This window comes from Rhinoraja longicauda, chromosome 11 (assembly GCF_053455715.1).
Source record: "Rhinoraja longicauda isolate Sanriku21f chromosome 11, sRhiLon1.1, whole genome shotgun sequence".
Taxonomy (NCBI): domain Eukaryota; kingdom Metazoa; phylum Chordata; class Chondrichthyes; order Rajiformes; family Arhynchobatidae; genus Rhinoraja; species Rhinoraja longicauda.
The window spans coordinates 46,376,659-46,448,747 of record NC_135963.1 but is presented as its reverse complement, the minus strand read 5'-3'; the positions used below and the strand labels follow the sequence as shown (position 1 = coordinate 46,448,747).

General features: G+C 43.2%; 1 protein-coding gene across 1 annotated transcript; it reads left to right on the top strand.

Annotated features, from left to right (window-relative positions):
* The first annotated feature begins 37,694 nt into the window (after nucleotides 1-37,694).
* LOC144597862 (phosducin-like) lies at nucleotides 37,695-66,004 on the top strand. The gene is made up of 4 exons (XM_078407576.1): nucleotides 37,695-37,783; nucleotides 57,520-57,629; nucleotides 61,668-61,825; nucleotides 64,187-66,004. The coding sequence occupies exons 2-4, from the start codon at nucleotides 57,557-57,559 to the stop codon at nucleotides 64,712-64,714; spliced, it is 759 nt and encodes a 252-aa protein (XP_078263702.1). The 5' UTR covers nucleotides 37,695-37,783; nucleotides 57,520-57,556; the 3' UTR covers nucleotides 64,715-66,004.
* Nucleotides 66,005-72,089: the final 6,085 nt, after the last annotated feature.

The following is a 72,089-nucleotide window of genomic DNA, read 5'->3' as shown; positions in this document are numbered from 1 at the left end:
GAAATGAACTTTACTCCTAATAAAAAATATATACAAAACAAAAAGACATCCAAAAACTCTTAATATATTCTTTGTGTCTACACAGTTAACCCATCGTTATAATGGACTATAGGGGAGGGAATGGAGCCCGCTATGACCGATTGTCCCCTATAACCTAACAGGGGATTACCAAACTAATGTTCAGAGAACAACCTGTCCCTAAACACAGCTAAGACCAAGGAGCTAATCATCAACTTTAGAAATGATAGCTGGTTGGCACGGACTCGGTGGGCCGAAGGGCCGTTTCCGCGCTGTATCTCTAAGGTCTAAAGCCTAAACCCTTTATGTGGCTACACCAAGCTTCAGTGACTCCATCCACTCATATTCCTGGAGGCTGGAATGGGCAGATGGCAAAAATTCCCTAATGGACATCTCACTGTGCTAGATGTCCAACAGGTTTATTTGTCTGAGTTGATGGGCTTCCAGCACTTGATGTCCATCTCCCAGTGTGTCCCTAGTAAATCAGAGCGACCTCGGTTAAACAGCTGCTCGGGATGAACCATGACAAGGATGAGGGGATTAGCTTTAGTGTCTAGTTTTAATGCATTGAATTCACGTTTTTTTTTAAACTCAGACACCGTTTGGGTACTTCAAGGAACCATTGCATGTGTATCTCTAGATTGGAGAAGGTGCAGAAAAGTTAGGTATTTTGCTCTTCATTACTTTAAAATAATGCCATTTTGGAAATTGCCTGGGTGCCTGTATATTTGTGTGTGTGTGACCATGCATACCTCTTTACATGTGTAAATATTTGAATGCATTTGCATGCATGTGCATGTGTGCATGTGCATGCGTGCACATGCATGTGCATGTCAATGTGCTTGTGGGGTGGTCAAGCTCTTCACACACCCCTCTGTCCCTATCGGTGGTGCACTTTGGTCATTTTTGCAAATAAGCCATTTTGGAAACAAACAATGGCATTCTCTCAATCTTGAAGAAATATCCATTTGTCAGTATCAGGTCTCTTAGGTTGTGCTGCCTCTGAATATCTGTGCATACATTTATGCCAGCACAATACTGGTGTACATGCAAGGAAATGCAATAAATATTTTCTTTTTACTAGCATTTACCACCTTTCACAGCAGTAAATACCACTAAATGCTCAACATACTTTGAAAGGTATTTACAAGCCTGGTCCAGATGTGCTCGAGCAGGGATGCAATCAATTGCTGACCAGATTTTGCTTTGGGCTGAAATGTTTGCCAAAATTCTGGATGTGTTCTCCTGCTCTTCTCTGAATAGCATCAGATAACTATTGGGATCCTCTGGGGGCTTCTGTTTAACAGCTCATGCAAAGAGACCACCAGATAATGCAGGATTGTTGTACCACATTGAAGCTTCACTATAGGGAAATCAAACAAAGAACTGCAGTTCCTCCTTTGTCCTGGCCTTCCTCTCTTCCAGCTTTCTCCCATCCCTCCCCCCACCCCCACCCCCCCCCCCCCCCCCCCCACACCCCCCACCCTATCACAATCCTTCTTAGACCCTATCACAATCAGTCTAAAGGCTGCCAACCTGAAACGTCACCTATCCATTTTCTCCAGAGGTGCAGCCTGACCCGCTGAGTTACTCCGGCACATTGTGTCTGTAAATATTGGCATAATCCCCTAAAGTTCTTCAGATGATGACGTGAAATCTCTTACATATAATTGAAAAGGATCCTCAAATTATCTTATGAAAGCTCACACTTCCAAATGCAGTTCTCTTTCTGTACTCTACTGATGTCATCACTGTTAATCTGTTGAAACATGTGCAAGGGGTCATGAACTCATGATCTAAATTGAGGGTGTAATGTACTGTTGAGTTACAATCAGGATTATCTGTGGTTAGTGTGAGGTGAAAGGATGTACTATTTACGTCACTCAGTAAGAGGATTGCATTCTATTGGTTTGGCTTAATATTTAAGAAACATTGCAGAGCCTTTATTTGCAGCAAATACAGCAGTGTGGCAGAATTAGTTCATTTAATTGTCAGGAATGTCTTTTGAATGAATTACAGATCATTATCTCAAGGTATGGCTCCCAAAGAAATTATACACAGACTTCAATTTTAATTAGCATGATCAGAATGATTACCGGATGTGATAAAGCAGGTGTTACATCCCCCATTACAGGATTTTAGCACAAAGGAGTGTAATCTTAAAATTATGATCAGAATCATTTAGGAGTGCAATCACAAAGCAATTTCCCACACAAAGATTAATGGAGATTTGCAGCTTTCTGTAGTCAGATACTATATTCCTTGATTGAAAAATACAGCATGGAACCAGGCCTTTCGGCCCACTGGGTCCAGACCGACTATCAATCACTCTCGTACTATGTTATCCTACTTTTACATCCACTCCCTTCATACTAGAGGCAATTTAAAGAGGACAGTTAACCTACAAACCCGCACAGGTTTAGGATGTGAGAGGAAGCCGGAGTACTCGGTTATCTCTCACACCCCACTCTACTGATGTCAATAACTGAGTGACTGGTGTTGCTATCAACAGAACATTTGAGTAAAAATTGCAGAACTTTTGGTAAAACTGAACAAATTGGGCATTAAGGGTAAAATGCTTCAAAGTTGGAATCATACCTCAGATATGGTTGTTGGAGGGCAATCTTCTCAGTTCCAGGTCATTATTGCATGATTTAGATTTTTAGATTTAGAGAAACAGCGCGGAAACAGGCCCTTCGGCCCCCCGCGTCCGCGCCGCCTAGCGATCCCCGCACATTAACACTATCCTACACTCACAAGGGACAATTTTTTTAACATATTACCCAGTCAATTAACCTACATACCTGTACGTCTTTGGAGTGTGGGAGGAAACCGAAGGTCTCGGAGAAAACCCACGCAGGTCACGGGGCGAACGTACAAACTCCGTACAGACGGCGCCCGTAGTCAGGATCGAACCTGAGTCTCCGGCGCTGCATTCGCTGTAAGGCAGCAACTCTACCGCTGCGCCATCGTGCCGCCCATGAGTTCCCCTTACCCCCAATTATCTTCTGCTGCTTGACCAATGATCTTCTTTTCTTCACAGGGTCAATAGGGGAATGTTTGCTGATGATTGCATAATGTTCAGTTCCATTTGCAAACCCTCAGCAAGAAAGCAGCCCTTAGCCATGTGTCAAGACCAAAGCAACATTCAGGGATAAGGTCATATGTGAAAAGTAACATTTGCCTGGCAATGACCGTCTCCAACAAGAGAGAGATTGTAAACTCCTGCTCCTGACATTCAATGCGATTGTATGACTGAGTTCCCCACCATCAAGGTCTTGGAGTCCTTACTAATGGTCAAATGAATACTGTGTCTACACGTGAGATTGTAGTGAGTCCCCCCCACTAATCCGTATGTCCCTACATGATCATGTTAAATGCCAGGTATCCTGCGGTTAATGATTCATCTTCTGACGCCCAAAATCTTCCATGAGGCCACAACTCAGGAGCAAGATGGAATACTCTCCACCTGCCTGGATGCTCCACAACTTTCAAGAACTTCAATGTCATCCAGGACAAAGTAGCCTATTTGAGTGTCATCTCATCGCTTACACAAAGCATCGATTCCTTGCACCCCTGCAGTGTGCACCTACAAACTGCCCTGCGGTTATGTTCACAAGTTATAGGAGTAGAATTAGACCATTCGGCCCATCGAGTCCTCTCCACCATTCAATCATGGCTGATCTCTGCCTCCTAATCCCATTTTCCTGCCTTCGCCCCATAACCCTTGGCACCCTTTTCTAATACTCTAATACGGGATTATTCCCCAAGGCTGCTGAGATAGAGGCAGACAAGGGCAGGAGGTGCAGGCAAACACCACCACCAGATGGTTCCCCTTGACGTTGCTCACAATCCTGTAGATCTTGTACATCTTTCCCACCTTGCACACCATCCACCGTGCTCTAGAACTGTGAAGTGATAATAATAATAATAATAATGTATTTTATTTATATAGCGCGTTTCATATACTCAAAGACGCTTTACAGAGATTTAGAGAACATAGGGAAATGAATAAATAGATAAATAAGTAAATAAATAAACGAACAGAGAAAGGAGACAGAAGGTGAGGTGACCTTCAGTGGTTGAAGGCAGTACTGAACAGGTGAGACTTCAGCAATGTTTTGAATGTGGTGAGTGTGGAGGAGTCTCTAACGTTTTGGGGTAGTGAGTTCCATAGGGTGGGAGCAGCGATGAAGAAAGCCCTGTCCCCCCAGGATCTGAGTTTGGTCCGGATGTGGGGGGATAGGAGATTGGCAGCAGCAGAGCGGAGGGTGCAGGTGGGAGTGTGCCTGTGGAGGAGGTCAGTCAGGTAGGATGGGGCCAGGTTATGGAGGGCTTTGTAGGTTATGAGGAGGATTTTGTACTGGATTCTCTGGGGGATGGGGAGCCAGTGGAGTTTATAAAGGATGGGGGTGATATGGTCACGGATCGGGGTGTGGGTGAGTAGACGGGCAGCGGAGTTTTGAATGTATTGAAGTTTACTGATGATTTTTGAGGGTGCGCCATAGAGAAGGCTGTTGCAGTAGTCCAGACGGGAGGTGATGAAGGCGTGGATGAGGGTTTCTGCAGCTGTGGAGGAGAGGGATGGACGGAGACGGGCAATGTTTTTGAGGTGGAAGAAGGCTGTCTTTGTGATGTGTTTGATGTGTTTGTCGAAGGAGAGGGCTTGATCAAAGATGATTCCAAGATTCCGGATGTGAGGTGAGGTGGTTGCCGTCTCCAGGGCAATTAGGAAGAGTAGTAACTGACCTGTTCCTTTCCAGCAAAGCCCAGGTACAGCTGTTGAAAGCGAGCGCAGAATGCATTGAGCTCACTGGGAGGACACATTATCACCTGGCTGCTGTTAACATGTCATGAGCTAGAAATGTGAGCACAGCAGAATATATCTCAGCATGAGCAGGGCTGGCTGGAGCAGCTAGGAAATTGGGTGATACTGAAGTATTTTACACAAAGCAGAAGGAAATGCTGGATGCTGACAGGCATAGTTGCAGGGGATCCAGATAGAGGAACCAGCTGCCCCACAGCAGATTTGAAGGAGTTTAAACTAAGGAAATAAATGCTGATTAGCCAGGGTGTGTTTAACAACATTTTAAACACCACCACTGAATACACTAAATGAAGGGGTACGTTACCTGGAACCATGTTCGAACATCTTGCTGTAATGCTGAAAGGAGTTTAATGACCTTCCAAAGCAGTGAAGCACCCTTGACACACTGGAGTCAATCTGAACATACTCTTCCTTGCCCCCCCTTTATGAAAACATTTCTTCACACAGAGAATGGTGAGTCTGTGGAATTCTCTGCCACAGAAGGTAGTTGAGGCCAGTTCATTGGCTATATTTAAGAGGGAGTTAGATGTGGCCCTTTTTGCTAAAGGGATCAGGGGGTATGGAGAGAAGGCAGGTACAGGCTACTGAGCTGGATGATCAGCCATGATCATATTGAATGGCGGTGCAGGCTCGAAGGGCCGAATGGCCTACTCCTGCACCTATTTTCTATGTTTCTATGTTTCTATGTCCCTACCCTTATTGCCCCTCCTACACTCGGCAGCTTGCACCTCCTTACATCTCTCATCTTGCATTCAGTGGCTGCCCCATTCCACTTCGACAACCACAGCCTAAAAATTGGTGATCGAGGCTAAAGCAAAGGCATTCCCTTTCTCTGTGGAGGGACGAGCCCTGTATATGAACCAGCAGACTCAGAGAGTAGGCTGCAAGACCATTAATAGAGCCATCCCCAACTGGAGGAGCAAGATGTCAACACAAATTTCAGAGACATTTCACTACCACAGGAGTTAGAATGCTCAGAGACGATTTAAAAAATATATAGACCTCATTCTCGTGTTCTCTTCACATTTTTAATTCAACATGCTGTTATGCATAAAAGGTTTTTTAACTGTACTTTGGTGCATGGGACAATAAAATACCATTGAACCAGTGAACCATTGAACCAAGATAAATTGTATTAGCTTTAAGTAAAGATGCTTTAATCTCAATCATTAAAGTAAATGTCTATGATAAATGGTAATACAAATGGCTGGTTAAATATAAGAAACTTAATCCCTTTTAAACTATCAAATTATTGTGTCACTTGTAGATTAGTTACATCTGTATATTGAAGAAAAATAAACTTAATGATAAAAGTCCAAGAGTCTTCATTTTATCATGTCAATATGTTTGGTAAAGGGAACTGAACATTGAAATAATTGCTGCCCCAGCAATGCATTTTCCTCACAGAATGTAATTTACAAAGTTCGCTTCAAAGCAAGGCCAAGCTTTTGATTTTCACAGGGTCCTTAATCATTTCTGGACTACATTAATATTATTATACAAAGTATTATTAACATTGGATCCTGATTATTCATTAACTAATCAGATATTCTTTTCAACAATCTTGTGTGAAACATGTTTTCTCACTGCAGAGGCAATGGTGCTTTTACAAGTTCAGCAATACCTTTATGATCAAGGGGCAGCACGGTGGCTCAGCGGTAGAGTTGCTGCCTTAAAGCACCAGAGACCCGGGTTCAATCCAACACCAATGGGAGCTGTATGTGCGGAGTTTGCACATTCTCCCCACGACCCCGTGGGTTTCCCCCGATTGCTCCAGCTTCCTCCCACACTCCAAAGGCGTACAGATTTGTAGGTTAATTGGCTTTGGTAAAAATTGTAAATGATCCCTAGTGTGTAGGATAGTGCTAGTGTATGGGAATCGCAGGTCGGCATGGACTCATTGGGCCGAAGGGCTTGCTTCCACGCTGTATCTCTAAACTAAACTAAACTAAAATTATAACTGCAACTTTTGTTCTTTATCTCTGCATTGAATTGGCTTTGTTTGGTGTGTCCAGGGATCTCCCTTTATCTGGCCATGATTTGGAGATTCTCAATTATCCAGCATTATCTGTTATTCATTTGGAGAATTGGGTGTGCAGCCATGTCATCCTGGGAATTTCTATGGTATCAAAGAAAATTGCCACAAGCTGGGAGATTCATGTATCCAAGATCTCAGAAAGAGAGATTTGGGTTTGCTATATAAAATACAGTATTTATTTTCAACACTGCCTATACCTTTGCCAAATAAATTTTTTCAAGAATTGAACAAAATTGTGAGGAATTTTCTTTGGAAAGGTAAAATGCCAAGAGTGTCTCTGGAAAAATTAACATGGAAATTTGAATTAGGTGGATTGCAATTACCAAATTTAAAAAATTACTATCTGGCAGCACAAATGAGTTTTATTTCATCCTTTTATCAAGAGGGTGGAAAAACAGCATGGGTTAAAATTGAAATGGATAAAATAAAAGAGTTATGTCCAGAAGAATTTATATATAAATGGGAAGCGAAGCTATTAGTTAAGGATAAAGAGTCACCTTTGCTAAAACATTTAATTAATACATGGTTCAAAACAGTTAAAGTTAATGATAAAAGATTTTTTTTAACAGCTAAAACTCCATTCGTAAAAAATGGATTATTGCCGTTTGCTTGGAATAATCAAATACTACAACTCTGGGAACAGAAGGGTATTAAAAATATAGGAGATTGCTATGAAGGAAATAAATTTTTGACATTTTCCCAATTGAGAAATAAATATCAAATTCCAGGGAATAGTAATTTTTTCTATTATCAATTACAATCTTTTTTAAGGGAAAAGTTAGGTAATTCAATGTCTCTATTTCAGATTAAAGGAATGGAATCCCTGATTCAGGGCAAGGGAATAAAACATTTTATATCATCAATGTATAAATTATTACAAAAATCTAGTCCAAAGATAGGAATTCAAAAATCAAGACAAAGATGGGAAACAGATCTTAATATTATTATTGATGAACCAAGTTGGGAAAGACTGTGTTTAGATAGTATGAAAAATACTATTAATGTGAGATATAGTTTAGTACAATATAATTTTCTACATCAACTATATTTAACCCCGGAAAAATTAAACAATTTTAAACCAAACTCATCTGAAAGTTGTTTTAGATGCAACCAAGACGTGGGTACTTTTTTACACTCTACATGGGCATGTCAGAAGGTAACTCCTTTTTGGAAAGACCTAAAAAAATTTTTGGAACAATTGATGAATAAGATCATACCAATGAATTCAAGGTTGTTTTTATTGGGAGACACAAAAGGAATAGTACCAAAGCTAATTTTAGATAAACATCAGGAAAGATTTCTCAAAATATCAATAGCAGTAGCAAAAAAATGTGTAGCGGTCACTTGGAAAGATCAAAATGAAATAAGATTTGTAAGATGGTATGCAGAAATGCGTAGTTGTATCCCATTAGAAAAAGCAACGTATAATCTGAGAAATAGAAATGACTTCTTCTTGAAGGTGTGGAACCCATTCATTTTAAAGATAGGATTAAGAATTGGAAATATTTAAATTCAGGATTGTTTTGTTACCTTTAATAAGAATTTAATAAGAAAGTACTCGGAAGTGACTCCCTCGGGACTCCAGGTTCCTCTCTTTCTCTCTTTCTTTTGCTTTTTCTTTTTCTTTCTTTTTAACTGGGGGGTGGGGGGAAGGGGGGGGTGGGGGAGGGGAGAAAATACAGAACAATACGTGTATAATTGAATTTATAATGTAGTTATTATTGTTTATTATGAAATTTAAGATGTATGAGTTCTGTTAAAACTTAAATAAAATATTTAAATAAAAAAAATAAAAATAAAATGAAGATGAACAGTGAGCCGAAGGGCCAGTTTCCACGCTGTATCTCTAAACTAGACTAATAGCTGAAATTTAGCACCAAGCCAGGAAGAGGAGCTATTAGGAAGCATATCCAAAGCTTGGTCAAGGTGAGGATCTTAAAGGTGTAAGATAGGTGTAAATTGGTGTAGAGGTTTTAGCAAATAGGACTTGCATTGTTAAATGCAGGATGGTCAATACTACTGGCTGAAGGGATGGGATCTATACAGGGACCAGATGTGAAAAATAGAGTTTCGTAGAATAACTGGAATAAGTTTGGGAAAGAAATGGGCAAGAGCAGAGAGAGGGATTTAATTGTGTTGGAATATTATTTTACATCTGAAGCCATAACGATCACCAGAATAATGAGTAAAACACAAAAGCTAGCTGCAGATTAACAAAAGAGAGATTAATAGACTGGAAGGCCAAGGTACATACATTCAGCGATGAAATGAAATGTACTACTTATCTGAGTGATAAGAAAAAGGGTTTGAATAGGACAGTAGGGTATTGATAAAAGAAAATAGATGTGAAAGGCTTGTATTCAGAACGGCAGACAAAAATTAAAAGGTCAGAGAAGGAATTCAAGTTGTGAAGGTACAACAATGATTAGGAGATATCTGCGTTGTAAGTTCAGGTCAATACGACTAGACTACCAGTTCAATCGTCTATCCTGTCAGAGACAGATTTTGATATGCTATTATCTGGAGTGACTCAAGGTGATGTTTGAAAGGGAGAACGCCAGTAGGTATACTCTTTTTTAGAGACACAGCGTGGAAACAGGCGTCCGCATTGACCAACGATCCCCGCACATTAACACTATCCTACACACACTAGGGACAATTTACACATACTAAGCCAATTAACCTACAAACCTGTAGGTCTTTGGAGTGTGGGAGGAAACCGAAGATCTCACAGAAAACCCACGCGGTCACGGGGCGAACGTACAAACTCCGTACAGACAGCACCCATAGTCAGGATTGAACCCAGGTCTCCGGCGCTGCAAGCGCTGTATGGCAGCAACTCTACAGCTGCGCCACCTGAGCCCTTGGGGTTGTTTGAGGGTTCACTGAGGGTGTGTTTGATCAACTGCGAACCAGGAGTGGATGTACCATGGGTCCAGCAGCGGGATATAGTGGTGTCAGCATCGGCATTCCCACTACTGGATCAGCAGAAGAACAAGCAGCACCAGGGGCTGAAGAGCTGGATGAAAGTGGGAAGGAAAGGGGTGAAAGTGCTGGCCCAAGGAAACAGTTGGAAGAGGCACAAAGCAGACAGGGAACAGTTGTGGGAACTTGGCACGCTGGTCCAACCTAGCCAAGGCTGACAGCAGCACTCTGAGAGATGAGTGGTGTCATGGCAAGTAATTCAATAATAGGAAACCAAAGGATGATTCAGAGCAGCAACAGCGTGAGCCAAGTGTGAACAAGTCCCAGTGGAGCGATAAAGTCTGTTTATTATGAATCTAGTGCTGGTAACTTTGTGTTATGACAGAATAAAAAATGCAAACTGAAATGCAGAACAGGAAGGTTACAATAATGATGTCAATATGTGTGCACCTGATAAGTTGATGATATCCGTATGATTCCACTGGGATGTTTGTGCATGAAACACCTGCAGGATTAGGGCAGAAGGTCAGAGTAAATACTGACTTGCAGGAATCAAGTGGTAATGAGGAAGTGTGGAATTTAAACTTCTACAATGTTAAGGGCCTGTCCCACAGGCGATTTTTTAGGCGACTGTCAAAGTTGTAGCAGATTGCCAAAATTTTCTTTTACCCTACGACAATGACCACGACAATGCCGAGTCAGGTCGAGATTACACCGTCTTCGGAAACATCGCGAAATTCCCATGCTTATCAATGTTTCTCCGGCATCCTAATTTTCGCTGAAATCACTGACAAGTCTGTAATAACTTGAGAGTTTTGAAATATAACATCTTGCCGGGGTTACTTGAAAACCAAGCTTCAAGGTAACAAGGCATAAACTGGATTGAGTTCCAGTTTACTCATAGCAGTATTAAGAAATGTAATTTTAAACATGGTTAAATGGATTTTTGTGCTGAGTGTGGGCATTCTTTGAAAATGTACAGGAGATGCATATCCGGTCTCTGGGTTGTATATCTGGGTTGGGAGCCTATTTTAAATGTAATCGCTGATGGCCATAAACATCGCAAAAATTCCCATGCTTACCTGACCGTTAAACTGTCGCCTCCAATCTCCCTGTCAAATGTCCTGACGGTAAATAAATTGGTTAAACACAAGTATTTTATGGTATCTTCAAATGACTTTACTTAATTTAATATTACGTGCTTCTAAATGCATCTAAGGCAACCTAGCAAACCTGGGGACAGCATGCGACAGTGCCCACAACAAGCAACGATACCTGGCGACAAGCCAGCTGTTGCCGAGAAATTTCAATCCGGTTGATTTCTCAGCGACGCGCCGAGATCCACTACGATTCTTTGAAGACTCCTCACGATCATGCCCGCGACACCCCGGTGAACTGTCGGCAACAGCCTAGTCGCCGGCAGTCGCCTTAAAATCACCTAAGTGGGACAGGCCCTTTAGGGCACAGGAACCATTTGGTAGGACGAACCAACAGGAAGACATCAGAAGATCACAAGCAAATAGATCCCGACCAGAAGCTAATCTTTTTATTCACAAAATGCTGGAGTAACTCAGCAGGTCAGGCAGCATCTCGGGAGAGAAGGAATGGGTGACGTTTCGGGTCGAGACCCTTCTTCAGACTGATGTCAGGGGGGCGGGACAAAGGCCCGGGACAAAGGCCCGCCCCCCTGACATCAGTCTGAAGAAGGGTCTCGACCCGAAACGTCACCCATTCCTTCTCTCCCGAGATGCTGCCTGACCTGCTGAGTTACTCCAGCATTTTGTGAATAAATCGATTTGTACCAGCATCTGCAGTTATTTTCTTATACTACAGAAGCTAATCTTTGCAGCCAAGGCAATCTATGATTTTAAGCAGCAAACCATTAACATCTAGAGGGACATAAAAGAGAAGGGGCAACATGACATTGTCAGCACATTTATAAGAGGAATGTATACTACAATCAACGACACACAGCAAGGACTAAAGACTGTGGGTGGCACGGTGGCACAGCCTTACAGCGCCAGCGAGGTTCAATCCTGACCTTGGGTGCTGTCTGTGTGGAGTTTGCATGTTCTCCCTGTGACCACATGTGTTTCTTCCGGATGCACCAGTTTACCACCACATCCCAAAGATGTGCAGTTTAGTAGCTTAATTGGCTCTCACTAAAAATTACCCCTGGCGTGTACGGAGTGGATGAGAAAGTGGAATAACATTGAACGAGCATAAAAAGGCGATCAATGGTCAGCGCGGACTTAGTGGGCCAAGGTGCCTGTTTCTACGCTGTAACCCTAAACTAAACTAAACTATGGCCAAGGCAACATGTAAAGGGACAACACTCAGAGTCACTTTGCAATGCATACCTCGGGGCCGCGTGAATATTAACTCCAGATATCTCTGTAATACTCAAAAATACTCTGACTTCTTAAAGAATATGACTCTGTACCGTGAAGTTCAAGACTGAAGAATCCTATTGATTGATTAGATGGATTGTCTCACACACATTATTGTAGTTAAAGTGGGTGATGTTCTCCCTCATTGTTGAGCTTACCAAATGGTATACCAGGTGCCAGGCAGCCTGACAGAAAGTAGGAACTAATGAAGAGAGAGGAGAAGGTAGATTCCTACCTGGGATCCAACAACACGGCAGACAAAAGCTGAGACGCCAGCAATCTATGTAGAGCAGTTCCAGTATTGTGCAGGTAACAGCAGTACAGGAAATGCCAACTGGAAAGTTTAGCCAAAAACTTTAAGCATTTGATCAGCAAAGTGAAATCATGGAGTCCTTTCTGTGTGGTTCAGGAGAGCATTAACCGCCTGATGTCAAACAAAATCATGCAATCTGGCAAAGCACAAACGAGCAGGGCTTCAGCCATTTAAAAAAGGCACAGTAAAACCACAAACTTTAAAACTCTTAGCTTGGACTGTAATGCACCAACTATGGGGCGTAATAAAAATAAATTAATGCAGGAGAGCGAAGGAGAAGTGTTGGCACTGAATGGTAATGGATGGATTTTGCCACTGGGAGGAGTTCATGAAGGGTGTGTTGGACCAGCAATCAGCAAGGTAGATGCTGAAGGTGGCAAAGAGACAGCCCGGTCACACATTGGTCACAGTGCTCTTCCATATTCTTGCTCCTTATCAAACACCTGCTGAGTTATTAAAATAGATTCAATTTAAATTGTCAGTAATTTCATGTAACAAAATGTTTCAGGATGCTTCAAAGGAATGTTAAAAGGCAGGATTTGTTTAGTTTAGTTTAGAGATAAAGCGTGGAAACAGGCCCTTCGGGCCCACCGAATCTACGCTGACGAACGATCACCTTTATACTAGTTCTACAGTATGTTATCCCAGTTTCCCACCCTGCACACGAGGGGCAATTTACAGAAGCCAATTAACCTACAAACCTGCAATTCTTTGGAATGTGGGAGGAAACCGGACCACCTGGTGAAAACCTGCATGGTCACAGGGAGATTGCTCCAACTCTGTACAGACAGCACCCATGGTCAGGATCAAACCGGGGTATCTGTCACCGTGAGGCAGCTACTCTACTGATGTGCCACTGGGCCATCCTATACTATATGACACAGCCATACAATAGAGGAAAAGGTCCATAGCTCGACACATGAGTATGTTTTAAGGAAAAGCCTGAGGTAGGAAAGAGAGATAGAAAGCCACAAGTGGAAATGAAATGCCAAGGCTTAGGGTTTGGCAACTAAAATGGCAAATAATGGCATAAAATCAAGGGGGCAATAACTGAAGCAGCCCAGAGAACTTAAAAAGGTGTGGAGAATGAGGCTTTGCTCAATCAGGCGCCAATATGGATCAATGCAAAATGCGGGAATAAATCAGCAGAGAGAATGGGTCAGGAATTTTCTTCAGATTTAGAGTACAGAGGTCATGTTTAGGTTAGGCATGTAGGTGACATCAGAATCACTGAGAGTAGAATCGGTATACCAGTTCAGGAGTTGAGTGAAGCCGTCCGGTGTTGGGGTAACAAGGATACGCAGGAGAGCTAGCAGTGGATGGAAAACAACTGGGGAAAGTGCTGAGAGCTGGCAAGGTTGAACACAGCAGAAAATAGAAGCAATATTGTACGTTATGAAATTAAATGGCAAATGTTGTGGAGAAGGAAAGTGTTAACTATTTCTGCTTGTATTAAAAACATTGCCTTAGAAAAGCAACAAGGAGAAAATATTTCAAAAATGAAATGGATATTTCTGTAGGTAGAATAGCAAGACATCCAAGTCTTTACATTAACGTGATCCCAGTTTGTGCAAATATAAGTGGCGTTGATGACTATGCTAAGCATATAAGTGTGTGGGAAAGAACTGCAGATGCTGGTTTAAACTGAAGATAGACATAAAAAGCTGGAGTAACTCAGCTGGTCAGATAGCATCTCTGGAGAAAAGGAATAGGTGATGTTTTAGATCGAGACGCTTCTTGAGATCTGAAGAATCTAACGGTGAATACAAGGGTCAGCTTTTTGTGTCTTTCTAAGAATACAGTATAAGTGCTTGTGTTGCACTTTAATTTATGATTTTGTTGCATGCATTTGTAAAAATGTATATTACCCGTGATTAATTCTTATTTATACCCCGTGCTGCCTCGGCGACCATAATCAAAGATGAGTCGCATCCTGGCCACTCCCTCTTCCCATCCTCTCTCATCGGGCAAAAGGTATAGAAGTGTGAAAACGCACATCAGCAGATTCAGGGAAAGTTCTTCCCAGCTGTTATCTGAAGTGAATCAACTGAATCGTCCTACCACAACTAGAGAGCAGTCCTGAACTACTGGTGAACTATTAGTGACCCACTAATCTTTGATCGGACTTTGCTGGCATCACCTTGCACTAAACGTTATTCCCTTATTATGTATCTATACACTGAAAATGGCTCAAATGGTTATCATGTATTGTCTTTCTCCTGACTGGTCAGCACACAACAAAAGCTTTTCACTGTAGCTCGGTACACGTGACAATAAACTAAACTGAACAGAACACTGAATATCAAATAGTACATGTAAGTGTCAATATTGCTTCACTGATCACATTTTTGCCTTTGATTCAAGAAGATAATATATTCCCAAGGCTTAGGAACTTTTTATGTGTGTTGTGATTCATACTACTGTAACTACTGTGGGAATACTGAATTGCATAAGTGAATTATGTTGATGCTGCACAAGACCATAGTACCTATTGATGGGAAACTCCAAGTTCATCCAATTTGAAGGGAGGTCAGGAGTACTTCTCATGCTCTGATTATCATTTTGCTCCCAACAATATATATTTTTTAAGTTCTTGGACCAATAATTTATTTTATTGTTATTTGTGAAACTTTGCCAGTTGGCTAGCAATTTATCAAATTACCAGGAACTGCATTTTAGCAGTGAATGGTTGGGCTCAAAACACTTATTCTGAAAATATTGCTCAATAATTGGCAGCTTTGTTATAAAAATATTTTTTAAAGGGAGTCGTGCCTCTTATAAATAATTAGGAAGATAAGAAATATTGCCTGATGGCACGTGTAGTACAATAGTTCGAACTGTGCGATTCTGGACTTCCTTTCTTGATGGATAAACAAGATAATAAAAGCATCCAGATTTCATTTTCCAAGCCTTACTGTAAAGCAAGCAGAAGCAAATAAATTTGCAGAACTGTGGAAGCTTCTTTGAGAAGCAGAATCAATTATATAGTATTAAAGAAGGATAAAATAAAATCTATAATGTTGACCAGGTAGAGATATCAGATGAACAAAAGCATAAACAGTTGCTAAAAAAAACAACAGCCAAAAAAGAATAAAGGTGATGCTATTACAAAATATATTTGAACAACCATTTACTGTATATATGAGGTTGTCAGCTACATAAAGCATGACAATACAACCTCCCATAATTTAAGAAAGGGTGAGCCATTATTTGTAGACTGACACTGAACTGTCTTAATTCTGGTGTCTCCTACAATGTGTTGGAGTTTGCGCAGGGAAGTAGAGCAGTCACTGTACAACTGTGAACCTTCACTTGAATGTGGCTGTCCTGAAGTTGCTGCCATAATTTGTGACAGATAAACTCTACCAAGTTAGGCAGGAATTGTATTTCCATTTAATTCAGTCAAGGAAAACACCTATGGAAGCATAAGTAATATTATTGATGGTCCTTGTTCCAGACGTATACGGGCTCCATCCCCCAACTCGTTCTCTGCCACACAGATGACTGTATTGGGGCTACCTCCTGTGCCTGTGCAGAACTCATTGATTTCATTAACTTTATCACAAACTCCCACCCTGCCTGCAGATCCACTTGGACTATCTCTGACACCTCTCTCCCCTTTCTTGTTCTCTCTATCTCCATCTCAATGGGACAGACTATCGACTGACATTTACTGACATAAACCCACTGTCTCCCACAGTTATCTGGACTACACCTCCTCCCACCCTGCCTGTTGCAAAGGCACTATCCCCAACTCTCAATTTCTCCATCTCCGGCGTATCTGCTCCCAAGGTTAGGCTTTCCATTCTAGGACATCCAAGATGTAATCTTTCTTGAGTAAACATGGTTTCCCCCCCAGCTGTTGTAGATGGATCCCTCTCCTGCATCTCTTCTGTATCCTGTAGTTCTGCTCTCGCTCCCACTCCATAAAGATGGAGCAGGGATAGAGTTTCCTTGGTCCTAACATTTCACCCCATCAGCCTTCGCATCCAACACATCATTATTTGACTTTCCCACCACCTTCAACTTGATCCCACCATCAGTCACATCTTCCCATCTCAACCACTTCCTGCTTTTCACACAGACCGCTCCCTCTGCAACTCCTTGATTCATTCATCTGTTCACATCCAAACCAGTTACTTTCCCGTGCAACTGCAGGAGATGCAACACATGCCCCTAAACCTCCTCCATCACATCCATCTAATGATCCCAGCTGCCCTTCCAGGTTAATGTGCATCTCCTCTAAACACATCTACTCCATTCGGTGCTCTCAATGTGGCCTCCTTAACATTGGCAAGACCAAGCATAGACTATGCAACTGTTTTGGTGAACATTTGCACTCGGTATGCCAAGGCCTGGTTGCTGACCATTTTAAATCCCCTTCCCAATCCCATATAACAAAGTGTCTAGGGCCTCCTCCATTGCCGGAGTGAGGTCGCACTCAAACTGGAGAAACAGCACCTCATATTCCGCTTGGTTAGCTTACAACCCAATGATATGAACATTGAATTTCTCCAATTTGAGGTAACTTACCTACACACCCCCTTCTTTCCCTTCACCTTTTTTTCTCTCTTTCTTGTGCTCCATCTGGATTTTAACCTTTCTCTATATCCCCTCCTCTTCCACCTACATCCCTTCTTCTGGTTTCACATTTCACGCCTCTTCTATGCTTAACCCCTTATCTCACACTTTTTGTATTTTTATCTCCAGCTTTTGTCCACCCATTTGCCAACCGAAAACACCTGTATCCACCTATTACTTGGCAGGCTTCGAAATGTCCCAACCTTTGTTCCAACTTTCTTCCCTCTACGACAATCAGTCAGAAAAGGGGTCCTGACCTGAAACATTGGGGAACAAACTACGTTCTCCAGAGATGGTACCTGATCTGCTGAGCTACTCCAGCACTCGGTGTCCTTTTTTGTAAACTAGCATCAGCAGTTCCCTGTGTTCTACTATTATTTTCAGGTCGGTTTTAATTGTTTGAGTTTCTTTCAATGTTTTAAAAAAACTTTTTAAATGTTTTTTTTAAAATCTCACTTTTTTATGTAGAACTTCAAAAATGTTTTGATAATTTTTAAACCTTCAAATCTTTCAGACACTTGGCAGCAGGTTAAGTCAAGGTCGGGGCTTAGTTGGCGTAATGTGGTATTTTCTGCTATTTGTGAATGGGTTTGTTCTCCCATTCCCCTAATCCTCAACCCCCCCCTGTGATGCCATTTACACTGGGCAAGATCCTGTCCGGCTGTTGAGAGAACCAAGTCTCGCCATGGCAACTGCAAAGGGCAATTATGCAGGTGAGTCACAGACATGATTAAACCAGAGCGGGTGCAGAACAAGTTCACAAGGATTCTGTCTGAACTGGAGGGCTTTAGTTATAAGGAGAGAATGGATAAGTTGGGACAGATTGTCCAAGAGCAATGGAGGCTGACGAGTGACATGATCGAGGTTTAGAAAAAATATGAGGGACATAGATAGGGAAAGGTATTTTTGCTAGGGTAGGGGAGAAAAAAACTAGAGGGCATGGGTTTAAAGGGAAAATTTAGTGGCAGAATTTAAAGGGAATACTAGACCAAGTTGGGCCCATTCCTCATAGGGTTTCCATTGTGACTTGGGAAAATCTCGTTTCTTCTTTAAAATAAATGGCTTTAAAGAAATAAAATTCTCAATGAAATAAATATGCTATGTAAAATAAAGAGGCCAGGGGGCTCATGTGGTCGACCTCCCCGTGGTGAGCCCTGTCAACTGACCTCAGTCAGGCGAACGACAACAAACAGAGACAGCAGAAGCAGAAGCAGTTTCATAACTTCTGCTGCCTCAAACACAAGAAGAAGAAGTAGAGGCCGAGATGGATCCGAGGTCTTTTCCAAAAATGGGCGGCCGGGCGGTGAGTATCTCCCGGGGCCGTGGGCGGGAAAGGAGGGACAGGGAAGGGGAGAGGGTGCCACTCATCTTGGCTCCTTGCTGCCAGCGCTGCAGCCAGAGCGAGCCGTGGACCCAAAGCCTCTCCTGTATTGGTCGAGCACCCTCACCCCCCCCACTTAATCCCCCTTATCCGCCCCTCCCCCTCCACTCCCCCCTCCCCCTCCACTCCCCCCTCCCCCTCCACTCCCCCCTCCCCCTCCACTCCCCCCCACTCCCCCTCTCCCCCCACTCCCCTCCTCCCCTCCGCTCGGGCCCAGCAACCCTACCGATCCGTGCACCCGTTAGTGAGCAGGGAGCGTCCCCCGGGGCCATGACGGGGGCAGCAACCCTCCGTGGGTCCGTGGACCCGTTGGTGGCGAAAGCCACTTTCCTGTGACCCGTGCATGCAGCGCTGATCGCCGGCGAGTGGTGGCGACGGTGAACGGCAGCTGGGGCCGTGCGTGAACTGGGACCACACCTCCCGGAGGGCAGCGCGGTAGCCGGAGGTGCGCACAAGAGCAGGAGGAGTGGGAGAAGAAGCTGCCCGCTGGGGATTGTAGTCTGGTGATGGTCCGGGGCAGTGGGCTCGGGCGGGAGCGGGAACTCGATGATGCCGTCGATTGAAGTGGGCACTGGAGGAGACAGAGGGGAATGATGAGATGATGGGGACGACGACCATCTTCCTCCTGCTCAGAGTCAACTCCGGGGCCGGGTGCGGGCGAGGGGGGAGAGGAAAGGGGAGAGGCAGCCACTCACCCCGGCCCTGGGCGTCCATCGCAGTGGCCAGCAGCAGGAGAGCAGCCAGTGGCCATCTTGCCTTCTCTCTGACGCACCACAGGAGGAAAGTCAGGTGCGAGGCATGCCGGGACGGGCAGTGGTCCTCCCGCTGGACCTCCCGCTGGTCATCCCGCTGGTCCTCCCGCTGGACCTCCCGCTGGTCCTCCGTGGGGGGGGGGAAGCGCATTTGTTAAAGTCAGTTTATTGGCCACGACTCCCTGGCCCTCCTCCCTCATTGGCTGGCACTCATGCGGGTCCCATTGTGACATCACACGCTGAAGATAGTAATGAAATCGGTTTAAAGGGTAATTTTTAAACTTTAAAATCTCTCTAACTTAAAAAATATAACACCAATTTGAATGAAAGTTGTGGTACAATGCCCACCCCAGTAGGTTCCCACCGTCCACCCAGCGCAGAAGGGATATTTAAGATGAGTGTCCATGCGTTTGCTGGTAAGTTGTGTTGCAAACTGCTGGCTGCTTCATTCCAAAGAGATGAATGTACACGTGAGTTATATTATCCATATTTGAGTTTCCCCTGAAACGCAAGGCACTGACACAATCTACACTTGTGTGTGGGTGGCATTCCTGCTGATCCTGAGAAAAAGGTTTGACAGGTTGACTGTCAACCACACCCTGATATTCAATTCACTTCCTGAGATGAGACATGCTTTTCGGGGTGGGAAGGTGCTTTTGGAGTAGGTTGGCTAATTCCAGTTTCAATCGTGTTGTGTCAGCGCCATCGGAGTATTTGAAACCTTGAAGCCACTAGACAATCACATAGTAGTGTAAGAAAATAACTGCAGATGCTGGTACACATCAGTCTGAAGAAGGGTCTCGACCCGAAACGTCACCCATTCCTTCTCTCCTGAGATGCTGCCTGACCTGCTGAGTTACTCCAGCATTTTGTGAAAAAAGACGATCACACAGTGTGATCACATCTTTGGAATGCGCAGGTGAAGCCACAAAGTGCCTCTGGATCTACAATGCACACACACAAAGTAGCTGGAGACTGAGAATATGGCAAGAATCAGAGGCAGAGTTATCCTCCTATAATCCCACAAGAATACAGCGTAAAAGAGATCAAACAAAATGAGGCAGCAAAGTCATTAAACCTTATTTGATTTTGTTTGAGAATATGCATAGCTGTAACTGCTTCCCATAGCCCTCATTCCCCAATCTTTAAATACTTCGCTTCCACCATCATCTGGGTTGGAGAATTCAGAGAGGGCACTGAGAACAGGGTGAACCCAGTGACCTGAGGAGAGAGGCGCTAAGCCCTAGGAGAAACAGCAGGAGGAGAGAGAGGGCGTCAGGAGAGAGGGCGTCGCAGACAGGGTGAACCCGGTGACCTGAGGGGAGAGAGGGCACCGAGAACAAGGTGAACCCAATGACCTAAGGAGAGAGGCATTGAGGGCAAGTGGAGCCCCAGGAGCCTGGTGACTTGAGGAGAGAGGGAAGCGTCAAGGATGGATGAGCCTGTTGACCTGCGGACGAAGAGAGGTGAGCACCCGTGGACCCGTTGCCAGCCGGGGAGTCTCCTCCAGGGCCGGGGTGGGCGAAGTGGGAGAGGAAAGGGGAAAGGGAGCCACTCACCCAGGCCCCGGGCGGCCATCACGGCAGGGCCGTTTTCACAGCATTATGGGCAAAGCAGTGTACTGGGGCCCCTACCGTTACTCTCCCCCACCCCCCTTTCCCTACCAGCCCCCCCCCCCGTCGTGCCGGCGAAAAGCACTTACCGAAAAGCACAGCGATGGACTTAGGGTGCTACATTGTTGCGAAAAGCACTTACAGATCGCTGTGAGAAGCACTTAGGGACCGAAAATGGTGCGAAAAAAGCACTTATTGAACCTACATTTTTAAAGTAGTATTTATTTATTGCAAGTCACTTAACATACACAGATCAGCATGGGGCCTCTATGCTCGTGGGGCCCCGGGCAAGTGCCCATCAGGCCCATGCGTTAAGACGGCCCTGAATCACGGTGGCCAGCAGTAAGAGAGTGGCCGCAAGGCGCTGCCGCATGTTCGTCCTGCCGGCGGCCATCTTCTTTGACCCTCTGCCGCTGCACTGCACCATGGGAGGAAGGTCAGGTGCAGGGCATGCCGGGTCGGGCGGCGGTCCTCCGGCACTGCTGCGCGGGGGGGGGGGGGGGGAGCGCATTCATTAAAGTTTATTAAGTTAATGACTTTTAAAATGTAACAAAGCTTTATCAATACACACCGCAGGCGAATGGTGAGTAAGGTGGGCCTAAAATTGTTGTGCTATCATCTACCGTATTGGCTGTATTTCGAGAACAATCATACCTATATACAAGACGAGAGTTTTAGTAATATACTAGCACAAGTGTGCCCGTTGGGCCCGCCTCGTAGGGTTTCCCATTGTAACCGGGAGGGAGTGGGGGGGAGGGAAGGGGGAGGGAGGTGTGAGGGGGGAGGGGAGGGGGAGGGAGGGGGGAGGGGAGGGGGAGGGGAGGGGGAGGGAGAGGGGAGGGAGGGGGGTAGGGGGGAGGGGGAGGGGAGGGGGATGGGAAGGGGGGAGGGAGAGGGGAGGGAGGGGGGGAGGGGGGGAGGGTGAGGGAGGGAGGGGGGAAGGGGGGAGGGCGGGGGACCTCCCCTTTTCCCAGTACCCCTCTTTCCCCGTTGGGCCCGTCCTCGTAGGGTTTCCATTGTAACCGGGAGGAGGGGAGGGAGGGAAGGGGGAGGGAGGGAGGAGGGAGGTGTGGAGGGAGGGAGGATGGAGGTGTGGAGGGAGGAGGAGGGGGGGAGGGGGGAAGGGGGGGAGGGAGAGGGGAGGGAGGGGGGTAGGGTGGGGAGGGGGAGGGAGGGGAGGGGGAAGGGGGAGGGAGGAAGGGGGAGGGAGGGGGACCTCCCCTTTTCCCAGTCCCCCTCTTGTCCCAGTCCATTGTAATCGGGAGGGGAGTGGGGGGGGAGGAAGGGGGAGGGAGGTGTGGAGGGGGAGGGGAGGGGGAGGGAGGGGGAGGGGAGGGGGGATGGGAGGGGAAAGGGGGAGGAGGGAGGGGGGTAGGGGGAGGGGGAGGGAGGGGGAGGGGAGGGGGAAGGGGGGAGGGGGAGGGAGGGGGGTAGGGGGGGGGGGGAGGGAGGGTGACCTCCCCCTTTCCCAGTACCCCTCTTTCCCCGTTGGGCCCGTCCTCGTAGGGTTTCCATTGTAACCGGGAGGGGAGTGGGGGGAGGGAAGGGGAGGGAGGGAAGAGGGGAGGGGAGGGAGGGAGGAAGGGGGGGGGGAAAGGGGAGGGAGGGGGGTGGGGGAGGGAGGGGGAAGGGAGGGGGGAAGGGGGGAGTGAGGGGGACCTCCCCTTTTCCCAGTACCCCTCTTTCCCCGTTGGGCCCATCCTCGTCGGGTTTCCATTGTAACCGGGAGGAGGGGAGGGAGGAGGGAGGTGTGGAGGGAGGAGGGGAGGGGGGTAGGGGAGGGGGGAGGGGCGGGGGGGGGAGGGAGAGGGGAGGGAGGGGGAGGGAGGGGGGAGGGGGGAAGGGGGGAGGGAGGGGGACCTCCCCTTTTCCCAGTACCCCTCTTTCCCGTTGGGCCCGTCCTCGTAGGGTTTCCATTGTAACCGGGAGGGGGGGAGGGAGGGTGGAAGGAGGGGGGAGGGGGAGAGGGATGGAAGGGTGGAGGGAGGGGGGATGGAGTGGGGGAGGGAGGGAAGGAGGGAGGGGGGGGTTAGGGGGGGAGGGGTGAAGGAGGTGGGGAAGGAGGGGGGAGGGAGTTGGGGAGAGAGGGGGAGGAGGGGGTGAGGGAGTGGGGATGGAGGTGGGAAGGAGGGGGGGAGGAAGGGGTTGAGGGGGGAAGGGGGACCTCCCCTTTTCCCAGTACCCCTCTTTCCCCCACCACCAAGCCCCCTCCGCAACGACCCCTGTTGTCCCCCTCTCCAGTCCCCATTCTCAGACCCTCCCCATTCTCTCTCCCCCAGACACACTCTCAGTGTCTTTTCGCAACATTTCCGGTCACTAAGCTTCCAGTCTTAAGCTCAGGGGTGACCGCGCTTTTGCGGTGGCAGCTCCTAGACTGTGGAACAGCATCCCTCTCCCCATCAGAACTGCCCCCTCCATCGACTCCTTTAAGTCCAGGCTCAAAACCTATTTCTACTCCCTAGCGTTTGAGGCTCATTGAGGAGGCGCTGTGAACTGTTTGCGTGTACTGTATGTTTCATTTTTTTCCTTAGTACCTAATCAGATGTACAGCACTTTGGTCAACGTGGGTTGTTTTATAATGTGCTATACAAATAAAATTGACTTGACTTGACAGCTTTTCGCAACAATGTAGCACAGGGGCATTGTGACGTCACACGCTGAATACCGCGGGGGGGGAAGGGGGGTCAGCTCGAGTTCATCTCACAGGGGCATTGTGACATCACAATGAAGATTAATCCGCACCACAGCGCCCCCCTTCTGTCAAAACTTCGATAAATGAGGGGGGGCAGCGCTTTAAAACCTCTGTAACCGAATTAAATAAAAATATCATTTTCCAGCAGCGAACCGCGTGGTGATTAAGGCGGTATAAAAATCGTGGCGCTACGGTTCACCGTTTTACTGAAATTGCCGAAATCAGCCGACATCAGTGAAATATATATACATACATACAAGATCTGAGTTTTAATAGTATATATAGATAGATAGATAAGCCCGCACTTCTACCTTAATCTACAAGCAAACGTTAACTATGTTTTTAAAACTAGATGTGCTTCTTCGTGCTGCAAACAAGGGTTATTTATTACATCAAGTATCAAACTAGTCTTGGACAACACTTAGAAAATAAAGTGCAGGTTCTACAAAGGTGCAAAGGAAGGAACTGCAGATGCTGGTTTAAACTGAAGATAGGCACAAAAAGCTGGAGTAACTCAGCGGGACAGGCAGCATCTCTGGAGAGAAGGAATGGGTGACATTTCGGGTCGAAACCCTTCTTCAGAAGGAAGATCTGAAGAACAGGTCTCTACCCGAAACATCACCCATTGCTTCTTTCCAGAGATGCTGCCTGTCCTGCTGAGTTACTCCATCTTTTTGTGTCTATCTTCTGCAAGAAAGGTGTAGATCTTTTTGAGAGATGTCCTTGCAGGCGACCCCATGATTTACTGATTCTTCTTAGTGAGCCCAAGCATTTTGCCAGGAATAGCACATTATACAATATTAAGGGGGTACCATCCAATATGCCATGTGTAATATTAACCCCGTTAATATTGTATCATGTGACTGTGTTCTCTATTGTTGTGATGTTGTTTAAAATGAGACTTTCAGAGTCTCACTATCAAGAATGAAAATTATCCCAGATCTCCTCATTTGCATCTTTTGCCCTCTTGAACAAACCACTTCCAGGACCTGATAAAAGAACATCAACCTGAAATGTTTGCTCTGTCATCTGCCCTATTACCCTGAGTATTTTCAATATGTTCTGCTTTTAATCATTCAGAAAAATGCTGATCTGACACTGCAAACTTTTATTTAATAACATTTGATTCATTACATATTCTGTATCTGATAGAGAAAACAAAATAAGATGTCTTCAATTAATGGAATGATTAAATAAACAAAATGATGATAGTCAAAGATGCAAGGGGACAGTATTGTTTCAAGTAAATAAACAATATTGCACTCTAGGGGGCTATAGACAGGAGCAGAGGAATCTTATTATCTGAACATGTGGGACACATTGTTGAGTCCAGAGGCTGTAATGGTTCAATGAACAGCTTATCTAGTTTATTTGAACTTCATTGGATTACCACAGGGGCAGAAGGCAGATGGAAAATTAAAATGTAGGAAGGAACTGCAGATGCTGGTTTACACCAAAGATAGACACAAAATGCTGTCATTTCAGGTTGAGACCCTTTTACACACTGAGGAAGACTCAGCCTGAAGAAGGGTCTCGATCCGAACCATCACCCATTCCTTCTATCCAGGGAAAATTAAAGTGATGCACCCGAGCGGTATGAACATTGACTTCTCCAACTTCGGACAGTTCCTCTATCCGTTTTTCCCCTCCCCTTGCCAGTTCTCCCACTGTCTTCCTATCTCCTACTACATCCTATCTTTGTCCCGCCCCCTCCCCTGACATCAGTCTGAAGAAGAGTCTCGACCTGAAACGTCACCCATTCCTTCTCTCCTGAGATGCTGCCTGACCCGCTGAGTTACTCCAGCATTTTGTGTCTACCTTCAATTTGAACCAGCATCTGCAGTTATTTTCCTACACGAAAATTAAAGTGATGTTCATTTAACATAACAGTTCTTTGTTTGGTTACTTCAATGCACAAGGGCAATCTGCTGACAATGGAAATTATTGTTCGGTCAGCTCCCTGCTAAGGTGGTCTGACTCAATATTTTGTCACTCTGCTTTGAGGCTCTAGGGGAGAGAATCCACCTCAGAGCACTTGCAATGATCTGTTTAAATGTCATAACAAAAGCAAATATGTTGACACACCTAATGACAAAATTAATTAGCTATTTTCAAGAACAAAAAAATGGTTCTATACAGAGATTTTAAAATACTTCTCACCTCTGTGAGTATCTTTTGATTCCATAAATGAATTGGAAAGCGGGAAGCATTCACCCTCGGGAGCTGATGGGTTTATAATGGGCACATTGTCAACAGGATGGTATAAATTCACCTTGGATGGCGGCAGAAAATGGACGATGGTGAATCTGATTTACAAAGCCCAGTTTTCTTTTCCAACCTCTTCAATACCAAAGCCAAGCTTAAATTCCCATTTATCGTAACCATCCTGACCTTTTAGGTGATGTGATCAAATTCATCAGCCCCTGGTTTGCTGAGCCATAATTTCTTCATGCAACAGGACAGCAGAGTGACTTCAGATTAGTTTCAAGAATGAATAGATGTGATGGCACTCATGTACACAGATGTTAGTCATCACCATGAAATGCCTTGCACAGTCCTGGTCTCTTTCCCAGCTGTTCTTCATCCACAGTAATCATGATAAATATTTAGCAACTTCCTATTATACACCATATGCAACTTCCTATTATACACCAGACTTTCATATGAAGAAAGACTGGATAGACTCGGCTTGTACTCGCTGGAATTTAGAAGATTGAGGGGGGATCTTATAGAAACTTACAAGATTGTTCCCGATGTTGGGGAAGTCCAGAACAAGGGGTCACAGTTTAAGGATAAGGGGGAAGTCTTTTAGGACCGAGATGAGAACTTTTTTTTTCACACAGAGAGTGGTGAATCTGTGGAATTCTCTGCCACAGAAGGTAGTTGAGGCCAGTTCATTGGCTATATTTAAGAGGGAGTTAGATGTGGCCCTTGTGGCTAAAGGGATCAGGGGGTATGGAGAGAAGGCAGGTACAGGATACTGAGTTGGATGATCAGCCATGATCATATTGAATGGCGGTGCAGGCTCGAAGGGCCGAATGGCCTACTCCTGCACCTACTTTCTATACTTCTATGTTTCTATATTTCTGTTGCAACTATTCAAGTATATATTTCTTGCCTTTATCTCCAGCAAGAAATTACTTTCTGTCACAAAGCCAAGGCAATGGGAAAATGCAGGGTTTCTTTCTGCTTTTCTTTCAACTTTCATTGAGATGATTGCAGATATGCGTGCACTGTATCCGAACAACACACTTCTAAGATTGATCGTGTTAAATCAGATGTAACACAAGCACCATTTCTGATGAAATGGCCAATGTGGAATGTGTGCTTTTGTGAAAGAGAATGAAAATTCATTCAAACTGCTGAGATCACATATGATGAACATAACTCTGCTCAATACATTTTACAGTGCAGTATATTCATAGCAACCTACTGCCCAACATTCAGATAGTAACAGGAATCCCTGGCCTCAAAGTTACATCATGTAACGCAATGTTTATGTGCACCGGGTGTGTGCATAATGGAATTTTCAACATAAAACCCAGTCACTAAATGGAATCAAACTACGCATTCACCAAGTTTAAGAATTGATTTCCTGCTCCTTAGGTTTTGGAATAGTTTATGCTACTTGGCTCCTGGGCACGCACTGCATCTAACGGTATGAAATACTCATCTGGACCACACACGATCCATGATATTCACACCAGATGCATGTCTGCTGATGAACAGGGCATGTGTGCTGCAGGGACCTTCACCATTAATGCAAGGAGGCTTAAAAAGAGCAGATCCAAGATCAGTTTACACAGCAGCCCTGCAAGTCGGAGCTATTTACATTTGAAAATGCCCCCTGTTGCAGCTCCCTCTTCAGCCCTGCAGTCCTCACTAGTTCCTTGCTTCTGTCACAGCTCAGAATTGGCCAAGCAATTCATTGCCCCAAACTCCCCAATTATTGGCATCAAACCTCACCCACACCAGCAACCGATTGTGACTCCCCGAACAACGAGCTGACCCAACTTCATAATCTTCATCTCTCCTTCATTTACAAGTTGATCTTCCCACACTCCCCAAACCTCCTCCCACAACATGTGGCCGAGAATATTCTCTACCACCTTTCGAGAATAAAGATGGCTTCACCTGTTATGGACCCAGGTTCCTGAAACCTCTTTTAAGACGGAGATAGATAGATTCTTGATTAGTACAGGTGTCCGAGGTTAAGGGGAGAAGGCAAGAGAATGGGGTTAGGAGGGAGAGATCGATCAGCCATAATTGAATGGCAGAGTAGACTTGATGGGCCAAATGGCCTAATTCTATTCCTATCACTGATGATCTTATGATCTATTTTGCCTCCCAGTGTTCCCCACTTACCTGAAAGCTTTAATATCTCCTTCAGCTGGTTGTTGTTGCGTATTTAAATAGCATGCTGTAAGGTGTGTTAAATGTGCAGTGTTTATACCAGCTTGCTGCTGCCATTGCAGAGATTCGTAAACAGGGAACATGGAGGAAGTCCAGGTTTGTTTTTAACTGATGAATACTGACATCTAGTGTATCAAACCTGGCACAACAACCACTGAAATAAAAAGCCAACAATGATACTTCAACAAACACATTAAAAACATTGCGGAAAATGCTGGATTAACTTTTAAATACAGTTTACCCCCATTATTCTGTACCATTATCATGGACAGAGCATTCCCACAGTAATCAGACACCACCGTCTCTTTAAGAACATAGGCTGCTAGTTACACTGCGGGAAGTCATAGAAATTGACAAGTGATTGCTTCGATCGACACTGAAGCAGGGTCTCGACCCGAAACATCACCCATTCCTTCTCTCCTGAGATGCTGCCTGACCCGCTGAGTTACTCCAGCATTTTGTGATAGCTTCGATCAACACTTGTGTGGTGATATTCTATTGTATCAATGTAACAAACTGCCATTAGTATTTTTAGCTTGCAGTAACAAAAGTACATTTTTAGCAGTTAAAAACAATATTTTGTATTTGAAAACAGCTTGTTGTTTCACCGAAGATAGACACAAAAAGCCGGAGTAACTCAGCGGGTCAGACAAAATCTCTGGAATAAAGGAATAAGTGACATTTCAGGTCAGGACCTCTTTTTAGTGATTGCTAGGTGGTTGGAGCGAGTCCCATACTTGGATATAGCGGACAATTGGCAATAACAGACACCATTCAACCCTCCCTCCTCCCCATGGTCTTTAATATCAAGGGTTATCTTCACAAATAGGGGTTACTTAGGGGTTACAAAAGTTTACTGCACAAAAGGAGGCCACTTGGCCCATCGTGTACACGTTAGTCCATAAAGACACGTTTAGGCTAATCTCACCCTACACAACATTTATGCATTATGGTACATTGAATACTCATCCCATAAACAAATGCAGCGAAAATGTTTGAACTTTCAGTGGTGTAAAAACAAAATCGATTATTTGCTATGAAACAATTTAGGAAAAATCTCTTTTGGAGTTTTGTGGTTCAGAAGAGAATAATTATTTCGTCTGGACATCACTAAGCCTTCCAACGGAGGGTTATCAGGAACAGAGCACACGTAGTCTGATCTCATTGCAGATGTCCCATTGCAGCATCGTGATCAATGTTGCCTCGACCCTCTCCATCATTTCAACGCATCGGATCACAGGTTGCACTGAGATGTGTCTGTGGTGTCGATCCTCGCTTGCCTCTACTCCTGGAAGGGAAAAGCATCAAACTCAGGCCTGGGTGCCATGATGGCTGCCTGATGTCTCCTCGTTTCTAGGTTGAATTTGTTCTGATTAAATACCAGCACCACGAAGTTTAGTTGAAGTGATGGGGGGGAAGGCAGCAATGAGGAACAGCAGTTAATGCTGCCACTGCACAGTTCCAGCAACCTGGCATCAATCCTTACCACAGGTGCTGTATGTGTCCAGTTTGCCTGTTCTCCCAGAGGTTGAGTAGGTGTTGCCTAGGTGATCCAGTTCCTCCCATAAGCCAAGGTGTGCTGGTAGTTGGTTACTGTACATTGACCTCAGTGAAGGCGAGTGGTAGGAGAATCAAGAGGCAATTGATTGGCATATGAGAGGTGAGGTTTAATTTATGTAGGAGAGAACTGCAGATGCTGGTTTAAATCGAAGGTAGATACAAAATGATGGAGTAACTCAGCGGGACAGGCAGCATCTCTGGAGAGAAGGAATGGGTGATGTTTCAGGTCGAGACCCTTCTTCGGACTGGTTTAATTTAGTTTAGTTTAGAGATACCGCAGGAACAGGCCCACCGGCCTGCTGAGCACTTGCAGACCAGCGATCCCCTGACATAAACAGGCCCACCGGCCTGCTGAGCACTTGCAGACCAGCGATCCCCTGACATAAACAGGCCCACCGGCCTGCTGAGCACTTGCAGACCAGCGATCCCCTGACATAAACAGGCCCACCGGCCTGCTGAGCACTTGCAGACCAGCGATCCCCTGACATAAACAGGCCCACCGGCCTGCTGAGCACTTGCAGACCAGCGATCCCCTGACATAAACAGGCCCACCGGCCTGCTGAGCACTTGCAGACCAGCGATCCCCTGACATAAACAGGCCCACCGGCCTGCTGAGCACTTGCAGACCAGCGATCCCCTGACAGAAACAGGCCCACCGGCCTGCTGAGCACTTGCAGACCAGCGATCCCCTGACATAAACAGGCCCTCCGGCCTGCTGAGCACTTGCAGACCAGCGATCCCCTGACATAAACAGGCCCACCGGCCTGCTGAGCACTTGCAGACCAGCGATCCCCTGACATAAACAGGCCCACCGGCCTGCTGAGCACTTGCAGACCAGCGATCCCCTGACATAAATACTATCCTGCATACTAGGGATGATTTACAAATTTTACCAAAGCCAAATTAACCTCCAAACCTGTATGTCTTTGGAGTGTGGGAAGAAACCAGAGCGCCTAGGGAAAAGCCACGTGGTCACTAGAAAGAACGTACAAACTGTACAGACACCACCCTTAGTCAAGATTGAACCCGGGTGTCTGGCGCTGTAGACAACAACGCTATAACTGTGCCACTATAACTGGGTTATAGGTAATGACAGCAGCATAGACTCAGTGGGCCAATGGCCACCTATGTTGAAAGGAAGCATGAAAATCCTGTCAGTATCAAATACAATACAACCTGGAGACACATTATTTCCGGGTCACAGTGAGCATAGATCACCATCTGGCAAGCATGTCCACCTTATTACCAGCCAGCTGACCTAGATGTAGTTAGTCAAAGCCAATATCTATGTTTTAAATACAAGTACAATATATCATATCATATCATATATCATATCATATATCTACAGCCGGAAACAGGCCTTTTCGGCCCTCCAAGTCCGTGCCGCCCAGCGATCCCCGTACATTAACACTATCCTACACCCACTAGGGACAAATTTTTTTATTTTTTTTTACATTTACCCAGCCAATTAACCTACATACCTGTACGTCTTTGGAGCTGATTTATACTGAGGATGGAAACAAAATGATGGAGTAACTCAACGGGTCAGGCAGCATCTACAGTTCCTTCCTACACTTCCTGTAACTGTGTCCTGCTGTCCTGAGTTCCAGGTCCATTTTCATGTATTGTCTTTCTGCTAACTGGATAGCACGTTACAAAAGCTTTTCACTGTATCTTGGTACACATGACAACAAACCAAACTGAACTGAGCTGTTGAAAATGCCTGAAAATCAATTGAGGATTTAAAAAAAATGCAAGTTATCATTCAGCACAAAACACAGCTTTAAATCACCAAGGAGACAAGATTGAATGTATTTGCATTCACATAAATGCCAGTAGCTGAAATATTGATGTAATTTTCTGCTGTAGAAGCTGAATATTTCCAGCATTTTTTGTTCTTGTTTTTGGAATTCCAGCATCTGCAGTATTTGGGGAAGAAAGATAACCAAATGGATAGAAGAAAGTTAGCAAATGTTTTGTGCCTTATTAGATCATGTGGAATTAGGATGTAAATAACAATTGTGCACGTCTACTGACATCACCTGGAACCTATAGAAATGGTTCAATTTCCTGTCAAATTGCAAAGAAGCCTATAATTTAGTCAAAGGAAGTTCATTAGGACATAGCTGTTCAGAATAATAATCAACGTTCAGGAACAACAATGGTATTAATGTGAGGAAGTGCAAAGGATTAGTTTTCTTGTTTGAGTAACTGTTGGTTTCCGTGTAGTTCCAGGAATCGTGTGTCAGAAATTTGCATTTGATGAATATAAATTATTGTCTGGTGTAAAAGAATATTTATTATGCTGTTCAGTTCAGCAGGTCTTGAGTGACATTTGAATCTTGGCTCTGTATTCCTGTAGAACAATGGACCCGAACCAGCAGCAGCAGTTCATGTATTCAGCTAATCTATTTTGGCAAGGGGTTGTACTTTTGCAGGAAGTAAACTGTTTATATAAAGTTGTAAACTAACTTTCAGCATGATTGCAAATGAAACATAGCCAGGATATTGTTTGTTGATATAGGCATCTCAGGTTTACAATTAAATATTAAATGCAAGGAGACTTATTTGCAGTCTGTAGCTTTTAACACACACAAGCCAGGATGACTGAAAGTGTCTTGTTCATCCCAGTAGTTATAGTTATACAGATAAAGCGCAGAAACAGGCCCTTTGGCCCACCGAGTCCGCACCGGCCAGCGAATCCCGTACATTAACACTATCCTAGTGTACCACCACTACCGAGTAGCCATTAACACTACCCTGCACACACTATGGACAATTTACATTTATATCAAGCCAATTTGGAGTGTGGGACGAAACCGAAGATCTCAGAGAAAACCCACGCAAGTCACGGGGAGAACATACAAACTCCTTACAGACAACACCCGTAGTCGGGATTGAACCCGGGTCTCCAGCGCTTCACGTTCTGTCAGGCAGCAACTCTACCACTGCGCCACCAAGCTGCCCTATGAGAGCCTTTGCCCCATATACAGATTATGGCAATTGCCCTGACTTTCAGAGTTGACATCTAGTAGCACATAAATGGATCGATTGTAATCATGCACTGTCTTTCTGCAGACTGGTTAATACGCAACAAAAGCTTTTCACTGCACCTCGGCACATGTGACAATAAACTAAACTGAAACAGTTAACACTAACTCCCCACCGCTGCCTTTCCCCTCCACTCCACTCTCTCCTGATGTTATGCGCCTCTGCCTTCCCTCTACTCCACTCCTTCCCTCACTGCCGACTTCTTCACTGTCCTTTCTCCATGTATGCTGCCTGACCTACTGAGAATTCCAGGCATTTTCAGGTTTAACATCTGGTTAAAGAGCAATGGATTTTGGAACCTTTCAGTCTTCAGTGTACTGGTACTGCAAAATACAGTATATATTTCACTATATTCAAAATGATGAGAATTTTTAAAGTAGAGTTTAAAGTAAGTCAAGCGAAGTTCCTATCCCAGACTACACCCTCCTCTGCTCCTGGCTTCCTGAATCTCCACAATCTGCTGAAGAATGGTCTCGACCCAAAACGTCACCCATTCCTTCTCTCCAAAGATGCTGCCTGTCCCACTAAGTTACTCCAGCACTTTGTGTCTATCTTATCCATCACCTTTTCTGTGTGCTCTGCACCCCCTCTGGTGGCCAGAATGAGAAGTGGATGAATGTCTGGATGTTGTGTCCATTGTAAATATTTCCAATCTCCATATTTTTTATGCTGAGGACAACACTGGGTTATTGTACATTCACTTAGACACTTCTGATTTTTCTTCTTTCAGACTAAAAAAATATCATTCAGAAAAAAAATCCTGAATGCATTTGAGGACATTTTTAATTCGGAAGTTTATCTTCGAATTATCATCATATCATATATATACAGCCGTAAACAGGCCTTTTCGGCCCACCAAGTCCGTGCCGCCCAGCGATCCCCGTACATTAACACTATCCTACACCCACTAGGGACAATTTTTACATTTACCCAGCCAATTAATCTACATACCTGTACGTCTTTGGAGTGTGGGAGGAAACCGAAGATCTCGGAGAAAACCCACGCAGGTCACGGGGAGAACGTACAAACTCCTTACAGTGCAGCACCCGTAGTCAGGATCGAACCTGAGTCTCCGGCGCTGCATTCGCTGTAAAGCAGCAACTCTACCGCTGCGCTACCGTGCCGCCCTACGAATTACCCTATGAATTACCACAGCTAACTTTCATATTGATTACATTTTTAAGGAGCTTCAGGGAAGATTTGATTTGGAGATTGTTAACTAGAACATGATTCTAAATACTAACTCAGCCCATTGTTAAATCTATATCTGTACTTTTATAAACAGGTTTGTGTGAATAAGTCAAATGAAAATACGAATGCCAACAGTAATCCTGCAAAGTTCAGATCAGGAGAATGGCTGAATAAGTGCCTAGGATGGAATTGCAGATGCTGGTTTACACTGAAGATAGACACAAAATGCTGGAGTAACTCAGCGGGACGGGCAGCATGACTGGATAGAAGGAATGGGTGACATTTCAGGTCAAGACCCTTCTTCAGAAATATTCTTCAGAATATTTGCCCCACTGTTAATTAAATGATCCCTGTTGCAGTCCGAGATTGGAAGGGTATGATTGTTACATCAACACACATGCTACCATAGTTTACAACTTTTTCTTGGAGTTCCCATTTGTTTTCAATATAAGTCATGGCAGTTCAGTTTTTTGTTCTTCACGGGAACAATAATTGTTCTTTTTCACTCTGAACTCATTCATATGAAATTCAAAGAAAAATCAAATGTACTAACTCTTTTAAGCACCACAACAAGTTCCCTGCAATGTCTTTTAAGTGTGTGCTTTTACAAAGTTTGGAAAAGCCCAATCAATGATAATCAATGATCCAAGCAAGGTTTTCATTATTCTCATTCAAGAATCCAAATGAATTAAAATGGCAAAGTAGTATATTCCTGTTTTCACCAAACTGAGAATGATTTACTATATGACAACCTTCAAAATTAATTTTCTTGGAAGATTGGAGCAGACTAGCCTTTAAATGGGAAAGGAGGGGGAATGGAGGGGGGTCTGCCTATTGTGCTTATGCCTTTGGTTGCTTGTTCAAAGCTACCTAATTAGTCTCACCACGTGGTCCTGCCAATTTTCATCCTTCAAATGTTTATCCAATTCCCCTTTGCTGTTGAATCTGCCACCCATGCTCCAGATAGAGTGTATTTCCATTCACAGTTCCTTGAATATTTGTACCATTATCTTACTATATAGTCTTTCCACTGACTGGATTGAACACAACAAAAAAGCTTTTCACTACCTCGGCACATGTGACACTAAACTAGACTAGTTTAGTAAAGTAAACTAAACTAAACTAATACTGTGTTACCAACCTTTCACCTTATATCACTTTACAGACTCCATGAAAACTTGGTTTGCTATAACAACATTTATGCGGCATTTGTATAGTATTATTACCATAAGAAGCATTAAAATGTAATAATGGTAGAGTCTGGATAGGGAGCAGCAAGACACAGAGGGGACTGGAGAAGTAGGATTGGAATATTACATTGAGACAACGGTTAATTAAGTGAAAGGTGAGCACAGGAGTGATGGGGAATGATCAGAGACGTATCCAGTAGAAGTTCAGGACTATAATTTTTCAGAAGGTAAGACAGGGGATATCAGTCAGGAAGGAGTAAAGTGTCTAGGTTCTGAACATTTCAAAAGTTGACCCACTAAGTCAGGGGCAGAGCCAAGAAATGTTGTGGAGATGGGAAAAGGCAACCTTAGTGATCGCAAAAAGTTTAATTTTGGATCATATTGCATGGAATCTGGGGATGCTTGTAATTATTTGCCCTGTAGTTCACACACGCTGTATATGGACCGGGTCTCAAGGAGCATAAACCACAGGGTCTGTCCCCAAATCATCCTGTCAGCTTGTCACAGGAAGCAAAGTTGGTGTGGCATCAAATCCTTCAGCCTGCTTTTTCTTAAATTATATTCAAAAACATTTAAAAACTATAGAAAAAGTTCATCTATATAAAAATTGAAAAATAAATCAAAATGAAGCTAATTAAAATTATTTTAAAAATTGCAGGTCAATAAAACAGTAGACTGAAGGTAGACACAAAATGCTGGAGTAACTCAGCGGGGGTCAGGCAACATCTCTGGAGAGAAGGACTGGGTGACGTTTCGGGTCGAGACCCTTCTTCAGTCTGAAGAAAGGTCTCGACCCAAAACGTCACCCATTTCTTCTCTCCAGAGATGCTGCCTGGCCCGCTGAGTTACTACAGCATTTTGTGTCTACCTTCGATTTAAACCAGCATCTGCAGTTTTCTTTCCAAAACAGTAGACTGAGATCATTTTTAAAGAAGGCTGAGAATCCATTGAAAGGGTTCTCTTATCCAACAGCGGAGCATCAGAGAGATGGATTCCCATTGTTAGGCTGCGCAGTTTCAGCATGATCATGTCAGCACCAGTGAACTCCACATGGAGACCAGTGTAATGGAGTGGAATAACTGGTGCGCTGGCAACTGTTACAGTAAACGTCAGGCCTGTGGCCAGTCATGTAAGTCTGGGGCATACTTGCGTGGGAAAGCACTGTTTGGAATCTCTTACCATGGCCGGCAGGATTGGTCTTGTTGTCACCACACTCAGTTCCTCCAACTGTGAATAAAGAGAACCATTTTTCCAAAGAAGTGTCCCCATTTAATAGTAACGATCCTTTGGCAAGAGCTAGTTCCTCAGCAGCGAGCTCCCTGGATTCACCACTGTTATCTGAACTGAGATCATGCTGATCTGGACACATCTGAGCCAGTAAACACTGTAATTGTGGCCAAATATCACAACGCCAAGTGTAGCCATAATTGCAGCTGTAGATTACCTGTGGCAAAATAACACAGTTACTTTTCCCCTTTATCTGACCAACTAACAATGTTGTCTATGTGGGAAAATTATTCCACAGTGTGCAATGAAAATAAGATGCGGTAAAAGGAGGAAGAGATAGAATGTGACACAGTAATGCGGTTTATTGTAAACCATGGAATTCAGACATGCTACTTCTGTTATTTTGCAGTCATCTTATTTTGGTGTTAATTTTCAGGGAACTATTGTTGAACTAAACCCTCTCTTGCTGAATTGAAAGCATTATCTTCTGGCATCCACTGATGCTGGACACGAGTCCACTGCTCTTATATGGACCTTAATCAGCCATCAAAGCCTTGGCGCACGGCGGACCTGAAAATAACTCAGGACTCTATTCCTTGGAGTGCCAGAGGATGAGGGGTGATCTTATAGAAGTGTACATAATCGTGAGAGGAATAGATCAAGTAAACACACAGAGACTCTTGGCCCGAGTATGGGAATTAAGAACCAGACGACATTGGTTTAAGGTGAGGGAGGAAAGATTTAATGGGAACCCGAGGGGTAACTTTTTTTACACAAAGGGTGGTAGGTGTATGGAACAAACAGCCAAAGGAGGTAGTTGTGGCAGGGACTATCGCAACGTTTGAGAAACATTTAGACAGGTACATGGATAGGATAGGTTTAGAGTGATATGGGCCAAATGCAGGCAGGTGGGACTGGTGTAGATGGTGCAGCTTTTTGTGTCTATCTTCGGTTTAAAGCAGCATCTGCAGTTCCTTCCTACACATACCGATTTTATATTACCTGTTTGTAAACACATCTTCTCACAACTGTATTTACCTTTCTCTGACAAAATATCCCATAGATACAGTCAATAACATTGATCAGTAAAAAAATTGGGCTCAAGACCAAACTCTTGCATAATCGTTATGTTCAAGCATTCATCAATAACATGGGATTCAGTGAGAGGTTTAGATGGAATCTACTCCACGGAGTATTTCTTTACACAGGGAATAGCAGCTGGAAGGGTTTCGAGGAGGAGTGGTTGAAACAACAGCCCTGGACTTGCTCATTGACTTTGAAGCTGTGAGGTTGATATTCACCTTCTTCCAAATTTCATTGCCTATTGAATCCATTAGCGTCACCAATTGCCCCACCATTACCTTATAGACTGCAGCAATTAACTACACTGTGGCATTCCTTGTGCGGCCATTCCAATCTGATTGGATCAGACTAATGAGAAAAGATTTATAATTCTTTTAGTTCAATCCTCTTACACTTCTACTTCTTCTGACCAGTCATTCTGACCAGTCATTTCAAAGGTCGGTGGACCTGGTGTCAAGACTGTCTTGTGACTGACACACTGAGTGCTACCAGCCGCGACACCTTCACTTCACCATTCATTTGGAGCACTTACAGCAGGTAGGCTTCTTTCCATCCGCCATACAGCTCCTGTGTGCTGTATTTTATATATTTAAAGCTTGTTTCACTGTACTCCACAGGGAGCACAAATGTTTATTTCTCAAATCAGCTGAAGTCTTCTGTATGAAAACGGATAATGAGATTAAAACTTGTGCTGCTCATTTAAATGGAGGTGAATCATTTTTAGTTTATTGACATTAATATTTTTTCCCCTCTTCTCTTTAACTATATCACTTCTCCTTTTGTAGAAGAATTCCTACAAAATTGATACTTTAAGGTTGCCTCTGTATAACTACACGATTGACAGTATTATCTGTCGGGCAGGTGTCCTAGTGCATCAGTCACTGAAAGGAAGCATGCAGGTACAGCAGGCAGTGAAGAAAGCCAATGGAATGTTGGCCTTCATAACAAGAGGAGTTGAGTATAGGAGCAAAGAGGTCCTTCTGCAGTTGTACAGGGCCCTAGTGAGACCGCACCTGGAGTACTGTGTGCAGTTTAGGTCTCCAAATTTGAGGACGGATATTCTTGCTATTGAGGACGTGCAGCGTAGGTTTACTAGGTTAATTCCCGGAATGGCGGGACTGTCGTATGTTGAAAGACTGGAGTGACTATCCTTGTATACACTGGAATTTAGAAGGATGAGAGGGGATCTTATCGAAACATATAAGATTATTAAGGGGTTGGACACGTTAGAGACAGGAAACATGTTCCCAATGTTGTCCAGAACAAGGGGCCACAGTTTAAGAATAAGGGGTAGACCATTTAGAACGGAGATGAGGAAAAACGTTTTCAGTCAGAGAGTTGTAAATCTGTGGAATTCTCAGCCTCAGAAGGCAGTGGAGGCCAATTCTCTGAATGCATTCAAGAGAGAGCTAGATAGAGCTCTTAACGATAGCGGAGTCAGGGGGTATGGGGAGAAGGCAGGAACGGGGTACTGATTGAGAATGATCAGCCATGATCACATTGAATGGTGATGCTGGCTCGAAGGGCCGAATGGCCTCCTCCTGCACCTATTGTCTATTGAAAGACATACTCGTATTCCTAGGCCAAAAATTATTTTTGTAACAACTTTGTAACAAATGTGGTTTTTTTTAATTTCGATTTGTACATATGCTTCTTAAAAAATAAAAAAATAAAAAAAAGACAACATTTCAAATTAGCAGAAAAACACCCTCAATTCTCTGTATCCTTCGGAATAATCCAATTTATTATTCTCTGGAAACATAAAAAAGATAATTAATTTGAAAATGTTGTCTCTAATTTCTCAATCGGTCTATGGGAATCCAAACTGGATTCACACAAACTATTTGGGCAGAATCTGTCTGCATCTGGTAAAAGTCTGCATCACATTATGCCTTATTTTGATGGCAATTTAGTTCATAAATAAATATATAACAATGGAAATCTAATGAAAAGGGTTGACATTTACGGGTATGTTTTCTGTTTGGTAATAGCGTAGGTTGTTTAAACTGATGGTGACGAATGTAACTATTGAAATCAACATTTTTTCATTGGCTGTCCTATGAGTAAGAGACATTTGTTTTTTAATGTTTAGTGTTAATGAATGTATATAAAATTCATGCAATGGAAAATGAAAGAAATCAGAAATCCTTAGTGAATGAACTCTGCAGCAATTTACAGGGGAGCTGCAAAAGTGCATCTTGGTGACTTTGTAACTGGTGCATGTATTATTGATGGAAGTACAGAGTGTGGCTGTACAGGCGTCTTGTGAAGGAGCGGCTAGCCCAGCCAATACCATTGAATACTTCCAACTGTACTGCTGCCCTCGAACCAAGTAGACTAAGTCTATGAACAGTACAACATGTACTGGGGTACAGTGAAATTATTTTTGAATACAGTTCAGTTAACCCTAGTTATGCTTATGCACTACACCACCATTTTGGCATCAACTCCAAACATACAAATCATGCCACCTGGCTTCTCATTCAAATGATTAACATGTTTATGAGTAATTATAGTGAAGCCTGCACTGATCCCTGCAGCACACCACTGCTCACAGGCCTCCAATCTGAAAAACAACCCATCACGACCACCCCCTGACTACTTCCATCAAGCCAGTTCTGTGTCAATTGGCTAGCTTATCCAGGATCCCATATGATCTCACCTCCAAACCAACGTATCATGTTGGACATTGTCAAAAGCCTTGTCCACGTAGACAACAATGCCCTTGTCAATCCTCTTGTTCATCTCTTCAATTATCTCAACTGAATTTGTGTGACAGGATTTCCCACACACATAGCCAATCTGACTGTCTCTATACTCTAGCACTCTGTGTCCTTTATTTTGTAAACCGGCATCTGCAGTTTTGATATCCCTATAAATTCCTTGCCTTTTCAAATGCAGATAGATTCTGTCTTACAGAATCACCTCCAGGAACTTTCCCACCACTGATGGTAGGTTCACAGACCTAAAGTTCCTTGCCTTGTCCTTGCAGTCCTTCTTTAATAAAAGCACACCATTAGCCACCCTCCAGTCTTCCAGTACGTTATTGAAGACTCAGAAATCATTGCCCAGGCTGCAGCAATTTCTTCCCTTGCTTTCCACAATGTCCTATGATACTCTTGGTCAGGCCCCAGGGATTAGTCCACCTTATGCACCTGAAGATTGCCAACTTTGTGTATTGGCCTGAAATCCCCCGTCAGAGGCGTCAAACTACGTGTGACCTAGAGCTCCCCACATGTAAGTGCCAGAATCTAGTGTCATAGTATCATACAGCTTGGAAACGGGTCCTTCAGCCCAACTTGGACCATCTATATACGAAAACTCTCGTTTGTTTGTTTGTTTGTTTGTTCCTGAACTGCAGCCAAAATGGTACATGACAGCGCAACAGTTTTAGGCCCACCTTACACACCGTCGTCCCTTTGCTGTTAATGGAAGAAGTTTCATTGAAATAGGTGTTATATTTTTTAAGTTATTCACATTTTTAAATCTATCTCCTAGGGGGGGGAGGGAGGAGAGAGGGAGGGGGGTGGAGGGAGGGGGGGGAATGGAGGGAGGGGGAGGGAGGGAGGGAAAGGGGGAAAGGAGGGAGGAGGGAAGATAAGGGGGGGTTGAGGGGGATGGATTGGGGGGGCCGGGAAGGGGAGGAAGGGCCGGGGGTTGGAGGGAGGGGTGGAGGGGATGGGGGGAGGGGGGGAGGGAAGGGGGAGGGAGGGGGGTAGAGGGAGGGGGTGGAGGGAGGGAGGACGGGATGGGGGATGGGGAGAGAGGGGGGGAAGGGGTGAGAGGGGAGGGGGGAGGGGGGGAGAGGGTGCTGAACCAATGCAGGAGAGGTTTGAGCCCCAACGGGTCCACTTGGACTAGTATATCCCTCTAAACCTATCCTATCCATGCACCTCTCTGAATGTTTTTTAAACATAGTAATAATACCTGTCTCAACTACCCCCTCCAGCAGTTCGTTCCATATACCTACCACTATTTGTGTTAAAAATAGTTGCCCCTGCGGTCCTATTAAAACATTCTACCCTCATCTTAAACCTATGTCCTCTCATTCTTAATTCCCCTACTCTGGGCAAAAGACATTTACCCTATAAATTCCTCTCATGATCTTATACGCCTCTATAAGATCAGCCCTTCATCCTCTGGTGCTCCAAGGCATAGTCCTAGCCTGCTCAACCTCCCCCTGCAGCTCAGGCACTCGAGTCCTGGCAGCATCCTGGTAAATTTTCTTTGCACCGTTTCCAATTTGACAACATCGGCTGAGGAAATTTTGTGAATATTTAAATTACCACTTAAAGCTTAATGGCTACTGGTAGGAAAAGCTAGAAAATCTTACACAGCACTTGATAACAATGTAATTCTTTCATACGGATCAAACTAGAGTTAGGCAAAGATAAATCGTGCGTGCCTGGGGCAGAATAGTATTCTTGCATCTGCGTCATTGCAGCCGGTGATGATCTCATTACACTGTTTATCTCTCCAAGGCTTAAATTATGGGCTCATTGTTATTAAAGAGAATTATGCTTTGGTGGTCAACAAGGTTTAACCTTTACAACCTGAACACTTTTTACGCACGGTTCGAGATGGGCAACATCACTAAGATTATTAAGGGGTTGGACACGTTAGAGGCAGGAAACATGTTCCCAATGTTGGGGGAGTCCAGAACAAGGGGCCACAGTTTAAGAATAAGGGGTAGGCCATTTAGAACTGAGATGAGGAAAAACTTTTTCAGTCAGAGAGTTGTGAATCTGTGGAATTCTCTGCCTCAGAAGGCAGTGGAGGCCAATTCTCTGAATGCATTCAAGAGAGAGCTGGATAGAGCTCTTAAGGATAGCGGAGTCAGGGGGTGTGGGGAGAAGGCAGGAACGGGGTACTGATTGAGAATGATCAGCCATGATCACATTGAATGGCGGTGCTGGCTCGAAGGGCTGAATGGCCTCCTCCTGCACACATGACTGTGTGGCCAGTTTCAGCTCAAACTCCATCATCAAGTTTGCTGATGACACTGTGGTGGTGGGCCGGATCTCCGACAACGATGAGAAGGCCTACCGGGAGGAGGTGGCTGATCTGGCACTCTGGTGTCAGGACAATAGCCTCATCTTGAATGTCAAAAAAACTAAGGAGCTGATTGTGGACTTTAGAAGGGCTCAACATCCAAGAACGTACACGCCACTGGAAATAAATGGGTCTACTGTGGATAGGGTGAGCAGTTTTAAATACCTTGGGAGTCCACATCAAAGAGGATCTGACATGGACAACGCACATTGCCGCACTGGTGGGTAAGGCAAGGCAGCACCTTTACCACCTCAGACAGCTGAGGAAATTCAGAGTGTCTCTGAGGATCCTTCAATGCTTCTACTCTGGGGCTGTAGAGAGCATCCTGTCCGGCAACATCACAGTCTGGTTTGGGAACAGCTCTGCCCAGGGCAGGAAGGCCCTGCAGAGAGTAGTGCATTCGGCAGAACGCACCATGGGAACTACACTCGTCCCCCTGCAGGACCTATACATCAGGAGGTGCAGATCAAGAGCAAGCAAGATTATGAGGGACCCCTGCCACCCCAGTAACGGACTGTTCCAGCTGCTACGGTCAGGCAAACGCCTCCGCTGTCACGCTGTGAAAACGGAGAGGATGAAACGGAGTTTCTTCCCACAGGCCATCAGGACTGTTAACTATTATAACTCCATGGACTACATTTTCTTTTCTGTATTAATTTTAATTTATATGCTGTAATTGTAATTTTTTTTGCGCAATCCGCAGGCATTACCACTTTCATTTCACTGCACATCGTGTATGTGTATGTGACAAATAAACTTGACTTGACTTCTTTGTTTAAACTACAATGGAGCAATAAATTGTGTTAACAATGGGAGCAACATTAGTTGGCCAAATGCTAACCGACATTGCAGTGGACTGTGGATTTTTGCTGTGGATCCATCCTGTCTGGATGTTTTGTACAACATGCAATGTTTAAGCTCATTCATATTCATCTATGTTGGATCAAGTTTGCTCGAAGCCACAACAATGGCTCAATGCACTACACCCACAAACTCAGCAATCTCTATTAAATCTAATATTCAACTTTTCACGCTCTCCCCTCGTGCCCTGCACAGATGCAACAATTCAACCATTACCAACACAAGGCTCGCTTACTCATTGACCTACTCCCTCTTTCAAGGAGGATGTACAGGGAGCAGCAGTGGCAACTGGCTGGGGAGAGATTAGTTTGTGTGCCCACCTCCATGAAGGAGGTGGTAAATGGAGCACCTTTGGTGGGGCCTTGGTCAGCAGCAGGGCCAAAATGATAACGTTGAACATGTCCTCCTACATCATCAGCCGCCTTACATTCAAGCTGTCCTTCACTCCACAATCTCATCAGACTTAGAAGATGCATCTTCAGAATGCACAAACCTCTTGCCTGCCTCTTCTCCTCCCACACCTCCCATAGACACAGGCCACACTTAATTGTTGAAGAGCAGATAAGTCCTGGAATCCTTCACAATAATCATCCCTCAACTCGCATCACCAGCTCACAGACTACGTGCCACTGATCTCACTGCCTTTTGCAGAAGCCTGATTCTTCCACTGCTGCTTTTGCCCCATTACAGCACTTATATTACTGAATGCCTCTGAAATATTTTGAGGTGTTATATTGTTTAAATGCACGTTCTTCTTGAATGATCCTTATCAATTTTTAAACCATTATCAATACAGGCTGGCTGGTTGTACTAACAGTTCAACAGCATTAGTTGTTTAATTTAGAGTTTTATTAGAATCATCACATGCCAGTGATAATGTTCCAAGGGAAACTAAACCATATATATTTGTTCACTTTCAATTGTTCTGATCATCGCTTTGAGTATGGCAGCATTGTACAGTTTCGCTAATTTTAAACTTGGATACTGATTTGTGAAAAGTTATAAGCTTGACCATTAATTAGGTAAATTCCATGAAACATGCTCAAAACATTAAAATACACCAGTCAGGTTCAGATACTGGGAATTTTGAACACGGGAATCGAAATGAAAATTCAAATTGAAAATTGTGGTCTCCAGATGTTCACCTGGTGAGTTTTGTTTTCAGTGGGGCAGAGGGGTGGTTTGTCATAATAATGGAAGACAAACTCGTGGGGTAGATAATTTGGACAGGTGTCTCACACATGGACCCAGGATTGTGGCTACAAAGTATATGAATCTGTTCTTCGTAGCGTTCACGTGAGAATTAATTCTCATCTCGATTAGGAATTTCTGAGATGCTCAAAGTTAACACAAATGAAACTCTGGTTTTGACGACTTCATCCTCTGGGCAGAGGGGGTGGGGTCGCTCTGTTGGTAAGGAATGATATTCAGTCCCTTGCACGAGGTGACATAGAATCAGGAGATGTAGAATCAGTATGGATAGAACTGAGGAATTGTAAGGGTAAAAAGACCCTAATGGGAGTTATCTACAGGCCCCCAAACAGCAGCCTCGACATAGGGTGCAAGTTGAATCAAGAGTTAAAATTGGCATGTCACAAAGGTAAAGTTACAGTGGTTATGGGAGATTTCAACATGCAGGTAGACTGGGAAAATCAGCTTGGTAATGGACCCCAAGAAAGGGAATTTGTGGAGTGCCTCCGAGATGGATTCTTAGTGCAGCTTGTACTGGGGCCTACCAGGGAGAAGGCAGTTCTGGATTTAGTATTGTGTAATGAACAAGATGTGATAAGGGAACTCAAGATAAAAGAGCCATTAGGAGGTAATGATCATAATATGATCAGTTTTAATCTACAATTTGAGAGGGAAAAGGGAAAATCGGGAGTGTCAGTATTGCAGTTGAGCAAGGGGGACTTTGGAGGCATGAGAGAGGAGCTGGCCAGAGTTGACTGGAAAGAGACCCTAGCAGGGAAGACAGTGGAACAACAATGGCAGGTATTTCTGGGAATAATACAGAAGGTGCAGGTTCAGTTCATTCCAAAGCGGAAGAAAGATTCTAAGGGGAGTAAGAGGCGACCGTAGCTGACAAGGGAAGTCAAGGACAGTTTAAAAATAAAAGAGAAGAAGTATAACATAGCAAAGATGAGCCGGAAGCCAGAGGATTGGGACTCTTTTAAAGAGCAACAGAAGATAACTAAAAAGGCAATATGGGGAGAAAAGATGAGGTACGAAGGTAACCTAGTCAATAATATAAAGGAGGATAGTAAAAGCTTCTTAAGGTATGTGAAGAGGAAAAAACTAGTTAAGACAAATGTGGGTCCCTTGAAGACAGAAGCAGGTGAATTTATTATGGGGAACAAGGAAATGGCAGATGAGTTGAACAGGTACTTTGGATCTGTCTTCACTAAGGAAGACACCAACAATCTCCCAGATGTACTAGTGGATAGAGGTCCTAGGGTAACAGAGGAACTAAAGAAAATTCACATTAGGCAGGAAATGGTGTTGGGTAGACTGATGGGACTGAAGGCTGATAAATCCCCAGGGCCTGATGGTCTGCATCCCAGGGTACTTAAAGAAGTGGCACTAGAAATTGTGGATGCATTGGTGATCATTTTCCAATGTTCTATAGATTCAGGATCAGTTCCTGTCGATTGGAGGGTAGCTAATGTTATCCCACTTTTTAAGAAAGGAGGGAGAGAGAAAACGGAAAATTATAGACCAGTTAACCTGACATCAGTGGTGGGGAAGATGCTGGAGTCAATTATAAAAGAAGAGATTGCTGAACATTTGGATAGCAGTAACAGGATCGTTCCGAGTCAGCATGGATTTACGAAGGGGAAATCATGCTTGACTAATCTTCTGGAATTTTTTGAGGATGTAACTAGGAAAATGGACAAGGGAGAGCCAGTGGATGTAGTGTGTGTGGACTTTCAGAAAGCCTTTGATAAGGTCCCACATAGGAGATTAGTGGGCAAAATTAGAGCACATGGTTTTGGGGGTAGGGTACTGACATGGATAGAAAATTGGTTGGCAGACAGGAAGCAAAGAGTAGGGATTAACGGGTCTCTTTCAGAATGGCAGGCAGTGACTAGTGGGGTACCGCAAGGCTCGGTGCTGGGACCGCAGCTATTTACAATATACAGTAATGACTTAGATGAAGGGATTAAAAGTAACATTTGCAAATTTGTGGATGACACAAAGCTGGGTGGCAGTGTGAACTATGAGGGGGATGCTATGAGGATGTAGGGTGACTTGGGCAGATGCAGTTTAATGTGGATAAATGTGAGGTTATCCAATTTGGTGGTAAGAACAGGAAGGCAGATGAATGGTGTCAAGTTAGGAAATGGGGAGGTACAAAGAGATCTGGGTGTCCTTATTCATCAGTCACTTAAAGTTAGCATGCAGGTAAAGCAAGCAGTGAAGAAAGCTAATGGAATGTTGGCCTTTATGACAAGAGGAGTTGAGTATAGGAGCAAAGAGGTCCTTCTGCAGTTGTACAGGGCCCTAGTGAGACCGCACCTGGAGTACTGTGTGCAGTTTTGGTCTCCAAATTTGAGGAAGGACATTCTTGCTATTGAGGGAGTGCAGCATAGGTTCACGAGGTTAATTCCCGGAATGGGGGAACTGACGTACGTTGAAAGACTGGAGTCTGTATACGCTGGAATTTAGAAGGATGAGAGGGGATCTTAGTGAAACATATAGGATTATTAAGGGATTGGACACGCTAGAGGCAGGAAACATGTTCCCAATGTTGGGGGGGGTCCAGAACCAGGGGCCACAGTTTAAGAATAAGGGTAGGCCATTTAGAACGGAGATGAGGAAAAACTTTTTCAGTCAGAGAGTTGTAAATCTGTGGAATTCTCTGCCTCAGAAGGCAGTGGTGACCAATTCTGTGGTGAGCTCTATCTAATTCTCTTTTAAATTCATCCAGTGAATTTGCCTCCACTGCCTTCAGTGGCAGAAAATTCCACAAATTCACAACTTCCTGGGTGAAAAAGTTTCTTCTCACCTCGGTTTTAAATGGCCTCCCCTTTATTCTTAGACTGACTGTGGCCCCTGGTTCTGGACTCCCCCAACATTGGGAACATTTTTCCTGCACTTAGCTTGTCTAGTCCTTTTATGATTTTATACGTCTCAATAAGATCCCCTCTCATCCTTATGTCTCTATAAGATCCCCTCTAATCCTTACGTCTCTATAAGATCCCCTCTCTTCCTTTAAAAGGCTTTCTGAAAGTCCAGATACATTACATCCACTGGCTCTCCCTTATCCAATTTCCTAGTTACATCCTCAAAAAAATCCTCAAAATTAGTCAAGCATGATTTCCCCTTTGTAAATCCATGCTGACTCGGACCGATCCTGTTACTGCTATCCAAACGTGCCGCTATTTCATCTTTTATAATTGACTCCAGCATCTTCCCCACCACCGATGTCAGGCTAACTGGTCTGTTTTCTCTCTCCCTCCTTTCTTAAAAATCAAGGGATATGGGGAGAAGGCTGACACGGGTTACTGATGTGGATGATCAGTCATGATCACAATGAATGGCGGTGCTGGTTCAAAGGGCCAAATGGCCTCCTCCTGCACCTATTTCCTATGTTTCTATATTTACCTTGTGTTTTGCTCACAATTCCAGCATCTGCAGTTTAACGTGACTCTATGGAAAAGTAAATGTTAGCTTCAGGATGGCATTTAGTTTAAGCTTGTGAAATTAATCATTTGTGGCACTTGAGAATCGAGAATCAATTAAGAATATCAAGAATACTGCCTCTAATCCTTGCAGTATTACTCGGTGAGGCTGGTGACTTTGAACTGTGATACGTCAGTGAGCCAACTTAATACCTAGGGGATTGAGAGAAGGCATGTCAGTCATGTAAGAAAATCCAAAGCCAACGTATACTTTCATAGAAAATCACTCCAATCGTCCGGTGGATAAAGGGCATCCTCAGATAATGAATGGCTTATGTTTTTACAGGCGTCCATTCATTGACTTTGTCCATAACTTGGAAATTGCACATAATTCACTTGACATGGTAAACAAATCTCCACGGTATTGTATTGAATGACATCAAAAGCAAATAAGACTGATAAGAAAGCACAATTATTAAAGGTGGAGAGAGACCAAACTAGTTGTTTGTGGGAACAAACATATATACGTATGCAAGACTTTAAGTTGATATATTATGAGAGTTCGCTCATATGTAGACTGTCCATAAGTCGGACAATTGTAATCTGCGGATGGTCTGTAACATTTTTCTTTTCAAATAACTTCCAAATAAAGTTAGAACATTCTTCCCATCTCTGCACCTTTAAAATAGCAGGTGGTTTAATTACATTTATTCAGTTTATTTTGTTCTTTAAAAGTTTGCCAATCCTCTGGCTTCCCGCTCATCTTTGCTATGTTATATGTCTTCTCTTAGTTTTATACTGTCGATTATTGGTTATTGATTGTGGACGATCAGCCATGACCACAATGAATGGCGGTGCTGGCTCGATGGGCCGTATGGCCTCCTACTGCACCTATTTTCTATGGTTGTATGTATCTTGACTTCCCTTGTCAGCCACGTTTGCCTCTTACACCCCTTAGAATTGTTCTTCCTTTTTGGAATGAAATGATCCTGCATCTCCTGGATAATTCCCAGAAATTCCTGCCATTGCAGTTCCACCGTTATCCCTGTTAGGGTCTCTTTCCAGTCAACTTTGGCCAGCTCCTCCCTCATGCCTCCATAGTCCCCTTTGTTCAATTGCAATACTGACACTTCTGATTTTACCTTCTCCCTCTCAAATTGCAGATTAAAACATCATATTATGGTCACTACCTCCTAGTGGTTCCTTTACCTTGGGTGTCCTTATCAAATCCGGTTAATTACACTGGGGGCCAGTAGCATATTAGCTTGTTTACACTTACAAAGCAAGGGATAAAGTGGATATTTTGCTAATCCATTAATACCTCATCAACCTAAATACATTTCACTCCATCCGACAGGTATATTGTCATCTGGTGTAGTTTCATTTGCAGCATTCAATTTTCTCCAATCAGATTAATTAATTTTAAGTGAATGACTATGTGGGTTTAGTGAGAACAGACAGCACAAATCCCCAGACTTGTGTAGGCTTAGATTAGTTTATTGTCACGTCCAAGGTACAGTGAAAAACTTTTTGTTGCGTGCTATCCAGTCAAAGGTAGACAATACATGATTACAATCATGTACAGATACTGGATAAAGGGAATAATGTTGTGTGCAAGATAAAGCCAGTAAAGTCCGATCAAAAGATAGTCCGAGCGTCATCAATGAGGTAGATAGTAGTTTATGACTCCTCTGTAGTTGTGGCAGGATGGTTCAGTTTCCTGATAACAGCTGGGAAGAAACTGTCCCTGAATCTGGAGGCGTGTGTTTTCACACTTCTATACGTTTTGCCCAATGGGAGTGGGGAGAAGAGGGCGTGGCCAGGGTGTGACTCATCCTTGATTATGCTGCTGGTCTTGCCGAGGCAGCCTGAAGTATAAATGGAGTAGATGGAAGGGAGGTTCGTTTGTGTGATGGTCTGGGCTGCGCCCACAATTCTCTGTAATTTATTGCGGTCTTGGTTGGAGCTGTTCCCAAACGATGATGTGATGCATCTCGATAAAATGCTTTCTACGGTGCATCTTTAGAAGTTGGTGAGAGATTTTGGGGACATGCCAAACATCCTAAGCCTGCCAAGGAAGTAGAGGTATTGGTTCGATATGGCTAGTTGCTGGTGATATTTACTCCTAGGAACTAGAAACTTTCAATCATCTCCACTTCAGCGCCATCAATGTATACCGGGGCAACGTATAATGGCATTCTAATTAAGGTGTTGAGAATTAATGAGGAATGCTAACTATTAAATTCATTATGGCTATTTCTTCTGGGGGCAAGTTTGAATAAGAAAAAGGGGAATAATCTTAAATTTGGAACTACTCAATGAGTTGCAATCTCTTTCTCTCTACAAAGGATAATAAAAAACTGAAACACTGCCACTTCCTTTTCATCTCGGGTAGGAATTATGAGGATTTAAGGATTTTCCCAGTCTTGTCTACTCTTTGTCCCTTCAAAATCATTCTCACATCTCTTCACACTAAAGTGACCATCAAACTTCAACCCTTGGTGCTTCATCTCCACGATTTCCTTACTAGATCAGATCACTTCCTCATTATCTGCTGCCGTTTCTAATATACTTGTCCCTGGCTCCCAAAGTAGTTTGAGCTTTTCAAAGTCTCCACTTTCCTATTAATGTAAAATTCAATCCTCATTCACATATTTCAGTAGATGTGGTATCCGTTACAGATGAAGTACAGTAACAGAACAGGTTAAATTACTGAATGTGTAGCTAGAGCTTGATACAGCTGGGAATCTTGAATTCAAATAATTAAATAAATCAATAATTATAGGAAAACCTGGTTGCAACAATTATGAGCACAATCTAATCAATGATCAAAAAACTGACCAGGTTCATTGGGGATCATCCAACGAAGGAAATCTGTCATCCTTATCTGGTCTGGCCTCTATGTGACTCCCTTCCCACTGATGTGATTGACTCTTAATCTCCTTACTGGGTGGCACAGTGATGCATCTCATGGGTCATTGCTTCACTGCGCCAGAGACTTGGGTTTGATCCTGACCTTGGGTGCTCTGTGCGTGGAGTTTTCGCGTTTTCCGTGTGACCACATGGGCTCCCTTTAGGAGCTCCAGTTTCCTCCCACATCCCAAAGTCATGCAGGTTGGTGGGTTAACTGGCCCTGGTGTGTAGATGATTTAAGAATCTGAAGGAAGTTGATAAAACTATGGGGAGAATAAAACAAAATGGGATTCATGTAACCCGTTGGTTGATGGTCAGTGTGAACTTGGTGGGCCGAAGGGCCTGGTTCCATGCTATCTCTCTTTCTGACTCCTTGTTATAGAGAAAATGAGAGATGGACCGGGAATGCTGCCTAAATGGTGACATAAGCATTTGGCGAATAAATATCTTATGACCTTGACATAAGAAAAACAGAAATTTCCTGTAATGACCTCATCCAAGGATTTCCTCAATCAACATCAACAAAGATATATTAATGAGCACTTTGCCCTGTTTATCTAAACAACATCTGGCTTTCTCTTCCCAAATAACTTTTATCATGAAGCATTAAATAATTTCCTGTGAAAGACCACATGTAAATTTGTGTCTTTTAACTCATCCACAAATGTATCAGTCAGTTTCCTTCCTAGTCCGAAGTTTTGAATAAGTCATTGTACCCTAACATTTGCTCATTCTGGAGACATAAGAAGCTACAGGTGCTGGAATCTGAAGCAAAAGACAAACTGCTGGAGGAACACAGCAGATCAGGCAGCATCTGTAGCGGGAAATGGACAGACAACATTTTGCATCGGGACCCTTCTTCAAGATTGGAGTGGAAAAACTGTGAGGAAGATGAAAGGGGAAGAGGTGGGGCAAGAGCTGGCAAGTGATAGGACTGAGGTGATAAGGGGCTAATTGGCTGAAGAAAAGGTGGAGATAGTAACCAAAGCTGGAGATGATATGTGGAGAAGCTAACCTACAAACCTTACACATTATTTTTATATCTGTGCTTTCTCTGTAACTGAAACACTGCATCACTGTAACACTATATTCTGCATTCTGGTATTTTCCCCTTTGCATTACCTGTAGTACTTGCCAATGGCATGATTGTACTCGTCTACCGGAAAATTGGATTAGATAGCATATTTTATTGTTGTATCTTGGTAAACATGACAATAATAAGCCAATACTAATACCAATCTACCATCATGTCCTTGTCAATTTTTTGGTCACCTCTGCAATAAACTTTGTAAGAAGTGAGGTCCAGGTAAAAGCCATGCTGACTATCCTTAATCTGTCCTTGCTTTCCAAATCCAAATAAATCCCATCTCTCAGAATACCTTCCAACAACTTGCCCACCATTGATGTAGGACTTACTGGCCTGCAGTTTCCTGCCTTCTCTCTGTTGCACTTTTGAAATATAGGTTTGGCATTAGCAATCACCAGTCTCCTCTCTTGCTTCCCAAATGTTCTAGGATGCAGCTGTTTGGTCCCTGAGGATTTATTTACCATTATGCATTTCAGGACCTCCAACACCCCCTACTTCATAACATTGATAAGCTCCAGAATATCGTACGTAGTGCCTTCCTTGTCCGCAGTAGCTACCATGCCCTTCTCCACAGTAAATACACAAGAGAAGAGAATGTCCATTTAAGACCTCATCCACTTTCCTTGGCTCTCCTTGATCTTGCTGTCCCCTTTGTTGCCTTTTACTCTTATTATGCTTGGAGAATCTTTTAGGATATTCCTTTATGTGATTTGCCATGGATAACTCATGATTCCTTTTTGCTTTCCTAATTTCCTTATTTGTACTCCTACATTCCTTGTACACCACAAGGAACTCACTTGATTGCAGCTGACTATACCTGACATATACTCCTCCTTTTACCTGATCAAACTCTCAATATCCCTTGCCAACCAAAGTTCTCTAATCTTGCCTGCATTGCCCTTCACTCAGACGTTCAAGAAGGTTCTCAACCCAAAACATCACCTATTTCTTTTCTCCAGAGATGCTGCCAGTTACTCCGGCATTTTGTGCATAAAATAAAATAGGGCCTTACCATCGATTCTTTAGTGATGTACAACGCCAGACTTGGGTTAATGTTTTGTGATAGAGAATAATTTTTATATATCCCACAGATTTCACTAGTCTCATTTAAGTTTGAAATGGAAAATCAACATGTTATCCAAAATAAACAATAATGTAATATATTTTGCCAGAGATTTCAGTAGCTCCTCCTATGTAGTGCATTTACCTCCAATGTGACCCAGGAATGCAAGAAGTCCTCACCATTCATTCTAAATATTATACCCTCTAAAGCTACCCACTCCACCCTTGCATATCGCCTGGTTCTTGTTTTATTGTCTACTCTGTCTACTCTCAAATGGTGGATAAGAAATGCTTTTGATATTTTAAATTTTGATACTTTTAATATTCATCAGTCTGAAGAAGGGTCTCGACCCAAAGTGTCACCCATTCCTTCTCTCCTGAGATGCTGCCTGTCCAGCTGAGTTACTCCAGCATTTTGTGTCTACTTTTGATATTTAATATTGCATAACAAAATGTTCTGCTTTGTCTCCTCATCTCCCTGAATACTTTTACCTCTTTCAAGCTCCCACAATATCTGGCCGCAATGACCTTGTCTTGTTTGGCCACTGGATGGGCTTCTCACATATCCTGCACTGCCGGGTTGGTCACATTCACTCTTCCCTTTGATAATGGATCACCTACCTACTGCCATCCGCACCACATTTTCCTGTTTATTTCTGGTTTCGAGTAACCTAAAAAATGCTTTAGTGATGTCTTCTCCTCAATCATCATTCATTCTGAAATTTCTGTTACCTTCAACTTGATCCCACCATCAGTCACATCTTTCTGTCCACACCCATTTCCGGCTTCTGTAGAGACCACTTTCTCCATAACTCCTTGGTTCACTCATCCCTACCCACCAACCCATCCCCTCCCCTGGCATTTCTCCCATCCCTACACTTCCTCTCTCTCTCTTCCAACCAGCGACCCCAGAAGCCTTTCCAAGTAAGACAGAGATTCACATATACCTCCTCCAACCTCATCTATTGCACCCAGTGCTCCCAATGTGGCCTCCTTTACATCGGCAAAAGCAAACGTAAACTAGGTGGCTATTTCACCGAACACTTGTGCTCTGTCTGCCAAGACCTATTGGAGCTCTCTGTTGCAAACTAATTTAACTGCCCTTCCCATTCCCATACTGCTCTTTCTGTCCTTGGTTTCCTGCATTGCCAGAGTGAGGTCACACACCTCATATTCCACTTGGGTAGCTTACAACCCCATGGTATGAACATTGAATTCTCCAACCTCAGTAATACCCTCCACCTTGTTGCACGCTTATCTCTCCCCATTCAGTCATTTTGGTCTCTTCCCCCCCCCCATACACTCCTCTTCCACCCCCTCATAATATTTTTCATTTTATCTCTTTTCCTCTCTCCTGACCCCTTCCACCTATATCCCTCCCTCTGGCTTTACATTTCACTTATCTTCTTTCCTTATTTAACACCCTTTTGTCTCCTGTTCACCTTTAGCCTTTGTCCATCTACCTCTGCCCATCCGCCAATCAAACCCCCCCCTTTCACTGCATCCACTTGCCAGGCTTTGCAGCACCCCCACCTCTTCCAGCTTCTTCCCATCAATCTGAAGAAGAGTCTTGACCCAAAGCAACTTCTGGCCATTCCCTCCACAAATGCTGCCTACCTGCTGCGTTCCTCCAGCACATTGAGTTTTGCTCAAGTTTCCAGCATATGTAGTTTCTTGTGTCTTGTGACAATGTTACTTCATAAGATCAGTTCTAGAAGCAGAATCAGGCCATTCAGCCCATCAAGTCTACTCCACCATTCAATCATGGCTGATCTATCTTTCCCTCTCAACCCCATTCTCCTGTCTTCTTCCTATAACCCCAGATACTTGGCATAGAAATAATAGCAAGGCAAAAAGTGTACCATTTCTGGTCATTCAAATTGAGCTCGCTTCTTTAAAAGTTTCATTATCAAAAATAAGTGATAGTCAGTCTCAGCAATCATTAGAAATACAGTAATCCAGGTACGAGCAACCTCTAATATTCTCCACACATTTTCATAAACATGCCAGGCTAGAGCTACAGGGCATGTTGTACTTTTAACCAAACTAAGCTATATGACTGTCTGCCCCCTGTGCTGAGACTGGAAGACCACAATTCCAGTGATGTGCTACATTAATTGGTGCCAAAACCTCTGAGGCAAATTAAAAGTAGTGGCACGGCTTTTAATTCAAACTGGCAGAGATGATGATCTTGCTATGTGCTGGCATTGTAACTTATTTGGATGATCTGTGAATTCTGTGTACTGAATTTATTTGGTCAGCTCACCACAGGTACACTACAGCATAAATGTAAGGTCGCTGTGTAAGGTAACCAATACTGCAGATGGCATGAGGGTCAGATGCTGTTGGTATTCAAGACATTCAGTGGAAGTTTCAGAGCTCATGCCAGAAGGCGCAGAATCCTAATAAGATTTAGCATCTAAAACTAATTTGCACTGGCCTACTTCTTGCCAGCATTGATGACAATAATAAGCGCATTTAACCTAATACCGGGATAACTGAATGGACTGACCTAAATGATGCTCCTAATGTCATAGATGGTTTTCCAGCTTATCTCCTGTTGATGTAATAGTGTTAAATAATCTGTCCTAATTGTGTGATTCAGCAGGCACCTATTGATGTAATGGGTATTCACTGCAAAATAACTCACATTTATATGGTCCCTTTAACCCAATAATAAGTTCCAAACTACCTTGGGATGCTACTTGGATTGACTGTCAAATTAGTAATGATTTTGTACCAGTGCCATCTTAGTTATGCTGCATCTTCTATGATAAGGCACTGTCAAGATACTTATCCCAAATGCAAAAGAAATAAATCGCAATTAAATAGAGGGTGAAGGAATAAACTCCTGCATATACATTGCATTAAAAATAGTTTCAGGAAGACCAAAGCTCAATCTTAAACTCCTTAGCAACCCTGGAATTATAGTCCACTTATTGATGGTGCCACCAAAAAAGGCTGTGATCAACTTCTGAAAGAAGGAATCTTGGCCAATGATGAAAATGCTCAATGGATACTCCAAGATGGTTAATCTCCAATATATATGTCAGCTTCACTTGGCTGGAATTCCTGGAAGGAGGTCTTTAAAATTGTGAAGTGGTTTGATAGGATAGGGACAGAGAGCATGGAGCACAATTTAAATATGTAGATCCTAAAAAAAACATCACCTTTAATAAATCAAGTGGGTAATTCAGAAGCTATTTCTTCACCTGTAGAGAGAATATGGAACCAGCTCCTATTCAGAGATGAATAGTATGCATGTATTTGAGGAGAGCAAGTTGATACTGTTTGATGACAGTGGGAAGAAGCAGACATGAAGCTGCAACAGTCCATTTGTCCTGAATGTCCTTTGCCTGTGGGAAGTCCGTAATTGTACACATTGTGAATAAGCATATATTAAATGCTTGCTGGATCTCCCAGTTGCAAACCATATCAACTCTCCTTATCATTCCCACACTGACCTTTCTGTCCTGAACCTCCTTCATTGCCAGAGTGAGGCTACATGTAAACTGGAGGAAAAACACCTCATATTCCGCTTGATAACTTACAACCCTAAAGATATGAACATTGAATTCTCCAGTTTTAGGTAATTCAACAAAAAAAACATTTTATTTCCTCCACCTTTTCATCTCTGGCCTTTATCCACCAATCTGCTCATCAAAAACATCCCTCACCTATCACTGAAGGAGACACAAAGTGCAGGAGTAGCTCAGTGGGTCAGGCAGCATCTCAGGAGAACATGGATAAGTAACGTTTCGGGTTGGGCCCACTCTACATACCTATCACTCTCCAGGCTTTCTCTTGCCCCTCCTCTCTTCCAACTTTCAACCCCGCTCACAATCATTCTAAAGAAGGATCCCAACCCGAAATGTCACTTGTACGTGTTCTCCAAGATATGGCCTGACCCGTTGAGTTACTCCAGCACTTTATGTCTTAATATTAAATGCTTGTTATACTTATCAGTAACCACAAGACGGCAGCCACATTCCACTTTGTTCATTGGAGACACTAAGAGATGGCAGATGTGATTCTGGAGTGAAAATCAAACTGCTGGAAGAACTCAGCGGGTCAAGCAGTATCTGCAGTGGGAAAGTAATTGTCAATGCTTCAGGTCAAGAGCACAACATAAGGTGCTGGAGGAGCTCAATGGGTCAGGCAGCATCTATGGAGGAAAGGGAAGTTGCTTCAGGTCAAGGACTAGGAGTGGAGAAGGAAGGTGGTCAGTCAAAGGAGAAGTGGGAAGAGGAGTGAAACAGGTGCTGGTACGTGATACAGCATAAAAATGAAGTTCACTCCTTCAAAGGGAAGAGTAATCTTGTCTAAACTAGCCTCTAGCCTTCTGACCTTGATAGCTGCAGTAGAAAGTTTATTCTGTAATTTTCCCATCTCTTCCAGCCTACTGATGCTACTCCCTCTCAGACCGGGCCAAAAATAGAACATGTTGAGGAAGTAGTTCAAGCAGAGCAGACCTGAAAGCCGTGAACTGCAACTCCTACACCAAACCATTAGCGGGCCCCATCCATCTCTGAAATACTTTCTGATAAAATTTTAATTTGAAAGTTTCAAACGTCTTAAGTTACAGCATTTTTGATGAAACATGACACAATAATTTAATACAGATGCACATTACTGTTTTAAAAATATAAACCATACTTTTGTGTTGCAATTGACAGATTTTCAGACACCTTTCCATTGCATACCTGTCCTAGAATGAACCGTGAACAAAGCTGGGATGAAGATGTGGAATCTGAAAGGAACCTTGAATTAGCAGCATCCAACACTGGTAATGTAATAAAGACATAGTATGCATGAGGGATGTGCAAACTCATTGCTTCACAGTCATTATGAATTATGCTGTGCTACCCAGAGTTCTTTACTCAAATTGTATCATGTACGTGGGTGGGAAGTTCAAATCCAAAGTTAAACCATTGTGAGCATTCCTTTAACCACATAATCAAAATCCCTCATCCCTAGAATAACTGCAAGGCCTAATCTATGGTGCCCAGAACTTATGTATGGGCCAAAGCAATATTTTATAAAGGTTCATCATGGCTTCTTTACACTTTTACTCTAGGGTTTAAGTCCAAGATACTTTTTTGCTAAAAGCTTTCTCAAACTGCCTTGCCACATTTAATAATTTATTCCATATTGTGATCTATCTTTTCCTGCATCCCATTTAGAATTGAGATCTCTAAATTGCATTACAATGCCTTTCCTTATCGTTGCAAATGAAATTGAACACTTCACAATTTTGAGAGTTGTCTTTTGATTTGCCTTTTTCACCAGCTAGTCTGTATCTCCATGGAACATGGAAGTTGCCTGTAAAATGATTGCAGTATATATTTGAATAGTTGATGTCCCAATAATCAGATCATTTCTACAGTTAATTGCACCCAGATACTCTTGTACGTAAATTGGAGTTCACTTTCTTTTGGAGTATCTCACATGTATGAGATATAGAGCTATGGTGTTCCCTGCTTGAAAAGATTGTAGCTGGCACCCTTTTTGCTGTGCTGTTCATTTGGACGATTAACAGAAACCTTCCTACTACACCCACAGATCATCTGCTGAAGGTTGCCATGATGTGACGGAACACATAGGGGGAGGGACACAGTATTTTGTGTGTCTGGGCATCCCCACATGATCATCACTGCTGATCATGTCCTGTGCCACAAGTAGCCCCACATTATTGTGAGTTACAAGATGATAAGGAGAACATATATCAGTCAGATGTGATTCTAAGGATGGTGAATCTGTGGAATTCTTTACCACAGAAATCAATGGATATTTTAAAGGCAGCGATAGATTCTTGATTAATAAGGGTGTAAGGGGTTATGGGGCAAAGGCCAGAGAGTGGGGTTAGAAGGGAGAGATAGATCACCCATGATCACCCAATAAAACTAAAAGAAAAGATGTTGAGTTACTCCAGCATTTTGTGAATAAATGCCTTCGATTTGTACCAGCATCTGCAGTTATTTTCTTACACATATTATAACACAGCAAAGAGTATCCGGAAGCCAGAGGATTGGGAAACTTTCATAGGACAACAGAAGGTAAAAAAAACGGGCAATACGGGCTGAAAAGATGAGGTACGAAGGGAAGTTGGCCAAGAACATAAAGAAGGACAGTAAAAGCTTCTTTAGATATGTTAAGAGAAAAAGAGTAGCAAAGTCAAATGTGGGTCCCTTGAAGGCAGACACGGGTGAAATTATTATAGGTAACAAGGAAATGGCAGAAGAGTTGAACAGGTACTTCGGATCTGTCTTCACTAAGGAAGACACAAACAATCTCCCAGATGTACTGGAGGACAGAGGATCTAGGGGGGTAGAGGAACTGAAATAAATTTTCATTAGGCGAGAAATAGTATTGGGTAGGTTAATGGGACTGAAGGATGATAAATCCACTGGGCCTGATGGTCTGCATCCCAGGGTCCTCAGGGGGAGGTGGGTCTAGAAATAGTGGACACATTGGTGATCATTTTCCAATGTTCAATAGATTCGGGATCAGTTCCTGTGGATTAGAGGATAGCTAATGTTATCCCACTTTTCAAGAAAGGAGCGAGAGAGAAAACGGGGAATTACAGACCAGTTAGCCTGACTTCGATGGTGGGAAAGATGCTGGAGTCAATTATTAAAGAGGTAATAACGGTGCATTTGGATAGCAGTAAAAGGATAATTCCAAGTCAGCGTGGATTTATGAAAGGGAAATCATGCTTGACTAATCTTTTGGAATTTTTTGAGGACGTGACAAGTAAAATGGATGAAGGGGAGCCAGTGGATGTAGGGTATCTAGACTTTCAGAAAGCCTTTGATAAGGTCCCGCACGGGAGATTGGTAACTAAAATTAGAGCACATGGTATTGGGGATTGGGGATATTTTTGAGAGGTAGTTTACAATAGCCAACGAAGCACAGATAGCGTGTTGACATGGATAGAAAATTGGTTGGCAGACAGGAAGCAAAGAGTAGGAGTAAACGGGTCCTTTTCAGAATGGCAGGCAGTGGCGAGTGGAGTGCCGCAAGGCTCGGTTGTTGGGGCCGCAGCTGTTTACCATATATATTAATGATTTGGAAGAGGGAATTAGAAGCAACACTAGCAAGTTTGCAGATGACACAAAGCTGGGTGGCAGTGTAAATTGTGAAGAGGAGGTTGCAGGGTGACCTGGACAGGTTGAGTGAGTGGGCAGATGCGTGGCAGATGCAGTATAATATAGATAAATGTGAGGTTATCCACTTTGGCGGCAGAAACAAGGAGGCAGATTATTATCTCAATGGAGTTAGGTTAGGTAAGGGGGAGGTGCAGCGAGACCTGGGTGTCCTTGTACACCAGTCACTGAAAGTTGGCGTGCAGGTACAGCAGGCAGTGAAGAAAGCTAATGGAATGTTGGCCTTCATAACAAGAGGATTTCAGTATAGGAGTAAAGAGGTTCTTCTGCAGTTGTATAGGGCCATGGTAAGACCATAGCTGGAGTATTGTGTACAGTTTTGGTCTCCTAATTTGAGGAAGGACATCCTTATAATTGAGGCAGTGCAGCGTAGGTTCACGAGATTGATCCCTGGCATTGATCCCTGACATGAGGAAAGATTGAAAAGACTAGGCTTGTATTCACTGGAGTTTAGAAGGATGAGAGGGGATCTTATAGAAACATATAAAAGGACTGGACAAGCTAGATGCAGGAAAATTTTTCCCAATGTTGGGCGAGTCCAGAACCAGGGGCCACAGTCTTAGAATAAAGGGGAGGCCATTTAAAACTGAGGTGAGAAAAAACTTTTTCACCCAGAGTTGTGAATTTGTGGAATTCTCTGCCACAGAGTCTAGTGGAAGCCAAATCACTGGATGGATTTAAGAGAGAGTTAGATAGAGCTCTAGAGGCTAGTGGAATCAAGGGATATGGGGAGAAGCCAGGCACGGGGTATTGATTGGGGACGATCAGCCATGATCACAATGAATGGCGGTGCTGGCTCGAAGGGCCGAATGGCCTCCTCCTGCACCTATTTTCTATTTTTCTATGATTGAATGGCAGAGTAGACTTGATGGGCTGAATGGCCAAATTCTGCTCCTATCCCTTATGACCTTTTGACCTAATGTAATTCAAACCAAAATACTGTGAACAATGAAGAAAGCACTACTGATTGTAGTTTCCATTACTTTGTCAGTCTTCAGGTGTACTGGCAAAACAACTGCTGTGCTGAAATGAATCACCAACAGAAGCGCCTGAACCAATTTCTTATTGGAGTATTTACACCTGAAAATGTTCACTCAATCAAACTAACTATTAAAATTGCATTTATGCTCAATATGCTGATAGGAAACCAATGGATCTAGTTTCTAGGTTTCTGTACTATTCAATTTAATCAATAATTCCCTGGCTCTCCCTATTCTCCGTAACTATCCTCAACGCTTAAATTCCTGAATGAAGAGATATTTAGTCCAAATCCCTCTTTTAAATCAGATCTCTACCATCTACAATAAAAGTTTGTGTGTATTGGAGATTCAAGTGACGTTGATGAATATGTTTATGCGAGCATCATCAGTCCCATTCCTTTGTAAACTTCTCTCTCACACGCCCATCAACTCCTTCCCCCATCCTAATTCTCCTGCCACACATATTTTTGAGAGGTAGTTTACAATAGCCAACGAAGCACAGATAGTACCCAGAGTCCATGGAGATGAGTGGCAGCTTCATTAGCTGCTGCACCATTGTCACATCATTGGTGCTGGGTCAAATGCCTTGTTTCTGTGCATTAAAATTGGATGCAATTCTATGGTGGAGCAATGTTATTGTGACTGGAAGAAGCAGCATTAAACCTTTTACATTTCTAGGTCCAAAAGGAGTGATTAATGACTGGAGAAAGTTTAAACTGGAAAACAAAGACCATGAAACTTCTTCAGACAAAAAGCAACTCCTTAGACAACTGTCATCACCACATCGCTCTTTTAGTAAGAAGGACAAAGACACTCGAAAGAAATTCAGTCGAAAGGTGAGCTAAAATAGGAAGATAATTGATTGTGCAGAAAAATAGATAAGCTAGAGGTAATGATTTGTACAAGTAGAAAAAACGTTTCGCAAAGAAAACTGCAGAATGCAACACATTGAGAAGAGAAAGTGGAGGGAAAGAGGGATGGGGAGAGAGAGAGACCCAATGGATGGGGAGAGAGAGGAAACCAATATCAAGTACAACAAAATGGCAATGAGAACAAAGAGGAATCTATGTTAATTCTACATGAAGGAACCATCATTCTTAAGCGCTATAATGCAATAATGCAAGCAAGTGGGCAGGCATTGGAAGAAGAAATATGGCGGTATACCCATGTATGACCAGAGTTCAATCCCAACCCCAAGGGCCATGCATGTCCTTGCTTCGATGCTGAGTTTTCCTCTGGGTGTTCTAATTTACTTCCTCATCTCAAGGACATGCAGACCAGCAGGCTAATTGGCCATTGTAAATTATCTGTAATGAGTAGATGAGTGGTAGAATATGGAAGAGTTGGTGGGAATGTGGGATGGCCAAGGGAATGGAATTGGCCTGGGAGCTAATGTGGACTCGATGGGCTGAAACAGTCTCTTAATTACATCTTGTGGAAATACGGAGCAGCAGGTATCAGATTATCATGAGATTTTAAAGTTGCCCTATAGAAATAACATAAGGAGAAAAACAAACTTTTTTTGCTCTCTTACTCGGCAAGAACAACCCAACAAAAGAATAATTTCTGAATACTATAACAGGCAATAAATTAAAATAGACAGAATTAAAACCATACAGCATAGTAAGGTTGAAGATTCAGATGAAGTTGAAATCATTAGAAGAAATACAAAGATGTAAAGAACTAATGTAGCTGAAACAAAAAGAGCAAGTTATAGTAGCAACAAAAGGAATGGAACTGGAGTAGGTCACTTGGCCCATCTTATCCGCTCTGCCATTTCAACAAGATCATGTCAGACCTCAACACCACTTTCCTGTATTAACTCCGATTCTTTTAATAACTAAAAATCTTTTGACCTCTGCCCTAAATAGGTTCAGTGACTGAGCCCCGACACTTTCGAGAGTAGTGAATTCCGAAGATTCACTCTTTTCTAGAAGAAATTTCTTCTCAACTCTGCCCTAAATGGGCTCTTGTTCCATACAATTTTGCTGGAGGAAACATCAACCCTCTCCTCCCTGCAAGGACTTTGTATTTTTAAAAATGCGATCACATCTCATTCTCATAAACTAAAAGGAGCGTAGGCCCACTCTGCTTAACCTCACCTTCCATTCATGGATTTGTTCGGGAGAATAATACTCCCCTTTTACAAGTATATTCTTGAAAAGAGATCAAGCCTACGTGCAATATTCCAATCAATGATCAACATAATTGATGCAAGACATTTACTCTTATGCTCAAATCTCTTTATAGTAAAGGCCCACGTACATATTCTACCAATAGTTCAATAGCATTTTATTTGTCACATATGGAACTGCACAGTGAAATTCATTTTGCATTTATTATTCATGCAGGCACAGCCATTTTTGGAGCCACTATTCAAAGTCCAAAGTACGGTCGGCCCACGCGCTCGATGTACTGGAGCAATTCCTGTGAACCAACGTCCCTCTCCTCTACTCGTTTGTTTGGCCGTGTTTGTATCCCCGGTGCACCTCCTGCAGTCTACCTTGAATGCGCTCTCCCGGTTCATAAAGCCTTACCCAGTTCACCAACCAGCCCACTCCAAGTAACCGACGTCTCCAGCTCACTCCCGTTTACGCCGCCTGATGAGCTTTCGGGCAGGTTTCCAGTCCCGTCGACTGATGAGGTTTCGGACGGGCTCCAGCGAGCTTCCGGGGGGTTCCTGATCTAGCTGACCGACGAGCCTTCAGGAGAGGTCCTGCTAACCGATGGATTCTCTGGGCGGGCACGTGCCACAGCCTTCGCCACGTGGCTCACTGAACCTTACTGTAAATTTTCCGTGATTCATATTTGGGGATAACTATGTCCCTCCAAACATCAATCTAATCTCGTCATTGAAAAAAAAATCAGATTGCCATTTTTGAAAAACAAAGAAGCAGAAAAAGTGTGGGATATCTTGCAGGGCATTCAAGAGAAGTGCCAAAAACAAGCAAACAAATTACTTGTCATTGTAGGCAATATAAGAAATTATAATTTAAGGAATTAACAGAATCGTGAATTAAAAAAGACAAGTATTTTGACATCAAAGGTGAGTCAGACATTTTATGCAATAAATAATATCAAGCCAACACTACAGCATTTAGATTAAATGGCACAGATGGTTTAGACAATTTAGAATAAATGACTTCCATGATAAACATTCCGTTGCAAAGCTTTTTCTTTATCCCCCCCCAAAACAGATGAGTGTCCAGGAAAATGAAATGACTCAGGATGAGGAAGATGAGACTTGCCTTCGTACGTACCGCAAGCAAAGCATGCAGGAGATGCACCAGCAGCTCAGCTTTGGCCCTCAGTTTGGGATGTTCTACGAGCTTGAGAATGGGGAGCAATTTTTGGAAGTGATTGAAAAAGAACTGAAAAACACTACAGTGATGGTGAACGTTTATGAAGATGGAGTCAAGGGATGCAAGTCCTTGATCAACTGCTTAACATGCCTTGCTTTGGAATATCCCATGGTTAAATTCTGTAAAATAAAGGCCTCCAACACTGGAGCCAGTGACCGTTTCTCTGACCATATTCTACCAGCATTACTGGTTTATAAGGCAGGGGAGCTAATTGGCAATTTTCTTCACATCACTGAACAGCTAGGTGAAGAATTCTTTGCAGGGGATGTTGAAACCCTTCTAAATGAATACAGCCTTTTGCCAGAAAAAGAGTTTAGCGCTTGTGAAAATGTCAGTGATGGTAGTGATGTAGATATTGAATAAATACTAGTACAGAGGAGCCCAATTCAGATCAGTTCCAGGTACATAGAAGTTAAAAAAGAACCTAATGCACACTTTGCTACACACAATATTCCTTTGCCTCTATGACTCATTGATTTCCATACATGGATTAGCAAGTTTGTATACTAATCAGGTAGGAGAAGCCACAGGTCAGAGTTACTTGAGCTGATCCACTGTACAATAATATTACCAGAGTTTTTCCATACCTCTTCTCACTATTCTTGATTCACTATGTAATCCAAAGATCTACTTTCCCCAGCTTTAAATATGCATAATGACTCAATATTCTATGTTTTTCTGGGGTAGAAAATTCAGAACTTGAAGAAAATGACTTCTCATCTCAATTTTGTCAATGTCTTATTTTGAGATTATGCCCACGTGCACGCTTCCCTTTTCCTTTCTACATCATTATTCATCAATAGTTAAATGAGAAAATTAAATTGATTTCTATTGCAGTTATTCCACATAATATTCACTGCATTGATGAAAAGATTCTAGATTTTGTTTATGTTCAGGTATGCAAAGACAGCAAAGATTTGTTCCAGCCAAAAAGCAATGGTTACACTACAAACCTGACCATCTAATTGAACTTGCGTGAGCCTTCCCCCACTTTCTCTGTAGATTCTAAAAAGTAGAAACATTGAAAATAGGACTTGTTTAGTCCTTTGAGCCTGTTCTGCCAATCAGTACAGGTCACCTATTTCATAACACTTTCCCCCTCTATCCCCACATCCTTTAACGGGGAAGCTTACATTATAAAACTGGTTATCAAATAAATATCTTTAAGATGTAAAATTAAGTGCAAAAGTTCTATCTCAGGCTTGGCCATTATATCTTCTAAAAATCATATCTTTAAACTAGTTAAGCACCCTGTGCAAATAAATAAGAAGTAAGGTAATTTTTTGTTCTGTTTAACAATGCTTGGGTACATTGTAGCACTACTTGTTTGTACTTGACACGTTTCTATTTCAGGTGCACTGTGCTGTTTTGATGGCATATACTCCACTGTGGAAAATTCCCACAGGATTTAGTTAGATTTTTTAAATCTGTCAAAAAAGCTTCAGGAATCTGTGAACGAGAGACAGAAAACCTTAAGTCTAAACTCCTGGGGGTAGAAATCTGTCTTTGTCAATTACATAAAGTTGTTACAGTGCCCTCCATAATGTTTGGGACAAAGACCCATCATTTATTTATTTACCTCTGTACTCCACAATTTGAGATTTGTAATAGAAAATATTCACCTGTGGTTAAAGTTCACTTTGTCAGATTTTATTAAAGGGTAATTTTAGACATTTTGGTTTCACCATGTAGAAATTACAGCTGTGTTTATACATAGTTCCCCATTTCAGGGCACCATAATATTTGGGACACTTGGCTTCACGGGTGTTTGGAATTACTCAGGTGTGTTTAATTGCCTCCTTAATGCAGGTATTAGAGAGCTCTCAGCACCTATTCTTTCCTCCAGTCTTTCCATCACCTTTGGAGACTTTTATTGCTGTTTATCAACATGAGGATCAAAGTTGTACCAATGAAAGTCAAAGAAGCCATTACGAGACTGAGAAACAAGAATAAAACTGTTAAAGACTCAGCCAATCCTTCGGCTTACCAAAATCAACTATTTGGAACATCATTAAGAGAGCACTGGTGAGCTTACTAATCGCAAAGTGACTGGCCACCACAGCTGATGACAGAAGAATTCTCTCTATAATAAAGAAAAACGCCCACACACCTGGTCCTACAGATGAGAAACACTCTTCAGGAGTCAGGTGTCGATTTGTCAATGACCACTGTCTGCAGAAGACTTCATGAACAGAAATACAGAGGCTACACTGCAAGATGGTTAGCCCCAAAAATAGGATGGCCAGGTTACAGTTTGCCAAGAAGTACTTAAAAGAGCAACCACAGTTCTGTAAAAAAGTCTTGTGGACAGATGAGACGAAGATTAACTTATATCAGAGTGATGGCAAGAGCAAAGGATGGAGGAGAGTAGGAACTGCCCAAGATCCAAAGCATACCACCTCATCTGTGAAACACGGTGGTAGGGGTGTCATGGCCTGGGCATGTATGACTGCTGAAGGTACTGGCTCACTTATCTTCATTGATGATACAATTGCTGATGGTAGTAGCATGATGAATTCTGAAGTGTATAGACACATCGTATCTGCTCAAGTTCAAACAAATGGTCAAAACTCATTGGTCGGCGGCTCATTCTACAGCAAGACAATGATCTCAAACATACAGCTAAAGCAACAAAGGATTTTTTCCATAGCTAAAAAATGGTCAATTCTTGAGTGGCCAAGTCAATCACCCGATCTGAACCCAATTGAGCATGCCTTTTATATGCTGAAGGGAAAACTGAAGGGGACTATCCCCAAAACAAGCATAAGCTAAAGATGGCCACAATACAGGCCTGGCAGAGCATTACCAGAGAAGACACCCAGCAACTGGCGATGTCCATGAATCGCAGACTTCAAGCAGTCATTGCATGCAAAGGATATGCAACAAAATACTAAACTTGACTACTTTCATCATATCATATCATATATATACAGCCGGAAACAGGCTTTTTTGGCCCTCCAAGTCCGTGCCGCCCAGTGATCCCCGCACATTAACACTATCCTACACCCACTAAGGACAATTTTTACATTTACCGAGCCAATTAACCTACATACCTGTACGTCCTTGGAGTGTGGGAGGAAACCGAAGATCTCGGAGAAAACCCACGCAGGTCACGGGGAGAACGCATTGACATGACATTGCTATGTCCCAAACATTATGGTGCCCTGAAATGGGGGGGGGACGACTATGTATAAACACTGCTGTAATTTCTACATGGTAAAACCAAAATGTATAAAAATGGCCTTTATTAAAATCTGACAATGTGCACTTTAACCACATGTGATTTTTTTCCAATACACATCTCAAATTGTGGAGTACAGAGGCAAATAAATAAATGCTGGGTCTTTGTCCCAAACATTATGGAGGGCACTGTATTATCGTTTCAGCTGCATAAGAAGCTGATATTTTATTCCATTGACTTGAATGGAAATAAATAATCAGAAGTCGCAATACTGAGTGGTCATTCCCTGAGCCTTCAATCTGCACCACTGTCCAAGATACACTCCTAACCCTTGATCTCATCAGTGAAAATTTAAATTTAATAAATGGCAACTTCTAATTTGGAAAAAAGATCGAAATACACATGTTGATGTGGAGTGGACTTTACTGTATTCTTTACCCTTACATTAATATATTGGTCAATATTACCTGAGTATAAACTTTGTTCTGCTCTCTCCCCACCATTATTGCCTGCCTCTATGGTCAGATCACAGCTGTCAACTAAGCTATGGACTAGTTTTATTACCAGTGCCCTTGTTTAAATTATGTTATAGAAACCTATATGAATAGACTTTAAAAGATTATAATAATTACTGTACATCTTAATGCTTCTTGGGATATTGTTAAACAAAGACAGAATTCAGTATATATCAGTGAGTAAGAAATTGGAAATAAATTGAAATAGTAAATAAGTGGGAAACATTTATATAATCTAAGAATGATGTGGGCAGATATCTTTGACCAAATATTGAAATCCACACCCTTTGTCGATATCTACCAAAGAAACAATCATACCCTTTGTTATAAATGCTCTCCCACCCTAAATATTTCCAAACATTTATTTTTATGTTGCACAAGTGTAATTGCATAGAAGTATTTTCCATTATAGGAAATATTTTTGTTAAGTTTCTTTTTTTGTACATTAAAAGGTATCAATTTACAATAGTAATATAATAAAGATGAAACCTTCATAAGCAGATGCCTGAATTATTTTCTTCCAAGCAGTTCTTAAGTGATGAAGAAATATAACATGGGTTGATACTACTCAGGACACTATGAGAGGTGAGGAATTACAAGTTCACACCTGTAAATCCAGTGAAGACAATGTATCATATCATATCATATATATACAGCGCGGAAACAGGCCTTTTCGGCCCACCAAGTCCGCGCCGCCCAGCGATCCCCGCACACTAACACTATTAACACTATCCTACACACACTAGGGACAATTTAAAAAAAAACATTTACCCTACAATTAATGTACTTATGTTTCAGAACCAAACTAAATTAACTTTGACTTTAGTTACTTCACAGATGCATAAAATAACATCAGCTTTGTCCTATAGTGGAGAGAAAAAAATCCAACCCCAATGCCTAAAGTAGAGCAGCAATAGTGTAAAAACTCCTTAGTTCTTAGCACACAAATATAATGCTGATCAGAGATGGAGTAAGAGACTCATACAGTGTGGAAATGGCCCTTTTGGTCCAACATATCCATGTTCACCAAGATGCCTCAACCAAGCTAGACTCATCTGCCCGTGCATGGCCCATTTCACTTTAAACCTTTCCTACCCAAATAGCCATCCAAATGTCTTTTAAATGTTGTTATTGTACTTGCCTTAACTGCTTAATCTAGAAGCTTGATCCATATATCCATCATCCTGCGTGAAAAGATTACCCCTCGGGTCCCTATTAAATCTTTCCCCCCCTCCTCACAAATGTGGCCTCATCAACGTCTTGTACCACAGCAACATAATGTCCCATCTTCTGTATTAAATTTGCTGATGGATGAAGGCCAGCATGTCTTCTTCATTACCCCATTCTCCTGCGACACCGCTTTCAGGGAACTCTGTGTTAGTACTCCTAGATCCCTCTGCTCTATCAGACTTCACAGTGAACAGTGGGGCCCCGCAAATTTCTTGCACTGATTTGAATTTTCAAAACCCAATACGTCTCATTATCTGAATTAAACTCAATTTCGTATTTCTCGCCCCACTTGGCCTGGTCATGATACTGCTGTAATTCTTGATAACCATATTTACTATTTATACCATTTATTTTAGTCATCTGCAAAATTACAAATTATGCTTTGTACATTTTGATCCAAATCGTTCAGATAGATGACAAACATCAATGGGCTCAACACTAACTCCTGGGGCACACCAAGTCACAGGTCTCTAGTCCGATATACAACCTTCCACCTCTATCCTGTTTCTTATTATTAAGCTAATTCTGTATCGTTAGCTAGCTCTCCTTGGATCCTGTGCAAACTAACCTTGCAGAGCAGCCTACCATGCGGAAAGTACAGAAGACCTTGCTGAAGTTCATATAGACTAGACCCATGGTCTGTCTTCGACAATTTTCTTGATTACTTCCTCAAAAAATCAAATTCAAATGCCAGAGGGGGTAGTTGAGGCAGGTACTAGTACAGCATTTCAAAGACATGGTACATGGATAGGCTTAGAGGGATATGGTCCAAATGCAGGTAAGTGGGACTAGCTTAAATGGGGCATAGATACGTTGGGCCGAAGGGCCCTTCTGTGCTGTGTGACCATGAAAAGAGGATTGTTTTTTCACTGGTGCATTGAAAACTGCGGTGCAATTTTTCCAAGTATATCAAATTATGATAGGAATAGAAACATCAAATACTAGAGGGCATAGGTTCCTTCGGCCCATGAGGCTCCGTCAGCCGCCTCCACTGCCGCTGCAAAGCTCCATCGACCCACGAGCCTCCACCGACCCGCAAGGCTCCGTCAGCCGCTGCAAGGCTCCACCGACCCAGACAAGCTTTGCCGCCCGGCTTCTTTGCAGCTTCCTGGGAGGCATCTGCCTCTGCGGCCTCCTGGGAGGCATGCACCAACATCATTGATTCCCGTACACCTGTAGGTTTCAGACGCACGGGTTACCCACAGCAAGATGGCATCAGAGAAAGGGAAGATCGATGCCTATGAAAGGGCGAGGAGCACACTTCCGGCACCCCCAAAAGTGTTCATAAAGTTTTGAGGTCAGCTATGAGAAGCAAGTGATGGCAACCTTGGCACATGGAAGCAGAGTGGTTGCTGTGGGAAGCGAGAGAAGGCGGCAGGTCGAAGTGTCAGTAGTGGAGTAGGCTGTTGGAGGCTCTACAGCAGGCGGTGGATCATGGAAATCAAGCATTGCTGGAGGATCGACTTTGTGTACTGCCTCAGTAGAAATTTACTTTTCATTTTACACACTACCATCATTGCACACTTAAGGGATTGGACGGGCTAGATGCAAGAAAAATGTTCCTGTAGTTGGGGAGTCCAGAACCAGGGGTCACAGTTTAGGAATAAGGGGTAGGCTATTTAGGACTGAAATGAGGAAAACCATTTTCACCCAGAGTTGTGAATCTGTGGAATTCTCTGCCACAATGGGCAGTGGGGGTCAATTCACTGAATATATTAAAGAGAGAGGGGGGCGTGTCCAATGCTTGGCTGAGTAGACATAACTTTTCAGCACTCCCGAAAACAAAGCCCTAAACTGCTAAAAAAAGACAAACTAAAGGAATTTAAATTAAATCAGAAAGTATACAGAACGTACGGATGCCTTCCAAGAAAGTAAAAGGAGTACAACTGCCACAGAAGCAAGCAAAGGAATCAAGAAAAAAAATCGAAGGTAGGCCCACAGCTCTGATGGAGCAGGGGACTAGATTTGGTGATCCCCCGGCAGGCGGTGAGTCTGGGGAGGGCTCCGATATGAAGCTGGAGTCTACTACTCCCAGCAAGCGCTCTTTGACTCGGGTCAAAATACGAGGGAGTCGCCGTGAGTTACCAAAAAGGCCCACTGTTTGCCGAGAGGCTGCTGATGTTGTGTCTGGAGTTTCGGACTCGAGTGACGATGAGGTAACGGGAGACTCCACTAGCAGTGGAAGTGGAAATGAGGAAGAAGAAGAAAAGCAAGAAGATACAGAGACTAATATGAAAACGATGCTTCAAGAAATTATTAACAGGCTTATGAAAATTGAAGGAGATAACAAATTAATGAGGAGAGATAACAAGAAATTTCGTAAGACTTTGAAAAAAATGGAGGAGAAATTTTAAACAGTGACAAATAAAGTGGATAATATGCAAATGGAAAATGAAATGTTAAAATCTAAAGTGGAAAAAAATGAAGACAGTATTACTGCAGCTGCAATTGAAAGTAAAAAGACGGCAGAGAAGTTGGATGCCTTGGAAAACTATAGCAGGAGAAATAATGTTAAAATTGTTGGTTTGCCAGAGGGAGTGGAGGGGGAAGACCTAATTAACTTTTTTCAAGATTGGATAGTGACCACTCTGGGAATAGATAAACAAGGTCGGATGGAAATAAAAAGAGCACATAGGGCTCTAAGACCGAAACCCTCGGCTAATCAAAAGCCAAGATCTGTGTTGATTAAATTTTTAAGATACCAAGATCGAGAATTGGTTTTCAAAACAGTTGGGAATAATATAAGAGAGGGAAAACCAATAGAACATGAAGGCACTAAAATAATCTTTTACCCAGACATCAGTAATGCCTT

Bases quoted from the DNA above. Each gene is read 5' to 3' on its own strand.
- LOC144597862 (XM_078407576.1), top strand. From the start codon at position 57,557: ATGAACCGTGAACAAAGCTGGGATGAAGATGTGGAATCTGAAAGGAAC. The intron at 57,630-61,667 runs GTAATGTAATAA...TTACATTTCTAG, and splicing joins ATTAGCAGCATCCAACACTG to GTCCAAAAGGAGTGATTAAT. The intron at 61,826-64,186 runs GTGAGCTAAAAT...CCCCCAAAACAG, and splicing joins GAAAGAAATTCAGTCGAAAG to ATGAGTGTCCAGGAAAATGA.